Source organism: Coregonus clupeaformis, chromosome 9, assembly GCF_020615455.1.
Source record: "Coregonus clupeaformis isolate EN_2021a chromosome 9, ASM2061545v1, whole genome shotgun sequence".
In the NCBI taxonomy this organism is placed as follows: Eukaryota; Metazoa; Chordata; class Actinopteri; order Salmoniformes; family Salmonidae; genus Coregonus; species Coregonus clupeaformis.
In genome coordinates this window covers 35,471,328-35,543,416 of record NC_059200.1, presented here as the reverse complement: position 1 = coordinate 35,543,416, position 72,089 = coordinate 35,471,328, and the positions used below count along the sequence as shown (strand labels likewise).

Here is a 72,089-nt window from a genome sequence, read left to right as displayed (position 1 = left end):
AGACCTCATGAATGGTCTTGTTACCTCCCCATTAATAGCAGCATGCAGTAGGATGCGCTGATCAGTTGATTGACAGGTGTAGGACTGTAGAACGATAAATGATAAACTTTCCTCTAGTGTGGATGCTTACCAATGTTTTATAGTTATGTAGCCTATAGTTTATCATTATAGTTATCGTTATAGTTAAGACTATTGGCTTGGTGGATGGCCCGGACCTTAACTCTGACACAACACAACTAACGTTATTATCACAACAGAACTAGCCTACTAGTAAGTCTAGCTAACATTAGCGAACTTGAATGAAATAAATATACAATTACACTTATACACTTACACTTGTTTACTTGACGTTTATTCTCTATAAATTGACTCTCAAATAATTTACTCTGGCAAGTTTGCCCCCGGTGTGCTGCAGTAGGGAAGTAAAGCAGAAGTCAAATCCATCACTTCCGTTGTTTGGCTGTGCCCATAGCAACATTCAAAAATGAGGTGGATAGTCAGATGAAAAGGGAAGCTATCTATAATAATAATATTTTGTCATAGCCTACGAATAGGACCCAGATTTTTACCTGATCAGGTCATGAGATCAGGCCCCAGAAAATACATGTACACATTTTGTCACACCACTTTTGAATCTGTGGTGCCACTTCTGATGACTTATAATGCATCTCGTTAAGTTGGCCAGTCATGCACATCCTAGAGTAAAAAACAACAACATTTGGTTGGCAGCACGTCAGGCAAACTTAACATTATCAATGCATAGGGTTGAGATAGGGTTGAATACTAGGTGACGCTATCCTCAGTCTGCACTGTCAACCTGTCCCATTTTGAGGTCCATTTGAAATGTGGAGAAACGTAATGTGCCCGCTTTCCAGGCACACAGCTCATCTGTGTCCAAGTTACCTGTGGGAGGGAAAACACACACCCCTGAGAGTGTGACCAAGCACACTAAGCATTGCACATTTTGTCTTTGTTACACTTATGGACACACATAATTCACTCGCACACTTAGAGTACACACTAATGCATTGTGATATGCTTTTGATGGCACCGTGAAATTGCATGAGAGAAAGCACTAAGGCATGATACATTTGGAAATTATGAGTTTATAAAGCAAAAAGGAGAGGGGACAAGGTTCTTTAATTAGAGAGATGTAAATAATGGCTATCTGATCGCCTTCACAAAACAGGATATTGGTATTGACCTGTTATTAAAGGGCAGAAATTAATAGGATATTATAATTAGGTGACAGGGGCTTAACAGATGAACAGGCTTTAATAAGATTGCTTCCTTTTCATCAAGGTTAAGGCTGCTGTTTGATTGTCCATCACAGGAGGAAGGTTGGCTGAGCCAAACCACTCATGCCTTTTTGCAGTTGAAAGATACTCTTTAAATTAAATCTTAAAGCTGAAATCCGCATAAGGTGATACAGCACCACTATTTTGTTGATGAAACGGAGTAGAGTCTGGCAGTGTGCTAAAAAAAAAAGTACAAAGCGCTTGTTAGGCGTTAAGCTTGTGTTAAAAGATGCTTAAAATTATTAAAAGACAAAGTGATTGTGATTGTTTGGGGAACAAAGGTAGTGGTAATATTTCATTCAGTATAGACATTTCTAGGCAACTTAACTTACCCTGTCCCGAGGCTCAACTTACCCCATACCCAGGGTAAATTCTGCCTAGAGACAACTTTTTTGGGACAAGCTATGTTTTCAAAACTGTAATGTTTACATTTATTTTGATTATTTCCAAAAATATCCTGAAATACTGTATATGTAGATATATTTGTTACAAAGAATACTATATTTCCCTTGATGGAGTGATGCTAAATGTAAAAAAACATCTCAATTTACCCCACTCTCCCCTACATATTCTGGTGTTTTATCTGGCATGCAATGATGCCAGAGGGGGGAAAAAATGTTGTTTGAATTAACTTCTTTGTTGTTGCAATATCCCAAATGGTCGTGGCAGTTTCACCAACTACGGATTCCAGCTTTAAAGGAGCACTCAGCTTTTATTCCCACTTTGTTTTGGAAGAATGAGGGGGTCCTTCAAGTGTAAAATTTAAGAAGAGGAAAAGACTCAGTGACTGATCAAACATAGTTAGTTAATATGTTTGGTGTGTGTTTGTTTTGTTTCAGCCATGATTGTGTGTATTGTTGTGCAATCATAGGAGAGAGAACTACTGTGCACAGTAGCACTTTATAATTTCAGGTAATAAAGCATGTATAATGGATTAGTAAATAGTTAATTTGTCAATTATTCATCATTACTCCCAAATTTGTAAATGTTAATAACCTAGTTATTCACACATTTATAAACAACTTTAAGTATTTAATAATGATTCATAAAATAATTTAAGATGTTTAATATAGATCATTATAAACCATTAGTTAAGTATTTTTGTGTGGCATCATATGAAGTGTGGGCTATTTATCCTTTATAAATACTTTATAAATGTTTTAAGTGACCAGTGTAATTTCTCACAAAAAGATGGACATGCCATTGGTAGACTTTCCAGCAGTACTTGATGCTCTTGAAGGTCTCAATATGGCCACTAGAGTACATATCAATGGTTAAACAATAAGCACACAATACAGAGGATGTTGAAGAAACTATATTGAACATTTTATTCCGAAACAGTCACATTGTTGTAATAGTGTAATGTGCTTATTTTACTATGATGAGTAAAATAAAGTTTTTATTCAGAAAATGCTAACATAAGCGTTTCTTGGCAGTGACTTTTCTACCAAAACCAAAGTGTGAATTGCAGTCACTCTTTAGGTTAACGCAGAACTATACTGAACAAAAATATAAACGCAACATGTAAGGTGTTGGTTCCATGTTTCATGAGTTTAAATAAAAGATCCTGGATATTTTCCATATGCACAAAAAGCGTATTTCTCTCAAATGTTGTGCACAAATCTGTTTACATCCCTGTTAGTGAGCATTTCTCCTTTGCCAAGATAATCCATCCACCTGACAGGTGTGGCATATCAAGAAGCTGATTAGACAGCATGATCATTACACAGGTGCATCTTGTGCTGGGGACAATAAAAGGCCATTCTAAAATGTGCAGTTTTGTCACACAACACAATGCCACAGATGTCTCATGTTTTGAGGGAGCGTTCCATTGGCATGCTGACTGCAGGAATGTCCACCAGAGCTGTTGCCAGTTAATTTCTCTACCATAAGCTGCCTCCAACGTCGTTTTAGAGAATTCGGCATTACGTCCAACCAGTCTCACAACCACAGATCACGTGTAACCACGCGAGCCCAGGACCTCCACATCTGGCTTCTTCACCTAAGGGATCGTCTGAGACTAGCCACCCGGACAGCTGATGAAACTGTGGGTTTGCACAACCGCAGAATTTCTGCACAAACTGTCAGAAACCGTCTCAGGGAAGCTCATCTGCGTGCTCGTCATCCTCACCAGGGTCTTGACCGGACTGCAGTTCGGTGTCGTAACCGACTTCAGTGGGAAAAGGCTCACCTTCGATGGCCACTGGCATGCTGGAGTGTGCTCTTCACGGATGAATCCCGGTTTCACCTGTACCGGCAGATGGCAGACAGCGTGTATGGAGTCGTGTGGGCTAGCAGTTTTCTGATGTCTACGTTGTGAACAGAGTGCCCCATGATAGCGGTGGGGTTATGGTGTGTGCAGGCATAAGCTACGAACAACAAAAACAATTGCATTTGATCGATGGCAATTTGAATGCACAGAGATACCGTGGTGAGATCCTGAGGCCCATTGTATTGCCACTCATGCGCTGCCATCACCTCATGTTTCAGCTTGATAATGCACGGCCCCATGTCGCAAGGATCTGTACACAATTCCTGGAAGCTGAAAATTGCCCAGTTCTTCCATGGTCTGCATGTTCACCAGACATGTCACTCATTGAGTATGTTTGAGATGCTCTGGATCGACGTGTAACCCCGAGTTCTGCGTACACTGTGGCACTCTGCCTGCGAACTCCCTTCACCGGTGAGTGCGCAGAGCTATCCCCAAACAAGAGTAGTCATCCTCGCAGCCTTCAGGCGATGAGGTTACCCCGCAAAACCTTATCCTCCGGGGAAAAGGAGATGGAATACAGGGCCCTTGACTTATATGAATGAGTTATTCAATGTGTTTCTCTGGGCTATAGTAGTAAAGGCCAAATTCAATATTTTATCAAATAATTGTTTTATTATTTATTTTGATACCTAAAGGGGTCTTAAATAAAAAATCTAATAGCTAAATGATCCGTAGTATGACCATCTGAAAAACATTCCATATGTCAGCTTAGAATCTTTATATTTTATAAACAATACAAAACATACACATACAAACGACAACATCATACAAACATCAACTACATCACACCTGACCAGACCCACTAGCACACACCCCCATCTCAAGCACCCGCATCACTTTCCGCCACATTGCCTGAAACTGCACCATTTTGTTTCTCTCCATAGCCCACGCACTTTAAATGTTTAAAAAATAAATCATTCGATTTTTGCATTGTGTTAATGATGGCGGATTGATTGATTTCAACGTTTTTAGTATACTTTTTTTTCAAGATTAGTGATGAGAAGAGAATCTCACTACACCCCCATATGCCATGTCTTGAAATATGCAGACAGACGGATTAAAAGTATGTTTACATTGTAATACTTCCGACAGCCAACTCTCCAGCTCCGCCCACAACTTCCGGACTTTATAGCATTCCCAGAAAGCATGGATTACCGAGTCATTATTAGTTTTACACTTAAGACATGACTCTGCCGTTGTGCTTTAGAATTTGTGAATTTTGTCTCTTGTATAATACATTCTATAGATTAGTTTATACTGCATTAAGCGTACCTTTTCATTAACTGTAATTTAGTTATGCTCCAACTTTCCCTCCATCTTGTGCTAACATCAGTTATTTTTAAATCTTGGTTCCAATAGTTTGTCTACATTGGTCAGTCCAAAATTACTTTTTAATTCTGTAATGGAAATAAATGTATTTCCTGTTACCAATTCATTTACGGTTTCTATGCCTTTAGTTTTCCATGTGGACCAATCTATCGGTGAATTCTGAAAAGCTATCCAAAGATTGTTCCATAAGGTTGTGTTTTTAGGAAGTCATATTGGTTCTTGTAGAATAAGTTTAATTTTCTTCCATATTGTTAGTGTTCTTAACTATGAAGTTGTTCATGTTCTTAGCTTTATCCTTTAAAATAGACACGTAAAAAGATTCTGGGGATGAGCATGCCCCCTGGCTGCCACTGCTCTTGCTCAACAACAAAAAAGCCTCTGTGTCATCACAACTTTTGGAGTTATTTCAACAAAACGATTTTGTGGTAAGTTGATCAAATTGATTGACATTTTGAAAAAGTTGTAGATATATTCCAATGAAGTTAGATCTATATATATATATTTTAAATAATAATAATAATATAATAATAATATGCCATTTAGCAGACGCTTTTATCCAAAGCGACTTACAGTCATGCGTGCATACATTTTTGTGTATGGGTGGTCCCGGGGATCGAACCCACTACCCTGGCATTACAAGCACCGTGCTCTACCAGCTGAGCTACAGAGGACCACCAGTAGGAAAGCCTTAAGATGTTTACATTTTGTTTACATTTTAGTCATTTAGCAGACGGTCTTATCCAGAGCGACTTACAGTTAGTGAGTGCATACATTTTCATACTGGCCCGCCGTGGGAATCGAACCCACAACTCTGGCGTTGCAAGCGCCATGCTCTACCAACTGAGCTACACAGGCTAGAGCGCTAGAGAGGAAAATGTAGATCATTTTTGAGTAAAGTAGTAATATGTTGGATGAGTGTGTTGGGGGGCAACTCGCCCCCAGCTACTAGGGGTAACTGGCCCCTGGGGGCTAGTTTACCCCTTTATGGTTATGAATGCGTTTCTACCTGTCATTTTGACAATGACTAGCCCAGTTAGCACTAGTTTATGCTAACTTGCTAGCTAGCAACTTCACTGGCAGTAAATGCTAGCCAGCTAGCTAGTTAGCATAAGCTGCTAGGGATGCTAGCTAGCAATCTTACTACCAGATTGTCTGAGGTAAAATACATCAAAAAAGATAACGAAACTTAATTGCAGTTGCAAATGTTTCCACTAGTGACTGATAGATTTACAGTTTCCTCCAGACGTGACGCTTGGCATTCAGGCCAAAGAGTTCAATCTTGGTTTCGTCAGACCAGAGAATCTTGTTTCTCATGGGCTGAGAGTCCTTTAGGTGCCTTTTGGCAAACTCCAAGCGGGCTGTCATGTGCTTTTTACTGAGGAGTGGCTTCCATCTGGCCACTCTACCATAAAGGCCTGATTGGCGGAGTGCTGCAGAGATTGTTGTCCTTCTGGAAGGTTCTCCCATCTCCACAGAGGAACTCTGGAGCTCTGTCAGATTGCCCATTGGGTTCTTGGTCACCACCCTGACCAAGACCCTTCTCCCCGATTGCTCAGTTTGGCCAGGCGGCCAGCTCTAGGAAGGGTCTTGGTGGTTCCAAACTTCTTCCATTTAAGAATGATGGAGACGACTTTGTTCTTGGCGACCTTCAATGCTGAAGAAATGTTTTGGTACCCTTCCCCAGATATGTGCCTCGACACAATCCTGTTTCGGAGCTCTACGAACAATACCTTCGACCTTATGGCTTAGCTTTTGCTCTGACATGCACTGCCAACTGTAGGACCTTTCATATAGACAGATCTGTGCCTTTCCAAATCATGTCTCATAGCAAAGGGTCTGAATACTTATGTAAATAAGGTATTTCCGTTTTTTATTTTTAATACATTTGCAATAAAATCGGTTTGTCATTATGGGGTATTGTGTGTAGATTGATGAGGATGATAAAAAAAAAATCAATTTTAGAATAAGGTTGTAACATAACAAAATGTGGAAATATTGAAGGGGTCTGAATGCTTTCTGAATGCACTGTATGTATCAAGTCTTGTAATACATTTGCCATTCTATTGCTTATAAGCTTAGTTATTATTTTATTGTCACAATTTATTAAACCTATGGATCTATAAGCAGCAGGGGCCTCGTCAGATTTTCCTGGTTTTAATGAAATAACTGTTTGATACATGGAACTAGGAAGTACTGAATTGAGTGACGTGTGTTGTCATTTGTGTAAATAGGGGGCCTACTTTGTCCCAAAATGTTGAATAGAATTCTGTGAGAAAGCCATCCATTCCTGGTGTTTTTCTCCACGTGAATGTTTGAACAGTATCTAATATTTCTTCTTGGGTGATCTCTGTTTTTAGTGATTATTTTTTGTCTGCAGATAATTGCTTCAGTTGTTGAGTCTAAGAAGGCTATAGGATCCATCCAACTGTTGTTTAATTCTGATTTATATACATTTTCATATAAGCTTGTAAAATTGTCATTAATCGCGTTGTAGTTTCTATTTACCGCTTTTGTATCTTTATCTTGTAAAACTATAACTGGTTTAGCATGTATTCGTTTTGTGAGAGCTGCAAGATATTTACCAGGTTTATTTGCCATTGATAGTGATTAATTTTTCATTTTTATTTCATTACAATTTCTAAATCAGATGTAACTTTAGCAGAGTATGAGATTATCATCCGTCTAATGTACACCTTAAAGGCATCCCAAATTATATCGGGGGTCGGCTTTTCTCTGTCCTCTATGTCTACATTTGTAATGATACAGTGGGGGAAAAAAGTATTTAGTCAGCCACCAATTGTGCAAGTTCTCCCACTTAAAAAGATGAGAGAGGCCTGTCATTTTCATCATAGGTACACGTCAACTATGACAGACAAAATTAGATTATTTTTTCCAGAAAATCACATTGTAGGATTTTTAATGAATTTATTTGCAAATTATGGTGGAAAATAAGTATACAATCTTTGGAGGGAGTTGAAAGTCCGTGTTGCCCAGCGACAGCCCCAAAACATCACTGCTCTAGAGGAGATCTGCATGGAGGAATGGGCCAAAATACCAGCAACAGTGTTTGAAAACCTTGTGAAGACTTACAGAAAATGTTTGACCTGTGTCATTGCCAACAAAGGGTAAATAACAAAGTATTGAGAAACTTTTGTTATGGACCAAATACTTATTTTCCACCATAATTTGCAAATAAATTCATTAAAAATCCTACAATGTGATTTTCTGTATTTTTTTTTCTCATTTTGTCTGTCATAGTTGACGTGTACCTATGATGAAAATTACAGGCCTCTCTCATCTTTTTAAGTGGGAGAACTTGCACAATTGGTGGCTGACTAAATACTTTTTTTCCCCACTGTAATCAAAGTTAACCTTATCTGTTCCATCTATCATTGAAGAACCAAGTAAAACATTTTAGCAGACATGACATATGAGGGCGGTGGGCATTCCATAGAATGGGAGGATCATAGTTATTGCATACATGATATACTGTATATAGAATGTATGGGCATGTGGGCTGAACAGACAGTTAACAAAAAACACACACAAAACACACAAAAAACATAAAGCAAAGTACGTCTTTGTACTTGAGGAGCTATACCGTTTTTTTTTTTTTTAGCTCTGACTCCTCTCCTAGTATATATATTTAAAAAAAGATGTGGATACATACATTGTACATACATTTGAAGAAAGACTGCCACTTAAGTTGAATGGAGCTGAAAGTTGGGACTAATAACTAATAACAACAAGCTAACTAATGTAAAACATACTGTGTCCATAATAAGTATATAGGTTATAGGTTAAGAACTTTTGTGAAAGATCACAGTTTGAAAGATATGGCATAAATAACTATTGTAAAATAACTATTGTAAAATTGACTGTGTCCATAAAATGTATATAGTATGTCAATTATAAGCTGGAAGTAGAGGCTTAAGCGTTGTTGTTCACTAGTTTACTCCAATTAGGGGAGGGGTGGTGGGGTTGGAAAGTAATAAAGGAAAATATATTTATAAGAAGGATATGTATATGTATTTATATGCATGTACAGTGAGGGAAAAAAGTATTTGATCAGTCTATCATTTTAATGGTAGGTTTATTTGAACAATGAGAGACAGAATAACAACAAGAAAATCCAGAAAAACGCAGGTCAAAAATGTTATCAATTGATTTGCATTTTAATGAGGGAAATAAGTATTTGACCCCTCTGCAAAACATGACTTAGTACTTGGTGGCAAAACCCTTGTTGGCAATGACAGAGGTCAGACGTTCCTTGTAGTTGGCCACCAGGTTTGCACACATCTCAGGAGGGATTTTGTCCCACTCCTCTTTGCAGATCTTCTCCAAGTCATTAAGGTTTTGAGGCTGACGTTTGGCAACTGAAACCTTCAGCTCCCTCCACAGATTTTCTATGGGATTAAGGTCTGGAGACTGGCTAGGCCACTCCAGGACCTTAATGTGCTTCTTCTTGAGCCAATCCTTTGTTGCCTTGGCCGTGTGTTTTGGGTCATTGTCATGCTGGAATACCCATCCATGAAACAACCCCAAAGAAAAACACCCCCAAAGCATATTGTTTCCACCTCCATGTTTGACGGTGGGGATGGTGTTCTTGGGGTCATAGGCAGCTCCTCCAAACACGGCGAGTTGAGTTGATGCCAAAGAGCTCGATTTTGGTCTCATCTGACCACAACACTTACACCCAGTTCTCCTCTGAATCATTCAGATGTTCATTGGCAAACTTCAGACGGGCATGTATATGTGCTTTCTTGAGCAGGGGGACCTTGCGGGCACTGCAGGATTTCAGTCCTTCACGGCGTAGTGTGTTACCAATTGTTTTCTTGGTGACTATGGTCCCAGCTGCCTTGAGATCATTGACCAGATCCTCCCGAGTAGTTCTGGGCTGATTCCTCACCGTTTTCATGATCATTGCAACTCCACGAGGTGAGATCTTGCATGGAGCCCCAGGCCGAGGGAGATTGACAGTTATTTTGTGTTTCTTCCATTTGCAAATAATCGCACCAACTGTTGTCACCTTCTCACCAAGCTGCTTGGTGATGGTCTTGTAGCCCATTCCAGCCTTGTGTAGGTCTACAATCTTGTCCCTGACATCCTTGGAGAGCTCTTTGGTCTTGGCCATGGTGGAGAGTTTGGTATCTGATTGATTGATTGCTTCTGTGGACAGGTGTCTTTTACACAGGTAACAAGCTGAGATTAGGAGCACTCCCTTTAAGAGTGTGCTCCTAATCTCAGCTCATTACCTGTATAAAAGACACCTGGAAGCCAGAAATCTTTCTGATTGAGAGTGGGTCAAATAGTTATTTCCCTCATTAAAATGCAAATCAATTTATAACATTTTTGACATGGGTTTTCTGGATTTTATTGTTGTTATTCTGTCTCTCACTGTTCAAATAAACCTACCATTAAAATTATAGACTGATCATTTCTTTGTCAGTGGGTAAACGTACAAAATCAGCATGGGATCAAATACTTTTTTCCCTCACTGTATGTATGTTTGTGTATATGAATGTATTTGTAGATGGATGGATGGATACTTGCAAAAAATATATATGGGGGATTGGAAGTGATGCAGACAATTCCATTGATGGAAGTTACAATCTATCTGCGATATTAAAGCTGATCTACCCCCTAGTACTGTGGTTGGTTTGTATTACCTTATGAATTAAATTAAAGTGTAGTGAGTGGTGGGGGTCTACTAGGGGTGAGTGGATCCTCCGAGAGACTGAAATGGGCTGAGTGGAGGCCCCACACACAACTCGGAGAAGTGTCTGATGCCCTCCCAGTCACCCCATCCCAATCCCCCGGATAAAGCTCCTCTCCATTCTCACCAATAACCACCATTAAATCTTAATTGTAATGACAAACAAGGAATAATAATGATTCGGCATCCTTTCCTAATGTGTCCCGAACTCTTATTCATTTTACAACCGGTTTACAAGTCCTAAAAAAAAGAAATACAACTACATTGTAGTATAATTAAGTCCTTCCTTCTCTCTCTCCCAAACCAACGCCATTCCTCTCCACCACCTCCTCCCTGTTCTACCCCCTGTACCCCACCCAAGCCAAGCTTATCCCCACCCCACATCTTTACTCCCCCTTGCCCACCCCAAGCCAAGCTTTTCCCACCCGCCCATCCTTACCCACCCTTGCCCCCCCAAGCCAAGCTTATCACCACCTTCCCTCCTTGCCAAGTTTATCCCAACCTTCTTCTCAAACACATTTACACCCCTCTATACATCTACGAACTCATCCATTCTCCTTCATTCATACACAGCATATACCCTATGCCTCTGCACACCCATTATCTCCCGCCCTCCTAGACATATTCATATTCACCCTCCTTCACTCTTCTATTCATATGCACAGACACATACCCACACATACACCCACTCACACCTTCTCGCCCACACACAGACCAATTATTTACAATTATTGACTTACATGCTATATTTCCTATTTTATATTGTATTTTCAGTGTCCATGTATCTCATTGGCATCGGCTAATTCTATCATTACTTCCTAGAGAAGAACAGTTACTTTGGAGACAATAGAGTCTAGGTTGTATTGGGGGAGGGGGAAGGAATATTGTCTCAATTTACGATAAGCTGGTTTTTGTCATCACTGTATGTAGCCTAGTGTGCTTATCTATTTTTTCCACTTCTGCCTCTCCTCAGTGCACTGGGCTCTCATTCAACTGGAAATGTTTCCTGCAGTCTGTTCAGGGCTTCATCGGTGCTTGTGTACTCCATTCTCGGTGTTCCCGTCCATACGCACAGTACTGCCGGGAATCAGAGTTGAGACTTGATTCCTTTTACCTCCAGTCACTGTCTGATCGGAATGAATTGCTTGCATTTTTTCCTCAGCCTAGCAGACAGGTCCTGGACGAATGGAAGAGACTGGCCCTGGACCTTGATCTCCTTTCCCTCCTGTTCCCTCAGAATGTTGACTTTGGTCTGATAGTTCCCCAGCTCAAAGATTACCATGCGAGGGTATTTAGCGTTCTTCTGCTTCACACAGATCCGATGGCATCGCTGCATATCCTCCAGTTGTCACGCCCTGGCTCTGGGGACTCTTAAATGTTGAGCCAGGGTGTGGAGTTTCTATGTCATATTTTCTATGTTGTGTTTTCTAGATCATGTAGATCTATGTTGGACAAGGTGGTTCCCAATCAGAGGCAGCTGTAGCTCGTTGTCTCTGATTGGGGACATACTTAGGCAGCCGTTTGGCACCAGTCTGTGTGGGATCTTGTTCCGTTAAGGTTTGTTTTGTGTAACCTAGGACTTCACGTTTCGTTTGTTTGTTGTTTTGTCGTGAGTTAAGTACTTAATAAAATGTACGCTTATCACGCTGCGCCTTGGTCCGTATCTTCCATAAACGATCGTGACAGAAGATCCCACCAAAAGAGGACCAAGCAGCGTGTCCAGGAACAGACAGCCTGGACCTGGGAGGAGATCCTGGACGGGAAGGGATCCTGGACTTGGGAGGACATTCAGGCCGGAATGGATCGCCGTCCTTGGGAGGAGACTGTGGAGGCGCGCTATAGAGAGGAGCAGCGGCAACGCAGAGGGTACCGGCCGAGGAGGAAGCCCGAGAGACAGCCCCAATAAAACATTTTTGGGGGGCTAAAAGGGTGGTTGGCGGAGCCTAGGGTTAGAGCAGAGCCAACTCCCCGTACTCAGGCTAGGAAGCGTGTGACTGGGCAGGCTCCGTGTTATGCGGAGCCACGTACTGTGCCGCGAGTGTTCCGGCACAGTCCTGTACGTCCTGTGCTAACAACACGCATGTGTCGTGCAAAGATGGGCATTCAGCCAGGACGGGGTGTGCCGGCTCAACGCTCGTGGTCTCCAGTACGCCTCCTCGGTCCCGTATATCCTGCGCCAGTGCCACGCGCTGTAGCGCCAGTACGAGTGCACAGCCCCGTACGTCCTGTGCTGATGCCTCACACGTATTGTGTGGAAGTAGGCATTCAGCCAGGACGGGTTGTGTCAGCTCTTCGCACCAGACCTCCAGTCCGCCTCCACAGTCCGGCCCGGCCCGTTCCGGCTCCCCGCACCAAGCCAGTGGTGCGTGTTCCCAGTCCAGCCCGGCCTGTTCCTGCTCCCCGCACCAAGCCAGTGGTGCGTGTTCCCAGTCCAGCCCGGCCTGTTCCTGTCCCTCGCACCAAGCCAGTGGTGCGCGTCGCCAGCCCGGTCCGGCCAGTTCCTGCTCCCCGCACCAAGCAAGTAGTGCGTGTTCCCAGTCCAGCCCGGCCTGTTCCTGTCCCTCGCACCAAGCCAGTGGTGCGCATTGCCAGCCTGGTCCGGCCTGTTCCTGTCCCTCGCACCAAGCCAGTGGTGCGCGTCGCCAGCCCGGTCCGGTCCGTTCCTGCTCCCCGCACCAAGCCAGTGGTGCGCGTCGTCAGCCCGGTCCGGCCCGTTCCTGCTCCCCGCACCAAGCCAGTGGTGCGCGTCGTCTGCCCGGTCCGGCCCATTCCTGCTCCCCGCACCAAGACAGTGGTGCGCGTCGTCAGCCCGGTCCGGCCCGTTCCTGCTCCCCGCACCAAGCCAGTGGTGCGCGTCGTCAGCCCGGTCCGGCCCGCTCCTGCTCCCCGCACCAAGCCAGTGGTGCGTGTGTCCAGTCCGGCACGGCCCGTGCCTGTTCCACCGGTGCCTGGTCCGGCACCGGTCAGCTGCTCCACTCCGGAGCCAGAGCAATCCGCTCCACCGGGGTCCGGTCCAACTCCTGTCAGCGGATCCACTCCGGAGCCAGAGCAATCCACTCCACCGGTGCCCAGTCCAGCTCCGGCCAGCGGCTCCAGTCCGGAGCCTGTACAGATCGATCCACCGTCGTCGGGTCCAGCTCCAGTCTGCGGTGCCAGACCAGACCAGGGGCGCAATGGGGAGGTGGAGAGTAAGTGGTGGTCACGCCCGGAGCCGGATCAACCTCCGAGGCGGAATGCCCACCCGGCCCCTACCCTGTTGTGTTTGTGTGGCGCGGTCGCAGTCCGCACCTTTGGGGGGGGGGGGGGTACTGTCACGCCCTGGCTCTGGGGACTCTTAAATGTTGAGCCAGGGTGTGGAGTTTCTATGTCATATTCTCTATGTTGTGTTTTCTAGATCGTGTAGATCTATGTTGGCCAGGGTGGTTCCCAATCAGAGGCAGCTGTAGCTCGTTGTCTCTGATTGAGGACCATACTTAGGCAGCCGTTTGGCACCAGTCTGTGTGGGATCTTGTTCCGTTAAGGTTTGTTTTGTGTAACCTAGGACTTCACGTTTCGTTTGTTTGTTGTTTTGTCGTGAGTTAAGTACTTAATAAAATGTACGCTTATCACGCTGCGCCTTGGTCCGTATCTTCCATAAACGATCGTGACACCAGTGACACATCCACGTCAAGCTCCTCCGATATCAGCTTGATCACGTAGCTGGAAAGGTCCCCTTTTTCCTCGTCTTCTGGTAGGGACAATATTCGGATATTATTTTGTCTCGATCTATTTTCTAGCTGATCCAGTTAATCTTCGAAAGTTTGCACCTTTGTTTCCAGAAGGCCAAATTTGTTGTCTTGTTCGTGCACGCACCCATCCTGTATATGCGTATCTGATAGATTCTACTTTCCATTTGAGAAAATCTACTTTTTTAACAACAGATTGTAACGTTTGTTTTGGTGAGCATTGAGAACATTTTAGCTGTGTTTCCCTGGATATCCTTTAGCTGTTCATTGCTCTCATTTGCATCTCCAAGTTGTCTTTTCCTCTAAGGGAAGCCATGGCTTGTTGGGTGCCAGTCTCAGCGTCGCTTTACTCACAGATTGGTTTGCTGTTATGTATAACTGACCGCTCACTCTCTCCCGGATGCTTGGGGATACAGTATATTGATCTGTCTATTTTAAAGGCTTAATTTAAACTATGTTGTCTGGCTTCTACACATAATCACAGTTTTGACGGTACAAATTTGAGCTACTATCTCCCCATGCGTCCTATCGGTAACCGCATGTGCCTCAAATTAAGTGTTTTGACAACTTTCAAATGTAGTAACAGGTCCACGTAGAATAAACAACCCTTTATATGATACCATTGCAGCAGTGTTCTACTAATATAACAATGTGCACCTTTCACCTTCCATTGTCATTCCCAGCTGATACAAATACAGATACTGTGTCTATCTGCATTTTTTATTTTGCCCTTTCCTGTGTGGTGTCCCGTACACAACAGGAGTTCCCTGATCCTGGTGGAGAATACACAGGGTTTCTCCCTCCCCATATTGACTGATACCATTAAATTAAATGATAGAAAAGACAAAAGTAAAAGTTTTGTCAAGTAAGATTTTTATGAATGCAAGTTCTCTCTATTCCGAGACATCTGTATCAAGCTGGTCGGTCAGTCTGGACTCCATCACATCATCTTGCAAGTCTCCATTTGCTGGCTACATACATGTGTCTGTGAACACATAGTCACTGTTCTATTACCAATGGCAGTTAAGACAGGTGATATCTGACGCACAAACAGATACTATGTTGAAGTTTGAACAGGTCAGATGAAACCCTACCCAATTGTGGACTCCCCATCAAATGACTGAGGCTGGCGTCTGACAAAAGCATCTCCAGTCCATCTGTAGAAATAGGTAGAGTTGAGGCAGAGTTCATCAGTGACACATGGAATGAAAACGGTGTTGCTATTACGATACATTTATACTGTACTGTATTATGAATCATCAACTTCAGTCCCACATTGTGGATGTGTTGAGTGCCAGCTCTGCGTTTCATGCATCTGTGAACACATACACACAGTCACTGTTCTACTGCCAATGGCAGTTAGGGATAGGTTATATCTGACACACAAACATACTATGTTGAAGTTTGAACAGGTCAGACTAAACCTACCTAATTCTGTTCTCCCCATCGACGACCATTGGTGAGCAAGCACGAGGTAAGGCTGGAGGTGAAGTGTGCTCCTGGCCCCTCATCAAAGATACTGGTTGGTTACACACAAACACACACAGCCCACTGGGCATAGACATCAGTTCAATGCCTAGTTTTGATTTACATTTGGTTGAGTTGTCAACTAATATGAATTCAACGTGAAATCAACAAAACATTTCACCATGTCATTGGATTTAGGTTAAAATAGGTGAAAATAGGTCACCAACCTGATTCAAGTGTTCTCCCCTACCCTGAAGCGGGGCTGGTATCTGGCTACTGCCTCAGCCTTTTCTGGTCTATCATACTCTGAGCAAAGGGAGACGGGTACAGGCACCCTTTGGAACAGCTCCTGATATGGCTAGGGGGTTACCACCACACTGCTGAACAGCAAATCCAACAGGTTTTGTACGTAGCCTGTCAATGAAATAAAATGTTAGGATCAAAGTTTAAAAACAAGCACTTATTCCTTGTAGTTGACAGGTTTGTATCAACAGTAATCTTACCGAAAGTAGGATCACTTTTCAGAGCCCGCACAGAGTATTGTTCTCCCTTGTACTTGGGTTACCAGATGGAGTATCGTCACTCCCCTGTAGCCATGGTTGCTTAGGCTCGGTTGGCATTCTCATTGTAATGCATTACTGTGAGGAGCAGTGTTGGCAAAGAACACAACTAGTCAGCAATATTACAGAAGTATTAAGTATGTGTAAGTATCACTTTTGTACCTAAATGACATAGCAATAAAACTGAAAATAACATACCTTAAAACATCAATTAAACGCAGTGTCTCAAATAGCCACCTGTCCCTTTTAATAGCCAGGCAACGGCACACATTTCAGCAAATAAACACCTGTTTCAAATAAACGCTGGGTATAAATAAATTGTTTACGAGGTTACCATGAATCACCATGAATTGTTTACAAGGTTTAATGTTTGATTTGTTACATTAAATAATTAAATAATGTCTCAAATAAATTATGGATTTCATCCGTTATCATCCTTATATGAACTGTAACTCAGTAAAATCTTCAATTGTTGCGTTTATATTTTTGTTGAGTGTAATTCTATGCTTTTTTTTTTACGATATCTAATTGGTAGTTACAGTCTTGTCCCATCACTGCAACTCCCCTACGGACTCAGGGGAGGCGAATGTCGAGAGCCATGCGTCCCCCGAAACACAACCATGCCACGCCGCACTGCTTCTTGACACACTGCTTGCTTAACCCGGAAGCCAGCCACACCAATGTGTCGGAGGAAACACCGTCCAGCTGGCGACCGAAGTCAGCTTGCAGGCACCCGGTCCACCACAAGGAGTCTTTAGAGCACGATGGGACAAGGAAATCCCGGCTGGCCAAACACTCCCCTAACCTGGACAACGCTGGGTCAATTGTGTGCCGCCTCATGGGTCTCCCGTTCACTGCCAGCTGTGACAGCCTGGGATCGAACCCGGGTCTGTAGTGACGCCTCAAGCACTGCGATGCAGTGCCTTAGACCGCTGCGCCACGTAATTCTATGCTTTACCGATGTAGATTGACTGTAGCTCCAGATTTGGATTAGATTCAAGCCGGTGCGCCGTTAAACTATGCAACCAACTGTGCCATGTTTTGCTATAGCCCTGGGTTGGTTTGTGTTTGTTGCTTCTAGTTAATGCACAGTTGTAGTCAGAAATGAATTAGTTACCACTATAGCTGCATCCAATATTTATTTTTGCCCTAGACATGGGTTGCACCTCCGTCACTCGGTCGTGTCATTTCATTGTTATGAAAGTGTCCAACGGCTACTGGTGCCTAACATTCTGAACGGATGCTAATGTGACTGTTTCGTCTAAATTACACTAACTTATAGTGGCATAGAAATATGATTACATTGATAAAGTAGGCAAATAATTTGTAGGAAACAACCTTGCCATCATTGATGTCGTCAAATTTCCTTTAGAGAGATGGCAATGTTGCCATTACTAGCAAGTTTGTCAAAAATAGCTAGTAATGCTAATGTTAGCTAGCTAAAATACGGTGGTGTCCCCTCAATCTTAGTTAGCTGGCTAAACTTATACTGCAGCTAAAGTCAATCTGGCGATATCACAATCATGACAAAAGGTCTTCCTACTAATTATTTGCCTAATTTTTAAATGTTATTGTGTTTTCAAGCCAAATCCGAGTTGTATTGAGGTAGCCAGCTAGCTAGGAAGCTAGATAACTAATGTCAGCTAGCCTGCCTCGCTAGCATTGTGATAGTGATAATGATTATTAAAATATACAGATACATAACCAGCAGTGTCTAGCTATACTCACCACCACTGGTCGCGGGTTTGACCATTGACAGCCAGCATCAAATGTCATCTGGCCATCTAAGATTGTGTGAACTGCATTCACAGTTAGCATCAATTTAGTATGGAAGCCCATCTCCACTTGGTTGAAGTTGGAAAAACCTTCCAGAGCAAAATGTGTGTTTCACACAAAGCTATCATTACTGGTGCAGACTTGGGGACAGAATGGAAAGTCTGTAGAGGACTTTTGTTGACATGCACTGTAATTGTAATTCAAACCCAACCCTCAAGTAACTCGACACATTTACTTACAAAACTCAATTTTGGACGAGACTGACTTTATGACAAAAATTATCCTATGCATACTTTGTAGTCAATTTTGACACTAGAATAAATATTTATGACTCATATCAATGCCACATAGGCTGTTTTCTAAATGAGAAGTTGGTTTTTAGGGGCAGTTTCTCTTTAATTGCTACCCAGAAATGATTTGATCTTGATATAAAAACAGCTGCATTGGGCCTTTAAAATTGAAGCAGTTTGCCTACACTCTTAGAAAAAAGGGTTCCAAAAGAGTTCTTCAGTTGTCCCCATAGGAGAACCCTTTTTGGTTCCACAGAGAATCCTTTTTGTTTACAGGTAGAACCCTTTTGGATTCCATGTAGAACCCTCTTTGGAAAGGGTTCTACATGGAACCCTTTCAGGTTCTACCTGGAACCAAAAGGGTCCTACCATAGGGACAGTTTAGTTTCAAGATAGCACCTTTTTTTTGTAGAGTCGATTTTTTTAAGGACATTTTCATCACACAATAAATATATGTGATAGTTTGATGCAAAGCGCAATAACTAGGGGGTTTTATGAGTGTCAATTTTTTTATTCATGTTTGATCATTTTAGAGGTCAATAAAGCTGTTACAGTAGGATGCCATGGAGAAAATGCTTGGCAAGCATTAGGTGAGGCTGTATATTAACAGCACTGATAGTAAAGACCTGGGTAGATTGACGTTTTACTCTGTTTGATGCACCATGCTGAGATTAGTTAAATTGGAATGAAATTGGGTGTTAAATAAATATCTGGCAGAATCTGACAGTGACAAATGGGAAGGGCCTGAGGATGCAGAAGTTGGTGCTTCCTTACAGAGCAAACGTACTGTTTGTAATATTCGTAGTGTCACTGTTAACCCCAATGGCACCAAACTACAGTATGTCACATTGTTGTTCCTTGAATATTGAAACTCTGCCAGCATGGTTGTGTATTTCAGTGTAATCTTTCAGTCGTTCTGCCAGAGGTTCACACTACTGAGAATCAAAGTTATATTCTTCAAGAATCAATGGGTATACAGTGGGGAAAAAAAGTATTTAGTCAGCCACCAATTGTGCAAGTTCTCCCACTTAAAAAGATGAGAGAGGCCTGTAATTTTTATCATAGGTACACGTCAACTATGACAGACAAAATGAGATTTTTTTCCCCAGAAAATCATATTGTAGGATTTTTAATGAATTTATTTGCAAATTATGGTGGAAAATAAGTATTTGGTCAATAACAAAAGTTTCTCAATACTTTGTTATATACCCTTTGTTGGCAATGACACAGGTCAAACATTTTCTGTAAGTCTTCACAAGGTTTTCACACTGTTGCTGATATTTTGGCCCATTCTTCCATGCAGATCTCCTCTAGAGCAGTGATGTTTTGTGGCTGTCGCTGGGCAACACAGACTTTCAACTCCCTCCAAAGATTGTATACTTATTTTCCACCATAATTTGCAAATAAATTCATAAAAAATCCTACAATGTGATTTTCTGGAAAAAATTATCTCATTTTGTCTGTCATAGTTGACGTGTGCCTATGATGAAAATTACAGGCCTCTCTCATCTTTTTAAGTGGGAGAACTTGCACAATTGGTGGCTGACTAAATATTTTTTTCCCCCACTGTATATCATTAATAAAAGTCCAAAGTGTATATAGCAGTCGCAGATTGCCCCTTTAAAGGGATTTAACTTAACTATTCATGGGTAGCTATATTGTCAACAAACCATGCTTAATTGTCTATATTAATATTTTGTTATGCATCATAGCATAATGCAAATGCCAACAAAACACCACAGTAAATCGCTAAGCAATTTAATTATACATTTTCAAATTTTGCTGATGTTGTCGAAATGGGAATGAAATGAAGACATAATGATCTCATACCACATGGGGTTTCAATCATTCCCTACCTGTCAAACCAATTTTTTCTCACAATGAAACAGAAAATACTTATTACATTGCATCCAATATGCCATTGCTTTGCTACAACAAAATCAGTTTCAACAAATGGTGTTTATTGGAAACAATTTCCATAATTTCAGTGATTAAGAATCAGATGTTTTAAATTAGACAGAGTGGGGTTTTAGTCTTGGCAAATGTTTTACACCACCTCCACCCCTGACCCCGTCCCGCTCAATCAGCTGGGGCTTTGCAGGGAGTATGGTGCCCTCCCCTCCCTCATCTCCTGAAGAGGCAGCCCTGGCACTGATCATGCGTTACACAGCCTTTCCTTAAATTCGCAAGAGGCCAATATGTATCTCACCGGAGAAAGCATCTGGGTGAGCGAAACAGCGCCCCTCTGTATGTGTAGCCCATCTATCTGATGCTGTCTGGTCAAAAAGAGTATGATATTGTTGCCGCCCGTAGCATTGAATGCAAGGGAAGCCAACAGGCTTTTGGCCTCCCGTGATAATTTTTTCAATACAATAATAGCCAATCAGCGTTGAGCTAAACTGAGTGAGCTCAACTGTGAATGGTTCTGGAGCACCAAAAAAAAGTGTCAAGGGAAGCCAGTTTGGATTTGGCTTCACACCAATCACATCGCATCAAAAGCCAAACATCATTGACAGAAGAAAAACGTTAATTGTTTCATCTCGTTGTGTTGTTGAAAAGCTGAAATGTCTTGATTCAATAAGTATTCAACCCCTTTGTTATGGCAAGCCTAAATAAGTTCAGGACAAAAAATGTGCTTAACAAGCCACATAATAAGTTGCATGGATTCACTCTGTGTGCAATAATAGTGTTTCACATGATGTTTGAATGGCTACCTCTTCTCTGTACCCCACACAAACAATTATCTGTAAGGTCCCTCAGACGAGCAGTGAATTTCAAACACAGATTCAATCACAAAGACCAGGGAGGTTTTCCAATGCCTCGCAAAAAATGGCACTTATTGGTAGATGGGTAAAAAAAAAAAAAAAAAAGACATTGAAAATTCCTTTGAGTATGGATAAGTTATTAATTACACTCTGGATTGTGTATCAATATACCCAGTCACTACAAAGATGCAGGCGTCCTTCTTAACTCAGATGCCGGAGAGGAAGGAAACTGCTCAGTGATTTCACCATGAGGCCAACAGTGACTTTAAAACAGTTACAAAGTTTAATGGCTGTGATAGGAGAAAACTGAGGATGGATCAACAACATTGTAGTTACTCAGCAATACTATCCTAATTGACAGAATGAAAAGAAGGAAGCTTGTACAGAATACAAATATTCCAAAACATGCATCGTGTTTGCAACAAGACACTAAAGTAATTTTGCTAAACATGTGGCAAAGCAATTCACTTTTTGTCCTGAATACAAAGTGTTATGTTTGGGGCAAATTCAATAAAACACATTACTGAATACCACTCTCCACATTTTCAAGAATAGTGGTGGCTGCATCATGTTATGAGTATGCTTGTAGTCGTTACAGACTGGGGAGTTTTTCAGGATAAAAAATCAACTGAATGGAGCTAAGCACAGGGAGGAAAATCTGGTTGAGTCTGCTTTCCACCAGACATTGGGAAATGAATTCACCTTTCTGAAACACAAGGCCAAACCTACACTGGAGTTTCTTACCAAGAAGACAGTAAATGTTCCTGAGTGGCCGAGTTACAGTTTTCACTTAAATATGCTTGGAAATCTATGGCAAGACCTGAAAATGGTTGTCTAGCAATGAACAACAACAAATTTGACAGAGCTTGAATAAGTTTTTATAGAATAATTGGCAGATGTTGCACAATCCAGGTGTGGTAGGCTCTTAGAGACTTACCCAGAAAGACTCACAGCTGTAATCTCTGCAAAAGGTTATTCTAACATGTATTGACTCAGGGGGTTAAATACTTATCTAATCAAGATATATTAATGTTTTATTCGTTTTTTTGTACAAATGTTCAAATTTTTCTTCCACTTTGACATTACATAATATTTTGTGTATATCGTTGACCAAAAAATGACAACTAAATCCATTTTAATCTCACTTTGTAACACAGCAAAATGTGGAATAAAGTCAAGGGATGTGAATACATTCTGAAGGCACTGTAATTAGGCCTATTGTTGGGTTAGGCTACTGTATAGGCCTAGGCAATTATTTAACAAACTATCTTGAATGGATAGGACACACATCATAGGCTACCAGTGGTGGCCCGTTGGTAGGTTCATGAAATGGGTTTCCATGGCCGAGCAGCCGCACCCAAGTCTAAGATCACCATGCACAATGCCAAGCTTCAGCCGGAGTGGTGTAAAGCTCGCCGTCATTGGACTGTGGAGTAGTGAAAACGCGTTCTCTGGAGTGATGAATCCAATTCACCATCTGGCAGTCCGACGGATGAATCTGGGTTTGGCGGATGCCAGGAGAACGCTACCTGCCCGTATAGTGCCACTGTAAAGTTTGGTTGGGGAGGAATAATGGTCTGGGGCAGTTTTTCATGGTTTGGGCTAGGACCCTTAGTTCCAATGAAGGGAAATCTAAACGCTACAGCATACAATGACATTCTAGACGATTCTTTGCTTCCAACTTCATGACAACAGTTTGGGAAAGGCCCTTTACTGTTTCAGCATGACAATGCCCCAGTTCACAAAGCGTGGTCCATACAGAATGGTTTGTCGAGATCGGTGTGGAAGAACTTGACTGGCCTGCACAGAGCCCTGACCTCAACCCCATTGAACACCTTTGGTATTAATTGGAATGCTGACTGCGAGCTAGGCCTAATCGCCCAACATCCGTGCCCCGCCTCACTAATGCTCTTGTGGCTGAATGGAAGCAAGTCCCTGCAGCAATGTTCCAACATCTACTGGAAAGCCTTCCCAGAAGAGTAGAGGCTGTTATTGCAGCAAAGGGGGTACCAACTCAATATTAATGCCCATGATTTTGGAATGAGATATTCGACAAGCGGGTATCCACATACTTTTGGTCATGTAGTGTGTATACAGTGGCTTAAAAAAGTATTCACCCCCCTTGGCATTTGTCCTATTTTGTTGCCTTACAACCTGGAATTATAATGGGTTTGTATCATTTGATTCACACAACATGCCTACCACTTTGAAGATGCAAAATATTTGTTCTTGTGAAACAAACAAGAAATAAGACAAACAAACAGAAAACTTGAGCATGCATAACTATTCACCCCCCCAAAGTCAATACTTTGTAGAGCTACCTTTTGCAGCAATTACAGCTGCAAGTCTTGGCACATCCAGCCCCTGGGGTTTTTGCCCATTTTTCAAGGCAGAACTGATCCAGCTCCTTCAAGTTGGATGGCTTCCGCTGGTGTACAGCAATCTTTAAGTCATACCACAGATTTTCAATTGGATTGAGATCTGGGCTTTGACTAGGCCATTCCAAGACATTTAAATGTTTCCCCTTAAACCACTCGAGTGTTGCTTTAGCAGTATGCTTAGGGGTCATTGTCCTGCTGGAAGGTGAACCTCTATACCAGTCTCAAATCTCTGGAAGACTGAAACAGGCCACCACCATGCTTCACTGTGGGGATGGTGTTCTCGGGGTGATGAGAGGTGTTGGGTTTGCGTCAGACATAGCGTTTTCCTTGATGGCCAAAAAGCTAAATTTTAGTCTCATCTGACCAGAGTACCTTCTTCCTTAAGTTTGGGGAGTCTCATGTTTGGGGAGTCTCCCACATGCCTTTTGGCAAACAACAAACGTGTTTGCTTATTTTTTTCTTTAAGCAATGGCTTTTTTTCTGGCCACTCTTCCATAAAGCCCAGCTCTGTGGAGTGTACGGCTTAAAGTGGTCCTATGGACAGATACTCCAATCTCCGCTGTGGAGCTTTGCAGCTCGTTCAGGGTTATCTGTGGTCTCATTGTTGCCTCTCTGATGAATGCCCTCCTTGCCTGGTCCTTGAGTTTTGGTGGGTGGCCCTCTCTTGGCAGGTTTGTTGTGGTGCCATAATCTTTCCATTTTTTTATAATGGATTTAATGGTGCTCCATGGGATGTTCAAAGTTTGGTCTTCATGGTGCCGCTTGCTTGGTGGTGCCCCTTGCTTAGTGGTGTTGTAGACTCTGGGGCCTTTCAGAACAGGTGTATATATACTGAGATCATGTGACAGATCATGTGACACTTAGATTGCACACAGGTGGACTTTATTTAACTAATTATGTGACTTCTGAAGGTAATTGGTTGCACCAGATCTTATTTAGGGGCTTCATAGCAAATGGGGTGAATACATGTGCACGTACCACTTTTCCATTAATTATTTATTTTTTAGAATTTTTTGAAACAAGTTATTTTTTTTCATTTCACTTCACCAATTTGGACTATTTTGTGTATGTCCATTACATTAAATCCAAATAAAAATAATTTTAAATTACAAGTTGTAATGCAACAAAATAGGAAAAACGCCAAGGGGGGTGAATACTTTTGCAAGGCACTGTATTTGCTATGAGGGGGGACTGCATCAATGAGATTGCAGGGTTGAATTTGTATTTGTTTATAGAATTTTAACAGCACAAAGTAAAATGAACTGTCCTGTGGCACTGAAATGTGCACTCAGATCTTCTGGAGCTACTCTATCAGGTTGTCAACATTAAGAGCAAATTGTACTTGATTTGTAACAAACCAATCATAACAGTGTCATCATGGCGGCCGCAACAGCTTGACATTCATTGGGAGCCTGGGACCTGAACCGGAGATCCACACCCATCAACAGTCGAAGGATAGAGGGAAACACTAGCTAGAACCTTCTCGCAGATCTGGTAGTACAAAAAATACATAGCTCTGTGCCCAATTCGCAACACTGCAGTTAGATGCTAGCTTTTGGACACTAGCTAACGGCAAGCTAGCATACCAATCAAGTCTAACTAAAGTTAATGCTGAGCTCATCATGCTTGGGACAGTATGCTAGCTAGCTATCCCCAGTTAGATAATGTGTTTTCACTTGTCGCATCTGTGCTTGTTGCATTTTCCCTGTGCTAGCCTTGTGTCAGCAATGCACTCGTGAGCTGGATGTGTGCTGCTCGTTCTAAAAATATAACTTTTGGTTATCAAAACAGTGGCAGCATGTGCAGCAGTGGTGATTCTGTCATTACATTCAAAAGGGAAATAGGTGTATTTATGCTGTTGTTCAAATGTACAGATCACTTTATTCTGTATACAGTATCTTTCCAAAGAAACAACTTTCTGTCATGCTATTTGGTTGACAATATGACAACTGGTAAGTGGACATTCCCCCTTTCTCTTTATATTGTATATTTTTCCATGCATAAAACCCTCCATAGTCTGTTGTCTTTATATCATACTGTATGCCCAAGGGCAGCAATTATGGTGTCTCTAACTGTATTTAGACATAGCCTATTTAAAACAAGTTGTTTCATTTTATTCAAATTTGATTTGAATTATTCATATTAGTGCTAATGCTATATTTACAAATATATATTTTCATATTGAAGCCATGCAATTAGCCTACTTAGAACAATGTGAACTGCAAACATGTTCAGCATATTTAGCAAATATGGGATAGGCCTACATTTCGTTATTTTGTTTGTTTCTGTAGGCTATTTATGACGGACTAACATTCGAAATGGAGTTGCTAACAAAAGACCGTAAGTACACAACTTGAAGGAACCACATATTTAGCCATGTTCTGATTGGCCAGTGAAGGGTCAAACCTTGACACACCTGCAACTCATTTACTCATCAAAATACAGCCCCTTCGCGCCACGGCCAGCTATTGCACCCATAATTCCCGCTGTGAACATAGCAAAAATATTTCTGACACACCCCCCGGACTTATAGCGCTACAACCATCACTAAGATTTAACATTGTGTTAGGTTCTGATAAAATAGAGACCTATGTCTTTTAACTCTTAGATGTTAAGTTTCCTAAATAGGAGACTTCATATTGTAGTACAATAAAGCCCCATTTGTCTGCTCTCCGCTCCCACTTTCTCAGCGGAGCTTACATTACGTGTCAGGTTTCAGGCCCCACATTTACATAGGGAGTGATGTCACATTTTCTGGCCTATCCAGACAAACAATAGATTTGCTGTTCCTCTGAGTGACTGAGCCCAGCCTGTGAGATGGCATATGAAAGGTGACAGTCCAGCGAATCCAACAGCTGTGGTTTCATCTCGCTGTGATATTTTCAGCCAGGTATAGAGCTCTCAACATGAAAAAATACTAAATAATTCCTTAGAATGAAAACAAGACCACTTTCTCTTGGTCACAGACAGACAAAACCACTACGTGCTTAAAGCTGAAGTTGTATAGAGTCTGCACATATTTGAATGGTGTCTCTGCGCCGCTCATTTGACGTTTAGGAGAAAAGTCTCTGTGCTCAGTTATATGGAATAGTGCCAAAATTGAACTATCATTAAGTATGATCATATTTATTTTACTGTTGTAAGAGAAGTACAATTTTTATAGTCGTTTATAATTTGATTGCTACTATATTTAGAAAGTATTTCAGTCATTTCAAGCCCTATTGCCACACTTTTGTTGAATAGGAAAACATATAATATGATTTTTCATATTTTCATAATATTTGTGCTATCTACTTGAGTTTCTGTCCTCAGAGTACACCTCACCTTTCTAAAACTATGCAACATTACCAGTTATTGTTTATGGCCATCTCATGAAAAATAATTACATTTGGGTATGTCTATTTAGGCGGAAATCTAAATGTTGCCCTATCATATTAAGGTAACATCACCCAAAAGCTTGAGCCGGCAGCATAAGCAGGATGTCTATCTTTATTCCTGTAACCATTGTATTGGGCTCGCATTGAAAATATTGGAACAACTTCCCTTAACATAATTTTGTCAGATTTAAGTGATTGAGCTTGTGCTTTCTCTCCACTGCTTAGTATTCTAGACTGTACATAGGAATAATAAAACCCTAAACAAGCTTAAAACCACTTGCAATTTGAAAAATAGGCCTGGATGGTAAGCCACAGGTAGATGGGGTGCTGGGTATGGCTGGGTTGTCATGGTGACCAGCTCTGATTTCTGGAGTGTTCCTGTGTAGGAAACATATTGATTCTTTATAGGAGATGACATCTCATGGCATTCCCCCACCATGTAACATCCTATCAATTTACCGCTGGAAGCCAGAAGGCCACATGCTGCTCAGTGACAAATTTGAAATGGTAGCTACTCAAAAATGGGACACCTATCAGGCTTGGCTGAATGTTTTTCAATGTTTTGTAGCAGGTATATTCAATATCTAATGCAGCATCCAGTTTCTCATGCAATTGAGGAGTCCTGGAGAAAGAAAAAACAATATTACGACCAGCAAACATAATTTTAATTTCCATCATTCCATCAATGTGGTCTGTTTCAGATGTATATGGGTCACCTTTGAGCCCAAGATGTGTCCAATATGAACAAATATAAGAGCACTTGCTATTGTATGATCCTGAATAAGCTACAAATATGAAGAAATTAAAAAGATTAAACGAGATCTTAAGCACTTACAAATTTGTATCATATTGTATGAATTGGAATTCCTAACATACATACAAATTGCAGGAAAACGTTTTTTGCAAGACGTAACATATCATACAAAATGGATGACATTGTGCACAATTTTCAGGGACCGGTTTTGGCTCATGAGTGCTACTTTAAAAACACAAAACCTCTGGAGCATGACTTTTAGTGATTCATCAGCCAAATAATACAAAACAATAGTGTCTTGGAGACTATAAAATGCCTGTACAATTTTTTATGTAATGAAATTCTACTACATACGACCATCCATACTACCATTGAGGAATAGACTGAGGCATAATAGGGGATTCATGTACAAAGTTGTTTAATATTATAAACATGACTAATGTGTCACGATCGTCTAAGGAGGAGGACCAATGCGCAGCGTTGAAGGTGAACATATTTATATTTATTAGAGTATGATCACACGATCAAAACAACAGACGAAAACGTGATGTCTACGGTTGAACACAAACCAAATAAGAACAAGAAACCACAAACAATGAATGCCTAACGGCTACCTAAGTATGACTCCCAATCAGAGACAACGAGCTACAGCCCTCTCTGATTGGGAGCCACCCTGGCCAACATAGATATACAACGACTAGAGCATAAACAAATGAACACCCTGGCTCAACATACGAGAGTCCCCAGAGCCAGGGCGTGACAGTACCCCCCCCCAAAGGCGCGGACTCCGACCGCGCCAACCAAACACAACAGGGGAGGGACCGGGTGGGCACTCCACCTCCGGCGGATCCGGCTCGGACATGACCCCCACTCCTTCTCTAAACCCCCAAAGTACCCCTGGTCCGGTCTGGCCCTGCTGACCGGAGCTGGACTGCACACTGGTGGAGCGGATAGCTTCAACTCCGTAGTGGAGCAGTTGACCGGGACCTTACCAGGCACCGGTGACCCAGGCACGGGTTGTGCTGGACTGACGACGCGCACCCCTGGCTTGGTGCGTGGAGGAGGAACGGGCCTTACCAGGCTGACGACGCGCACTCCTGGCTTGGGGCGTGGAGGAGGAACGGGCCTTACCAGGCTGACGACTCGCACCCCTGGCTTGGTGCGTGGAGGAGGAATGGGCCTTACCAGGCTGACGAAGCGCACCACTGACTTGGTGCGGGGAGCAGGAACGGGCCGGCCGGGCTGGACGGGACGCACCACTGACTTGGTGCGGGGAGCAGGAACGGGCCGCGCCGGGCTGATCGAAACGCACCACTGACTTGGTGCGGGGAGCAGGAGCGAGCCGGACCGGGCTGACGAAGCGCACCACTGACTTGGTGCGGGGAGCAGGAACGGGCCGAGCTGGGCGGACGAGCGCACCACTGACTTGGTGCGGGAGCAGGAACGGCCGTGCCGGGCTGACGAGCGCACCACTGACTTGGTGCGAGTGGCAGGAACAGGCCGGACCCGCACTGGGAACACACACCACTGGCCCCACGTGGGGATCAGGAACAGGCCGGACCGGACTGGCAACACACGCCAGTACCTCTCGCCATGCCTCTACATCCTCCATCCCCTCTTCGACCAGTGGCCCCCGTAACCTGGCGGCCTCCTCTGGCAACCCGCTGGGCCGCTCTATCGCGGCCTCCCTGCTGGTCCGACGACCGTGAGCCCCCCTAAAAAAATTTCTGGGAGTCTCTCTTCCCCGTGGGCCAGGCCTCTATAATTCTCGCCCAACTCTCGCTCTTCTGCTTCCAATCTCCGCCATTCAGCTCCTCATTCGGCTTGACCCAGTCGAAGCTCTTCCTCCACTCTTCCCAAGTCCACCCACTCTGCTCCTCACTAGGCTGCTTGGTCCAGTTCTGGTGGTTTCTTCTGCCACGATCGTCTAAGGAGGAGGACCAATGCGCAGCGTTGAAGGTGAACATATTTATATTTATTAGAGTATGATCACACGATCAAAACAACAGACGAAAAACGTGATGTCTACGGTTGAACACAAACCAAATAAGAACAAGAAACCACAAACAATGAATGCCTAACGGCTACCTAAGTATGACTCCCAATCAGAGACAACGAGCTACAGCCCTCTCTGATTGGGAGCCACCCTGGCCAACATAGATATACAACGACTAGAACATAAACAAATGAACACCCTGGCTCAACATACGAGAGTCCCCAGAGCCAGGGCGTGACATAATGCAAAATCTATTAAATCAACAGGCACAGTTATTTTTAAGGTATTTATTTGACGCACACAATTTATTAAGGATATAATGTGATTTATTCTCAACAAAGGCTAACCCAAATCCTATTGAGAGCTTTGTTACCGTGCCATTTGCATGATGTGAACAGTGTGTAAAGCACAAATCTAGACACGTTGGTATGGCTTAAATTGGAGATGATCATTGAAAAGGCAAACAAAGGAATGTCACATGATGAAATGTCAAATCATTGTTTAAGGTTATTTCATACATGTATAATTGTGCATTCATAAATTAATTTATTGATGTGTTATCTCACATGAGATGGAGTTTGCAAAATAAATGGCCACTGGATTGATGTAAATAATCATTATCATTCTGCCAGGTAGGCATAGGCTACTTTGTAGCTAGTTAACATTTAATGTAAATGTAAATGTAATTCAGAAGGTTTTTGGGAAAGCCTTTCCATCTACCAGAAGAAGTTTGGCCTATCATTAGCATTGCTATATTTTGCCAGTTCCTTAATTGTTTGAAGCCTGGATGTTTTACTTCATATTATGAGGCATGTCTTACCTTATTTCAAAGTAGCCTATAGCCAAAATCCCACCAAAGAAACATAGAGGCAATTATTTGTATTAAGACTTCCTCATATGCGTTTTACTGTTCTATTGGTTTTCTTTTAACTTTATTTCATTGTCTAGCAGCCAAAGGCATTATCCTAGTCATATTAGCTAATGATGATAGTTGTTGCATCTTTAAATCCCCCCTTTCTAAATTTCTAATGGATATTTCCATCCCTGTCCATGAAACCTCTCGCATGTGTGGTGCGCGTTTTAGAACAGTGTTTTCTTGCAAATTGCATTTTGAAACATTCACATGTAGGCCTAACGCCGTGTGTGTATATTTCTGTGCCTAAAATGTGAAGAAATAATAGTTTATCAACATTTTAAGCTAAACATTGTGATCTGTTCCATCAGCCTTATTAATTGATATGGCCTATACCTCCACTACACTACTTTGATAAGCATCAGTGGGGATTAAGAAGTGAGTATATGCAATGGCCACTGAAATAAGTGGGTATATGGCGTGTACCTGCATATACCCTCCACTACACCATATTCTTTATATGTTTGGGGCTGCTGGTGAACCATGATGTGCAGGCATAATCAAAGTGACACTGGACTAGCACACTTGCCAGAGTCGTTAGGGTGTCAATGTCAAGCCATTTTGAGGATGCTGGAATAAAATATTTGACAAACCTACAGGAGACTTTTGAAGTAGCCTCAGATTAAAACATTGTGACTGGTTGTGTTTATGCCAAATATAAAAGGTAATAAATGTTTTAAGTTAAATGACAGATATTGAAGCGTTAGGGTCTAGGTGCACGAGGAATAGCCGCTCGGATTGGAGAGGAGACATTTTACATTTTTGAAAACATTTTAGTCATTTAGCAGACACTCTTATCCAGAGCGACTTACAGTAGTGAGTGCATACATTTTCATACTTCGGAACATGAGGAAACACATGGTGGAGAAACAGAAACATGCAGTAAAGTATATTTTGGTTGGAAATTCCTCTGAGACTGTAGAAGGTTTACCTTTAAACCTGCTGAAGATTTTGCCAGTAGTGTTCCACAAACACAGCAGTTGTTGAGATGGAAACTAGGAATTATACATATTTAGTTATAAATACCTTTGGATGGTATTTGTTGATACTTTGCTGTATACACAGATAGAGCACCTACCCTTTTGCCCGCCTATGAGAAAAATTCCCTTTCTGATTGGGGGCGTTTTTTAATTTTTACATCACGTTTAGTTTATTTTCTCTCTTGTTATTTAAATGAATTGCCATCAAACTAGCTAATTTCTCATTTTAAAATCTTGCCCCCACATGACAGTGCACACTGCACACGTCCTGTTGATTGTGTCATCCAGTGGAGGCTGCTGAGGGGAGAACGGCTCATAATAATGGCTGGAAACCATGTGTTTGATGTATTTAATACCATTCCACCAATTCTGCTCCTGTCATTACCACGAGCCCGTCCTCCCCAATTAAGGTGCCACCAACCTCTTGTGGTGTTTTCTCACGTCAGGAACAGGGAACGCTTCAATTCGACTGTTTGTTAGAAGGCCTAACCAGCAGAATAAACTCCAATCACAGGTAAAGACTAGTTAAATTGTTTTCAAAAGCATAGCTAGCTAGCTAACTAGCTGTTTGATGTAATCTACATTCACTATGATCAGCTGATAGCCCACCCCTCTTTGCCCGCTCTTTGAGCAGTAGGCTATAAGCTTGCTTACAGTGGGATGAGTGTGATTTTGCATAAAGAACACCTATGCAAAATATATACAGTACCAGTCAAAAGTTTGGACACACCTACTAATTCAAGGGTTTTTCTTTATTTTAACTATTTTCTACATTGTAGAATAATAGTGAAGACATCAAAACTATGAAACAACACATATGGAATCATGTAGTAACCAAAACAGTGTTACACAAATCCAAATATATTATATGTTTGAGATTCTTCAAAGTAGCCACTCTTTGCCTTGATGACAGCTTTGCACACGCTTGGCATTATCTCAACCAGCTTCACCTGGAATGCTTTCCCAACAGTCTTGAAGGAGTTCCCACATATGCTGAGCACTTATTGGCTGCTTTTCCTTCACTCTGCGGTCCAACTCATCCCAAACCATCTCAATTGGGTTGAGGTCTGGGGATTGTGGAGGCCAGGTCATCTGATGCAGCACTCCATCACTCTCCTTCTTAGTCAAATAGCCCTTACACAGCCTGAAGGTGTGTTGGGTCATTGTCCTGTTGAAAAACAAATGATTGTCCCACTAAGCCCAAACCAGATGGGATGGCGTATCGCTGCAGAATGCTGTGGTAGCCATGCTGGTTAAGTGTGCCTTGAATTCTAAATAAATCACAGACCGTGTCACCAGCAAAGCACCCCCACACCATAACACCTCCTCCTCCATGCTTCACTGTGGGAACTACAAATGCGGAGATCATCCGTTCACCTACACTGCGTTTCACAAAGACACAGTGGTTGGAACCAAAAATCCACCGGTCTGATGTCCATTGCTCATGTTTCTTGGCCCAAGTAAGTCTCTTCTTCTTATTGGTGTCCTTTAGTAGTGGTTTCTTTGCAGAAATTCGACCATGAAGGCCTGATTCACGCAGTCTCATCTGAACAGTTGATGTTTAGATGTGTCTGCTACTTGAACTCTGTGTAGCACTTATTTATTCTGCAATTTCTGAGGCTGGTAACTCTAATGAATTTATCCTCTGCAGCAGAGGTAACTTCCTTTCCTGTGGCGGTCCTCATGAGAGCCAGTTTTATCATAGCGCTTGATGGTTTTTGCGACTGCACTTGAAGAAATGGTCCGGATTGACTGACCTTCATGTCTTGAAGTAATGATGGACTGTCATTTCTCTTTGATTATTTTAGCTGTTCTTGCCATAATATGTACTTGGTCTTTTACCAGATAGGGCTATCTTCTGTATACCCCCCACCCTACCTTGTCACAAAAAATGCATTAAGAAGGAAAGAAATTCCACAAATTAACTTTTAACAAGGAACACCTGTTAATTGATATGCATTCCAGGTGACTACCTCATGAATCTCGTTGAGAGAATGCCAATAATTTGCAAAGCTGTCATCAAGGCAAAGGGTGGAATCTCAAATATAAAATTCATTTAGATTTGTTTAACACTTTTTTGGTTATTACATGATTCCATATGTGTTATTTCATAGTGTTGATGTCTTCACTATTATTCTACAATGTAAAAAATTGTAAAAATAAAGAAAAACCCTTGAATGAGCAGGTGTGTCCAAACTTTTGACTGGTGCTGTATATGTTGACATTTGGCTACACAAGCATTAGAGAATTAGCTGTGAATCTTTGAGCACCTGCCCCTCCAAAGATCTGTGCACGGCCCTAGCTGTATGTAGAATTAGTCATGTTGTTGCTTGCCAAGCATTTTAAGGACAGTACTCTGTCCGTAAGCTGTTGCCATCAGTAAAATAAGTGAAAGGGAGTAAACAAAACCAGGGTTTTGGGCCAATTCTTGGTTGTGGGTATCCACTAAGGCTACTAAAAACATGACAAGATGAGAAAATAAAATCTCATGAGATGACCAGACATCAGATACATTTAGCCTGGACCCTAACAATACTCATGCAGGGGATTGCAGCCTATTGATTTGGAAAATACCGCCAGTAGTGAACAGAGGGTTGCTACTCTGGCATTCCTTGGCCACAAACAGATCTACACTGTGACTGTGACTGTGCTGTTGTATGCCTCAGTTGCTTTTTGCTTGTGCTGTTTGGATTGGAACGTTGATTGTAGCCCTCAATCTCAATTGGCTGCTGCTGGAAGTGGCTATTGATTATTTAGAGGCAAGACGAGACACTGCGGAGAGGCTAGATTTGTTATGTGTGACATTGTACCCTCGGCACAAACTGTATGCTCTGCTGAGGAGTGACACGTGACTTCAAAGTATTGTTGGGGGTGAGTAAGTTTCTAAATGGTAACAGTAGACTATTACAGTAGGCTGGTTACTTACTGCCTACATTTAGTCTCACTATGAAATTATCGATAATGTCCATTTACTGTATTTACCAAATAATAAACACTTTGTGCCTTTCACAAAAACACTTTAATATGGCATTGTCTTCGTATTGAAAATACATTCCGTCCATGATGGGTAGTTGTCATATATTCACACTTTGGATATGGTAAATGTAACATGTCTCTGCTTTTAACAGAGCAGAGGGATCATTTTGTTACTGCTGTTATTTGATGTATCCATAAAAGCACCAGACAAGAGGACTGAGGCAATGTATGACTCACCTAGTGTGCTCAATGCATTTGCCTGGAGGGATGACTATGATTACGATAGTATTAACTTGTCATGGGGGCTATGGTGTTTTCTCGTCAAAGCAAATGTTAACGTTTTCAATGTGAGTACGTACAGTGAGGGAAAAAAGTATTTGGTCCCCTGCTGATTTTCTACGTTTGCCCACTGACAAAGAAATGATCAGTCTATAATTTTAATGGTAGGTTTATTTGAACAGTGAGAGACAGAATAACAAAAAAATCCAGAAAAACGCATGTCAAAAATGTTATAAATTGATTTGCATTTTAATGAGGGAAATAAGTATTTGACCCCCTCTCAATCAGAAAGATTTCTGGCTCCCAGGTGTCTTTTATACAGGTAACGAGCTGAGATTAGGAACACACTCTTAAAGGGAATGCTCCTAATCTCAGTTTGTTACCTGTATAAAAGACACCTGTCCACAGAAGCAATCAATCAATCAGATTCCAAACTCTCCACCATGGCCAAGACCAAAGAGCTCTCCAAGGATGTCAGGGACAAGATTGTAGACCTACACAAGGCTGGAATGGGCTACAAGACCATCGCCAAGCAGCTTGGTGAGAAGGTGACAACAGTTGGTGCGATTATTTGCAAATGGAAGAAACACAAAAGGACTGTCAATCTCCCTCGGCCTGGGGCTCCATGCAAGATCTCACCTCGTGGAGTTGCAATGATCATGAGAACGGTGAGGAATCAGCCCAGAACTACACGGGAGGATCTTGTCAATGATCTCAAGGCAGCTGGGACCATAGTCACCAAGAAAACAATTGGTAACACACTACGCCGTGAAGGACTGAAATCCTGCAGCGCCCGCAAGGTCCCCCTGCTCAAGAAAGCACATATACATTACAGTCTGAGGTATGCCAAAGAACATCTGAATGATTTAGAGGAAAACTGGGTGTTAGTGTTGTGGTCAGATGAGACCAAAATGGAGCTCTTTGGCATCAACTCAACTCGCCGTGTTTGGAGGAGGAGGAATGCTGCCTATGACCCCAAGAACACCATCCCCACCGTCAAACATGGAGGTGGAAACATTATGTTTTGGGTGTGTTTTTCTGCTAAGGGGACAGGACAACTTCACCGCATCAAAGGGACGATGGACGGGGCCATGTACCATCAAATATTGGGTGAGAACCTCCTTCCCTCAGCCAAGGCATTGAAAATGGGTCGTGGATGGGTATTCCAGCATGACAATGACCCAAAACACACGGCCAAGGCAACAAAGGAGTGGCTCAAGAAGAAGCACATTAAGGTCCTGGAGTGGCCTAGCCAGTCTCCAGACCTTAATCCCATAGAAAATATGTGGAGGGAGCTGAACGTTCGAGTTGCCAAACGTCAGCCTCGACACCTTAATGACTTGGAGAAGATCTGCAAAGAGGAGTGGGACAAAATCCCTCCTGAGATGTGTGCAAACCTGGTGGCCAACTACAAGAAACGTCTGACCTCTGTGATTGCCAACAAGGGTTTTGCCACCAAGTACTAAGTCATGTTTTGCAGAGGGGTCAAATACTTATTTCCCTCATTCAAATGCAAATCAATTTATAACATTATTGACATGCATTTTTCTGGATTTTTTTGTTGTTATTCTGTCTCTCACTGTTCAAATAAACCCACCATTAAAATTATAGACTGATCATTTCTTTGTCAGTGGGCAAACGTACAAAATCAGCAGGGGATCAAATACTTTTGTCCCTCACTGTAGATGAGCAAACAGCCGTGGTAGTGCTCTTAGCAGATCCAATTCACAGACAACACTAGGGACACTTTCATACTGTGTAGGCTTTTTATGGATTACTTGGCTTAAAGGTTTGGTTAAATTTGTTTGGAGGTATATGTTAAACGTAGAGTGATGTCATAAATGCCATAGTGTCACTCAATATACTCAAAAATTGTTCCACATGCTTTGTTTAGCTGAATCTTATTTTCAAATCAAATCAAATTTTATTTGTCACATGCGCCGAATACAACAGGTGTAGACCTTACAGTGAAATGCTTACTTACAAGCCCTTAACCAACAATGCAGTTTTAAGAAAGAATACCAAAGAAAATCACACAAAAAATACAATATAAAATAATTTGAAATTAAAGTAACAAATAATTAAAGAGCAGCAGTAAAAATAACAATAGCGAGGCTATATACAGGGGGTACCGGTACCGAGTCAATGTGCGGGGGCACCAGTTAGTTGAGGTAATTGAGGTAATATGTACATGTACAGTCGTGGTCAAAAGTTTTGAGAATGACACAAGTATTGGTCTTCACAAAGTTCGCTGCTTCAGTGTTATGAGATATTTTTGTCAGATGTTACTATGGTATACTGAAGTATAATTACAAGCATTCCATAAGTGTCAAAGGCTTTTATTGACAATTACATTAAGTTTATGCAAAGAGTCAATATTTGCAGTGTTAACCCTTCTTTTTCAAGACCTCTGCAATCCGCCCTGGCATGCTGTCAATTAACTTCTGGGCCACATCCTGACTGATGGCAGCCCATTCTTGCATAATCAATGCTTGGAGTTTGTCAGAATTTGTGGGTTTTTGTTTTCCACCCGCCTCTTGAGGATCGACCACAAGTTCTTAAGGTCTGGGGAGTTTCCTGGCCATGGACCCAAAATTTCGATGTTTTGTTCCCCGAGCCACTTAGTTATCACTTTTGCCATATGGCAAGGTGCTCCATCATGCTGAAAAGGCATTGGTCGTCACCAAACTGTTCTTGGATGGTTGGGAGAAGTTGCTCTCGGAGGATGTGTTGGTACCATTCTTTATGTATGGCTGTGTTCTTAGGCAAAATTGTGAGTGAGCCCACTCCCTTGGCTGAGAAGTAACCCCACACATGAATGGTCTCAGGGTGCTTTACTGTTGGCATGACACAGGACTGATGGTAGCGCTAACCTTGTCTTCTCCGGACAAGGTGTTTTCCGGATGCCCCAAACAATCGGAAAGGGGATTCATCAGAGAAAATGACTTTACCCCAGTAGTCCAATCCCTGTACCTTTTGCAGAATATCAGTCTGTCCCTGATGTTTTTCCTGGAGAGAAGTGGCTTCTTTGCTGCCCTTCTTGAAACCAGGCCATCCTCCAAAAGTCTTCGCCTCACTGTGCATGCAGATGCACTCACACCTGCCTGCTGCCATTCCTGAGCAAGCTCTGCACTGGTGGTGCCCCGATCCCGCAGCTGAATCAACTTTAGGAGACGGTCCTGGCGCTTGCTGGACTTTCTTGGGCACCCTGACGCCTTCTTCACAACAATTGAACCTCTGTCCTTGAAGATCTTGATGATCCGATAAATGGTTGATTTAGGTGCAATCTTACTAGCAGCAATATCCTTGCCTGTGAAGCCCTTTTTGTGCAAAGCAATGATGACGGCACGTGTTTCCTTGCAGGTAACAATGGTTAACAGAGGAAGAACAATGATTTCAAGCACCACCCTCCTTTTAAAGCTTCCAGACTGTTATTCTAACTCAATCAGCATGACAGAGTGATCTCCAGCCTTGTCCTCGTCAACACTCTCACCTGTGTTAACGAGAATATCTGACATGATGGCAGCTGGTCCTTTTGTGGCAGTGCTGAAATGCAGTGGAAATGTTTTTGGGGGATTAAGTTCATTTTCATGGCAAAGAGGGACTTTGCAATTAATTGCAATTCATCTGATCACTCTTCATGACATTCTGGAGTATAAGCAAATTGCCATCATCAAAACTGAGGCAGCAGACTTTGTGAAAATTAGTATTTGTGTCATTCTCAAAATGTTTGACCACGACTGTAGGTAGAGTTATTAAAGTGACTGTGCATAGATAATAAACAAAGAGTAGCAGCAGCGTAAAGGCAATGCAAATAGTCTGGGTAGCCATTTGATTAGATGTTCTGGAGTCTTATGGCTTGGGGGTAGAGGCAGTTTAATAGCCTCTTGGACCTAGACTTGGCGCTCCGGTACAACTTGCCGTGCAGTAGCAGAGAGAACAGTCTATGACTAGGGTGGCTGGAGTCTTTGACCATTTTTGACCACCTTTGACACCACCTGGAATAGAGGTCCTGGATGGCAGGAAGCTTGGCCCCAGTGATGTACTGGGCTGTACGCACTACCCTCTGTAGTGCCTTGCGGTCGGAGGTGAGCAGTTGCCATACCAGGCAGTGATGCAACCAGTCAGGATGCTCTCGATGGTGCAGCTGTAGAACCTTTTGAGGATCTGAGGACCAATGCCAAATCTGTTGAGTCTCCTTAGGGGGAATATGTTTTGTCGTGCCCTCTTCATGACTGTCTTGGTGTGCTTGGACCATGTTAGTTTGTTGGTGATGTGGACACCAAGGAACTTGAAGCTCTCAACCTGCTCCACTACAGCCCCGTCGATGAGAATGGGGGCGTGCTTGGTCCTCTTCTTTTTCCTGTAGTCCACAATCATCTCCTTTGTCTTGATCATGTTGAGGGAGAGGTTGTTGTCCTGGCACCACACGGCCAGATCTCTGAACTCCTCCCTATAGGCTATCTCGTCGTTGTCTGTGATCAGGCCTACCACTGTTGTGGCATCGGCAAACTTAATGATGGTGTTGGAGTCGTGCCTGGCCATGCAGTCATGGGTGAACAGGGAGTACAGGAGGGGACTGAGCATGTACCCCTGAGGGGCCCCTGTGTTGTGGATCAGTGTGATGGATGTGTTGTACCCTTACCACCTGGGGGCGGCCCGTCAGGAAGTCCAGGATCCAGTTGCAGAGGGAGGTGTTAAGTCCCAGGTCCTTAGTTTAGTGATGAGCTTTGAGGGCACTATGGTGTTGAACGCTGAGCTGTAGTCAATGAATAGCATTCTCACATACAGTTGAAGTCGGAAGTTTACATACACTTAGGTTGGAGTCATTAAAACTCATTTTTCAACCACTCCACAAATGTCTTCTTAACAAACTATCGTTTTGGCAAGTCAGTTAGGACATCTACTTTGTGCATGACACAAGTAACTTTTCCAACAATTGTTTACAGACAGATTATTTCACATATAATTCACTGTATCACAATTCCAGTGGGTCAGAAGTTTACATACACTAAGTTGACTGTGCCTTTAAACCGCTTAGAAAATTCCAGAAAATGATGTCATGGCTTTAGAAGCTTCTGATAGGCTAATTGACATCATTTGAGTCAATTGGGGGTGTACCTGTGGATGTATTTCAAGGCCTCCCTTCAAAGTTAGTGCCTCTTTGCTTAACATCATGGGAAAATCTAAAGAAATTAGCCAATACCTCAGAAAAATAATTGTAGACCTCCACAAGTCTGGTTCATCCTTGCGAGCAATTTCCAAATGCCTGAAGGTACCACGTTCATCTGTACAAACAATAGTACGCAAGTATAAACACCATGGGACCATGCAGCCGTCATTCCACTCAGGAAGGAGACGCGTTTTGTCTCCTAGAGATGAATGTACTTTGGTGTGAAAAGTGCAAATCAATCCCAGAACAACAGCAAAGGACCTTGTGAAGATGCTGGAGGAAACAGGTACAAAAGTATCTATATTCACAGTAAAACAAGTCCTATATCGACATAACCTGAAGCACGGGGGTGGCAGCATCATGCTGTGGGGGTGCTTTGCTTTAGGAGGGACTGGTGCACTTCACAAAATAGATGGCATCATGAGGAAGGAAAATAATGTGGATATATTGAAGCAACATCTCAAGACATCCGTCAGGAAGTTAAAGCTTGGTCGCAAATGGGTCTTCCAAATGGACAATGACCCCAAGCAAACTTCCAAAGTTGTGGCAAAATGGCTTAAGGACAACAAAGTCAAGGTATTGGAGTGGCCATCACAAAGCCCTGACCTCAATTCTATAGAAAATGTGTGGGCAGAACTGAAAAAGCGTGTGCGAGCAAGGAGGCCTACAAACTTGACTCAGTTACACCAGCTCTGTCAGGAGGAATGGGCCTAAATTCACCCAACTTATTGTGGGAAGCTTGTGGAAGGCTACCCGAAACGTTTGACCCAAGTTAAACAATTTAATGGCAATGCTACCAAATACTAATTGAGTGCATGTAAACTTCTGACCCACTTTGAATGTGATGAAAGAAATAAAAGCTTAAATATATCATTCTCTCTACTATTATTCTGACATTTTACATTCATAAAATAAAGTGGTTATCCTAACTGACCTAAAACAGGGGATTTTTACTAGGATTAAATGTCAGGAATTGTGGAAAAACTGAGTTTAAATGTATTTGGCTAAGGTGTATGTAAACTTCCGACTTCGACTGTAGGTGTTCCTTTTGTCCAGGTGTGAAAGGGCAGTATGGAGCGCAATAGAGATTGCATCATCTGTGGATCTGTTGGGGTGAAGCTCTTTTCGGTCATAAGAGACGGTAGCAGCAACATTATGTACAAAATAAGTTACAAACAATGCGAAAAAACACACAAAATAGCACGTTGGTTAAGAGTCCTTAAAACGGCAGCCATCCCCTCCGGCGCCATTATCAATATGGCTCTGGTTTGTGTAAATTGTTTATTTGGTTTGTGTAAATTGTTTATTTGCTACGATTCTCTGTTTTGTATAACACTGTAAATTGTGTATCAGCTACAGTATTATCAAGCCAGGCAAAGCAAGACAATAATAAACCTTATGAATTATTAATGACATGCTAATGTAATTTCACAAATCCCTATGTAATTGCACTTAATGATACCAAGCTGAAATGAGGCTCCAACAACTCCATTTGTAAAGTAAAAGCAACACCGTAATTATATATATCTTGATTACTGACAAAATAGAACAAACATTAGTACCTTCCATTTTGGCATCGTCATCAAAAAAAGAAAAAGAAGAAACATCAATGTTCACTTTCCATAATAATTGTGGGACCTCTCTCTGTAATTTTCAGCAAATAGTCTGCTCTGACAGGCGAGAAGTCAGAGGCCATGCCAGGAGTTGTATAGGAGAAAGCAGCAGGTATAGTCTAGGGTCAGAGGTGAGGGAGCAGCTGCTAGTGTAGCAGTGACAGGCTTGGATGCAGGGTCAGTATGTTGGCATTTGGAGCACTCCTCTGTTAGAAAGGAAGACAAGGTGAAGAAAGAGTCACAGAGAGGGTTGCAAGAGCACGCCTGAAAAGCTAGGCGAAGAAAAACAAAGTTAATTATTTCTTGCCCTCGCTCTCTGGTAAATGTATCTACTTTTACTTCAACTACACTCCAAGTTGAATAATAAGGTGTATGGAAAGGAAAGGAAGATACCTAGTCAGTTGTAAACTGAATGCATTCAACTGAAATGTGTCTTCCGTAAACATAAAAAGCCTAATGTGCAAACAATATAAAGTTGTGTGCATATGTGCAGTGTTTATTGGTTTATCCCAAATCCGCAATCTTAGATATCTTGTCTCCCTCTTTTTAAAACCTGCATTAACTTTAAAATGAAAGCCTACTAGCTGCTGAACTACTAGCTGCTAACGGTCTGGGACGTTTTTTTGGACACAGATTAAGCCTCGTCCTGGACTCAAAACCAAATATTTTTTGTCCAGGATTTAGCTTAAACTGTGTCTGGGAAACCACTCCTATGAGCACCAGGGCCGTGCACAGAACTTTTGGGGGGGGCATGTGCTCAAACATAAAAAAGGGCACCCCCAAAAATGTTTTGCCCAGAACCGTGGTCACAGACTCATTGAGCAATTATTACAAGAAGAGGGGAAAGCAGCACAATCTGATTAGTACAGTATTTTGCAAAACTATTTTGAACTGGAACAATTAACAATGACCAACACAATTCCAGGAAAAATTGATTATTGTAAGAAATACTGTCGCCTACCATTACTATATATCAGTGGTGTTGACTCGAGTCACATGACTTGGACTTGAATCTGACTACAGTTACAAATTTTGATGATTTGAGACTCGACCTGATAGAAAATAAAATAACTAGTGACTTGAGACTGATGACTTGAAATTATCTGGCCAGGTTTTGTAACGTGATTGGACCATCAAACTGTCAATCAACACAGTCATCTGTGCTTCAGAACCAAAAGGTTGCACTTCTTGATTATTGACCAGTCATCAGCATTGGCGCGCAAAGGCAAGCACGCCTATCCAGAGAATTAGTGACCAGAAAGCACTTGCTTCATTTTCTCCGGTTTTGCCTGACAAAACAGAGTAGGCCTACATTTATATTATCCATATAAAATACAGGAACCAACTCCATATTAATGCCCATGATTTTAGAATGAGATGTTCGACGAGCAGGTGTCCACATACTTTTGGTCATGTAGTGTACTTATAGGCAGTAATGGGTACTCATCACTACATACATTAGAGAAGATTCAACATCTTGTTAAACATGTTCAGTTAATGAATGGTGGGTATGAAGACCAAAAACATTCAATGTTGTGAGAGGATACTTCCTCCACTGTTTCACCAACCAAAGGTATTACGGTTACCATTTCACACAAGAGCATTCACCATTAATGGACTATCACAGAGAAGTGGTAAGTGTGTGTTGATATAATCTGGTAATCTGGTAAGGGGTAATGTTGATTGAATAATGTCCTGGGTGTAAATTTAGCCAGGGCATCAGAGTTTCAAAGGTCCGTCAAGACGCATCATGAAAACCAACCTCTTCTCTTCCTGGGACAGAGCAACAATGCATCACACCCAAAAGTGAGAAAATAACTATTGTTCAACTGTGCAACTATTGAAAATAGGGTTATATTATGATACAAAAGGGTTAATCTTATAAGCATTTGTAAGTGCATAATTGGAGGTAAATATTGGCTCACTGACCAGTTATTGCACTATTTTGACCAATGGGATATAACAGTTTATTAATAGTTTATAATGCATTTACAAATGATTAAAAACCATAAATAACGTAATTATAACCCCCTTTAAAATGTAACCTTATATTAAAATGTTACTGATAAGGGTATGTGTGGGGTACAGAGATGAGGAAGTCATTCAAAAAGTATGTTAAACACTATTATTGCACACAGAGTGAGTCCATGCAACTTATTATGTGACTTGTTACACACATTTTTACTCCTGAACTTATTAAGGCTTGCCATAACAAAGGGGCTGAATACATATTGACTCAAGACATTTCAGCTTTTCATTTTCAATTAATTTGTAAAAATTTCAAAAAACATAATTCCACTTTGACATTATGGGGTATTGTGGGTAGGCCAGTGATGCAAAATCTCAATTTAATCAATTTTAAATTCAGGCTGTAACAGAACAAAATGTGGAAAAAGTCAAGAGGTGTGAATACTTTCTGAAGGCACTGTAAATGCTACTAAATTAAAAGACACCAATCTCAATTAAATGCCACAGATGTCTCAAGTGTTGACGGAGCGTGCAATTGGTATGGTGACTGCAGGAAAATCCACCAGAGCTGTTGCCAGAGAATTGAATGTTAATTTCTCTACCATAAGCCAACGTCGTTTTAGAGAATTTGGCAGTACATCCAACCGGCCTCACAACCGCAGACCACGTGTAACCACGCCAGCCCAGGACCTCCACATCCGGCTTCTTCACCTGCAGGATCGTCTGAGACCAGCCACAGGACAGCTGATGAAACTGTGGATTTGCACAACTGAAGAATTTCTGCAGAAACTGTCAGAAACCATCTCAGGGAAGCTCATCTGTGTGCTTGTCGTCCTCACCAGGGTTTTGACCTGACTGCAGTTCGGCCTCGTAACTGACCTCAGTGGGCAAATGCTCACCTTCGATGGCCACTGGCACACCGGAGAAGTGTGCTCTTCACAGATGAATCCTGGTTTCACCTGTACCGGGCAGATGGCAGACAGCGTGAATGGCGTCGTGTGGGCGAGCGGTTTGCTGATGTCAACATTGTGAACAGAGTGCCTCATTGTGGCGGTGGGGTTATGGTGCGGGCAGGCATAAACTACGGACAATGAACACAATTGTATTTTTATCGATGTCAATTTGAATGCACAGAGATACCGTGACGAGATCCTGAGGCCCATTGTCGTGCCATTTATCCGCCGCCATCACCTCATATTTCAGCATGATAATGCACGGCCCCATGTTGCAAGGATCTGTACACAATTCCTGGAAGCTGAAAATGTCCCAGTTCTTCCATGGTCTGCATACTCACCAGACATGTCACCCATTGAGCATGTTTGGGATGCTCTGCATTGATGTGTACAACAGCGTGTTCCAGTTCCTGCCAATATCCATCAACTTCGCCCATTGAAGAGGAGTTTTCTGATCCACGCCCCTACTTTTTTAAAAATTTACATACACCTTAGCCAAAAACATTTAAACTCAGCTTTTCACAATTCCTGACATTTAATCCTAGTAATAATTCCCTGTCTTAGGTGAGTTAGGATCACCACTTTATTTTAAGAATGTGAAATGTCAGAATAATAGTAGAGAGAATGATTTATTTCAGCTGTTATTTCTTTCATCACATTCCCAGTGGGTCAGAAGTTTACATACACTCAATAAGTATTTGGTAGCAATGCCTTTAAATTGGGTCAAAGTTTTGGGTAGCCTTCCACAAGCTTCCCACAATAAGCTGGGTGAATTTTGGTCCATTCCTCCTGACAGAGCTGGTGTAACTGAGTCAGGTTTGTAGGCCTCCTTGCTCGCACACGCTTTTTAAGTTCTGCCCACAAATGTTCTATAGGATTGAGGTCAGGTCTTTGTGATGGCCACTCCAATACCTTGACTTTGTTGTCCTTAAGCCATTATGCCATAACTTTGGAAGTATGCTAGGGGTCAATGTCCATTTGGAAGACCCATTTGCAACCAAGCTTTAACTTCCTGACTCATGTCTTGACATGTTGCTTCAATATATCCACATAATTTTCCTTCCTCATGATGCCATCTATTTTGTGAAGTGCACCAGTCCCTCCTGCAGCAAAGGACCCCCACAGCATGATGCTGCCACCCCCGTGCTTCACAGTTGGGATGGTGTTCTTCGGCTTGCAAGCAGCCCCCTTTTTCCTCCAAACATAACGATAGTCATTATGGCCAAACAGTTCTATTTTTGTTTCATCAGACTAGAGGACATTTCTCCAAAAAGTACGATCTTTGTCCCCATGTGCAGTTGCAAACCGTAGTCTGGCTTTTTTATGGCGGTTTTGGAGCAGTGGCTTCTTCCTTGCTGAGAGGCCTTTCAGGTTATGTCGATATAGGACTCGTTCCACTGTAGATATAGATACTTTTGTACCTGTTTCCTCCAGCATCTTCACAAGGTCCTTTGCTGTTGTTCTGGGATTGATTTGCACTTTTCACACCAAAGTACGTTCATCTCTAGGAGACAGAACGCGTCTCCTTCCTGAGCGGTATGACGGCTGCGTGGTCCCATGGTGTTTATACTTGCGTACTATTGTTTGTACAGATGAACGTGGTACCTTCAGGCGTTTGGAAATTGCTCCCAAGGATGAACCAGACTTGTGGAAGTCTACTTTTTTTTCTGAGGTCTTGGCTGATTTCTTTTGATTTTCCCATGATGTCAAGCAAAGAGGCACTGAGTTTGAAGGTAGGCCTTCATGTTTTTTGTATGTTGTTTTTATCTGTGAATTGGCCAATGCTATTAGGCCACACCCGGCCATGATTACAGACACCTGCGTGTGTCCTTTCACACTATATAAACCAGTGACCCGCAGTGTTTGTCATTATACCCTGATGAAGACAGCTTGTCTGTCGAAACGTTGGTTATTAAGATATTAAATTATTGCATCTGAGCTCCTAGAGTGTGCGGCTTTCCTTTTCTTTTTGAAGTGTTTTACGCCGTCAGCCAGCACCTTGCCTAAATAGGTGTGCGTTTCTTTCGCCTTTATCTTAATCTGTTATCCAGTGAACAGCACCCTACCGACAAAAAGCTCTAAAATGATGCCGAATGATAATTATTCTTCTGACACTGGTCAAAGACCCAAACAAGACATCTTTGAATATAGCCAAAGGGAACGTGACAAGATAATTGTATCAGAGTCCCTTTTTGACATGCCGGGGGGTAATTCTGACCTCTCGAAAGAACTGTTAAACTTATCTAGGTGCCAGACGAGAATGCATTTACATATAGTCACTCTTAGTGATTATGTGCGTCAAGGCGTTATTCCACGGGGACTCAGGTGGCAAAAATAACCATCATTGGGACATCGCACATATGATTTATGTGAGCGCTGGTGTGCCATCCTGAACAAATGCTCTATTGATTTAATGACATTAATTGTTGACCAGTTAAAAAATGATTTTATTGAAATGGATACCACGATTGAAGAGAAACGCACAGCTCTGCAAAGAGCTGTTAATGATGATGGCATATTCAATGAATTGATGAAAACTAACCAAGCGCTCCAGGACAAGTTGTGTATAGAATTAACTCCTGAGTGGCGCAGTGGTCTAAGGCACTGCATCGCAGTGCTAACTGTGCCACTAGAGATCCTGGTTCGAATACAGGCTCTGTCGCAGCCGGCCGCGACCGGGAGACTCATGGACGGCGCACAATTGGCCCAGCGTCGTCCAGGGTAGGGGAGGGAATGGCCGGCAGGGATGTAGCTCAGTTGATAGAGCATGGCGTTTGCAACGCTGGGTTGTGGGTTCGATTCCCACGGGGGGCCAGTGTAAAAAAAAATATTCACTAACTGTAAGTCGCTCTGGATAAGAGCGTCTGCTAAATGACTAAAATGTAATTAAAGGTTAAAATCAAGAAATTCAACCAAGATAAAAAAGACAAGGCCGAGGACAAAGTCTACTTCTGGAGAAACCCTGACAAAAGAAGTCCTGCTCCTCCTCTCCATGACAGACGCAGGAGGGGGGCCGCTAACTTCTATCCACTCCCGTGACCAACGCTCTACAACCGGGGGGTAATTCTGACCTCTCGAAAGAACCTCATCCGCTTCCAGTGCCAGTTTTTTATCCAACGAGAGACTGGGCCGACGGAAGCGCGGAGGTGGCCACGGTCACGTGTACCGACGAGATGCCGTACACGACGGGGTAAGAAGAAACGACAACCAGAGGCAGAGGGGGCCATTCACAAGTTCCCAGAACCCACAGGACTGAGTGTCTTTAATTTATCAAGCAAGATATTGAGTCCTGCCCATGTCTCCTTACTTAATAAAGGGTTATCTTTTGTGCCTACAACTCAGTGCAACGATTTCGATGTTAATGTAGACATGTTTAAGTTTTTTAGAAACATCCGTTTAAAGGAATACTTCAGCTCCCCTATTCGTGATATTTCAACTGAACATGTAGGTGGCTCACCTGCACATACTCCGACTCCTTTCAGAAGTAAGAGTTATTTTGTACCTCCAGCCAATCGCAATCACTCTATTGAGACGTCTCCTGAGTGGCGCAGTGGTCTAAGGCACTGCATCGCAGTGCTAACTGTGCCAGGTCCTCTGTAGCTCAACTGGTAGAGCACGGCGCTTGAAACGCCAAGGTAGTGGGTTCGAGCCCCGGGACCACCCATACACAAAAATGTATGCATGCATGACTGTAAGTCGCTTTGGATAAAAGCGTCTGCTAAATGGCATATTATTATTATTATTACTAGAGATCCTGGTTCGAATCCAGGCTCTGTCGCAGCCGGCCGTGACCGGGAGACTCATGGGCGGCGCACAATTGGCCCAGCGTCGTCCAGGGTAGGGGAGGGAATGGCCGGCAGGGATGTAGCTCAGTTGATAGAGCATGGCATTTGCAATGCCAGGGTTGTGGGTTCGATTCCCACGGGGGGCCAGTATAAAAAAAAATGTATTCACTAACTGTAAGTCGCTCTGGATAAGAGCGTCTGCTAAATGACTAAAATGTAAAATGTAAATGTAAACGTATTGCAGACTCGTTGAAAAAGATGTTGGTAATCTCCTTAAGAACAAACAGGAGTACATATCTTTTCAAAATTTACCCAAGGATGAAAAACAAGCTTTGCTTGATTTACAATCCGATACGTCAGTTCTTACCCGCCCTGCTGATAAGGGTGGGTCAGTTGTACTCATGGATAGGACAGTTTATCCAAATGAGTGTCACAGACAACTGCTTGACAACACCTTCTACATGAAACTCAGAAGTGACCCCACTTCCCAATTTCAGAACACTATCTGTTCTGTCCTAGATGGGTATTTAAGCTCTGGTCAAATCACCAAAAAAGAACACGATTATTTGGCTATTCAACACCCTAAAATTGCTACTTTTTATACTTTGCCGAAATTACACAAGAATGTTACAAAACCTCCAGGGCGCCCTATTGTAGCAGGCATTGATGCAGTAACAGCCCCTTTATCGACCTATGTTGACTTTTTTATTAGACCTCTCGCAGAACAGCTCCCCTCCTTTGTAAAGGACACCAGCAGTATGATCTCTATTGTTGAATCTCTTGATCCTCTCCCTGATAATACCTTGTTAGTTACTTTTGATGTTGAGTCGTTATACACGAATATTCCACCCGAGGGCGGTATTGAAGCCATGGAACATTTTCTTCTGCAACGTGACCCTAATGAACTACCTTCCAGTGCATGCATTATAACATTGGCTGAAATAGTACTCACACACAACTACTTTATGTTTCTAAATGATTTCTTTATTCAGACGAAGGGTACAGCTATGGGATCCCCTATGGCTCCTAACTATGCTAATTTGTATGTGGGTTACATTGAGAAACAGTCCATTTTCAATCCTCTAAAAATTGTTTTCTTGCCTAACATTATACTTTGGAAACGGTACATTGATGATATTTTTGTTCTATGGAGGGGTGATTCTAAACAGCTCCAGGCATTCCATGCTTTTCTTAACTCTTGTTCTGAGCACCTGAGATTTACTATGCAATCTGACACACGTCAAATCAGTTTCCTTGATCTTCTGATTTTGAGTGAGGATAATGTTCTATGCACTTCCCTTGAAAAACAGTTTGCCTTACAGCCAATTCTGTCGAATCAAAATAATTTGTAAAAAACAATCAGATTTCGACCGTAATATGGCTGAGACGCAAAGAAAATTCAAGGAGAGGGGGTACAAAAATGGTCAGATTAATACTGCCATTGAGAAAATTCAAAACAAATCGAGACCTGATCTCTTTCAAGGACAGTCTTGTAAAAAGAATCATTCTTGCGTTCTAACAACACGCTATTTAAAGTGCTCTGAACAAATTAAGGGAATCGTTCACAAACATTGGCACATTCTAAGATCCGATGACAGTATTGGTAATGTGTTTTCAGACCCTCCCTTGGTTGTATTCTCGCGGGGCAGAAATCTCAGAGATCAATTGGTAAACTCTGATTTACCACCCCTAAATATCCCTGCACAACGTCTATTTGCGCCTCTACCGGATGGAAACTACAAGTGTAATGGCTGTGCTCAATGCAATGGCACTTACAAATGTAGATCCTTCAAACACCCCCAAACAGGGAAACAGATCCCAATCAAAGGTGTTATTACGTGCTCCACTAAGGCAGTTATTTATCTTATAACTTGTCCTTGTGGTAGAAATTATGTGGGTAAAACAAAGAGCGAATTAAAAGTACGAATCTCGGAGCATCGTAGCACCATTAGGTGCCAAAACTCGACATACCCAGTCGCTGCCCACTTTTTGGAATCGAACCACTCGGTTTCTTCCCTACGTTATATCGGCATCGAACATGTCACCCTCCCTAGGAGAGGGGGTGACCTCGACAACTTATTGTTAAAACGAGAGGCTGCCTGGATCTTTAATTTAAAGACCCTTGCTCCCTTCTGTCTCAACGTAGACTTTGATTTGAAGCCATTCTTGTGATTTTGCTATTCATTGTAAATGTTGTGGGCCTATGTAGCTAAGTATCTATGATCATATGCTATCCATGTTTTTTGTATGTTGTTTTTATCTGTGAATTGGCCAATGCTATTAGGCCACACCCGGCCATGATTACAGACACCTGCGTGTGTCCTTTCACACTATATAAACCAGTGACCCGCAGTGTTTGTCATTATACCCTGATGAAGACAGCTTGTCTGTCGAAACGTTGGTTATTAAGATATTAAATTATTGCATCTGAGCTCCTAGAGTGTGCGGCTTTCCTTTTCTTTTTGAGGCCTTGAAATACATCCACAGGTACACCTCCAATTGACTAAAATGATGTCAATTAGCCTATCAGAAGCTTCTAAAGCCATGACATCATTTTCTGGAATATTCCAAGCTGTTTAAAGGCACAGTCAACACGCTGGGCTCGAGCATATTTTGTTTGAGACTCGGGGGACTGGGCATGGACTTGGACTCGGGGGGCTTCATGCGGGCCAAGATTTTCCAGAGTTCGGCAGAATCGTATTACTCTGGGCTCCGGCTAATGGTACTCGGGCCAAGTCCACTTCAGCTTACCCAGCCCAATTAACTTTTTCAGGAGTAGGGCCATTTGAGGTTTTTATTCGGCAGGTGATAAAATACCAATTAGAAAAAAGTGTGTCTCTGTGGTCCTATAGCTATCAGAGATGGTCCCTAATTTAGAGAATCTCCGATGCTATAAATGCTTTTGCTTTTACTATAGGCTATTGCAGTGTTTTTTGTAGTTGCAGTCCACCCAATTGAAAAGTGCACATTCACTTCCATAATATTTGTTCTAGGCAACCAGCATGTAAGATGAACATGCATAATAATACAGGACATCCTTACAAAAATTAAATGCCGGTAAAATGCACTAAAACTGCAGTACAACGAAATAATGGTTGTTTAATTAATTATATCTGGTAGCTTCCTGTGTGTGTTGGCTTCTAATAATAATATTTTGTTGATGTTAATTGCACTGTTTATTGTGTAGCACATTTTCTTCTGTTCCACTGAATGCAATTTTGATGTTCTATTATGAATTTAACAAATAACGCTATGCATTTTATTTCAATATCCTACTACAATCCACCAGGATTTGCAAAACCCTATTTTTGTCTATTTATTTAAATCAATAATGAGTAAAAAATTATTGCACCTGAATTTGACCCTGTGAATATGACAATAATATATACCCTTAAAACTTTTAAGCAATTAACATAATGTGTGCAGTAATTGTATTTTTATTTCAGTAGCTAAATAAGGAGGTAGGCATATCAGTTCCAGCTAAAACTTGGATTGGAATCTGTGCCTCCCGCAGCAATAGATCTCTGCGAGCAGACAGCCTCTTGCTCGAGCATCAACAGTTCATACAACACATTGGGACAAAGCGCCTGGTAGGCTACACAACAACACTGCTGGGAAACAATGACAGTTGTAAACACTTCTAAAAGATTTGACAGCTAAGTAGTCCCTGTTCTCCTGCATTGTTTTGTGTGTGTTTAAAAAAAAAGTAAAGCGGTGGTTTGTTGGGGAACAGAACATCAATTAAAGTTTTGCTAGCTGGCTAATTTTAGCTAGCTAACGTTAGCTCTCTGGCTAATCCTCCATGGACATGGTAAGTTTTCATTTTTACCTTTTGCAGCTAGCTAGCTAACATTTTGACATTTTGATATCTGTTTAGTTAATGACAGTATGTGTGTGTTCTCTCTCTTTCTCTTTCTCTCTATTGTGATGATCACAATAACTTTAGAAAACATTGGCTTGTCAACGTTGTCATGCTAGCTGTGTGTGTTATGTTTGTGAGAGAGAGAGGGCAGAGAGAGGATAATGATCACAACAATTTATAGAAAAGATTGTCATCATATCAACATTGTGTGTGTGTGTGTGTGTGAGAGAGACATTTTAAGCTAATCTAATTCTTGAAACGTGTACCCCCCAATATGGATCTGAAGTTTTTCTTGATTCTTCAGGCATACTTGTATTTTGGTATATTTTGTATTTGACAATACAATACGTTTTGCCTATCCCTGCTCCCCTTCAACACTCATTCTAACATTACAACTCTCAGCTGCCTTTTTCAATTCTTGATTCTCTTTTTTGCAGGAATCTTCTAGCTTGGTGTCACGATTGACAGCTGCCTCTGATTGGGAACCACACCTGGCCAACATAGAAATAGATCTACACATAGATATTCACACCCTGACCAAACCAACTAGAGGTCTCTATGTCAGGGCGTGACACTTGAATGGCAGGATGGAGGAGGGAACAAAGGGAAGGAGTATAGAAGTTATCCAGCCAGCTGACTAAACTAAGAAATGTAAGTAGCCTATGTTTTGCTCTCTATCGCTCTCTCTATCTCTCTCCAATGTAGTTTCTAGGCTGTCTAATTTAGTGAAGGCCTTAGGTAATGGTTAATCATGATTCGTCTCTGTCTTTACAGTTCCTGAAACGTGTCAATGACCTGATGCATGGCCTCTACAGCAGTGCTTGGCCACCCACTCAGTTACCAGTGACCTACTCTGCCACATCCCAGGGAAAGGAGAGAGCAGCACCACCACTCCTTAAATCCATAGTCAAGTTTTGTGTGCAATTTTTTTTTCTTCCGTTTGATACTCTGATCTTCAACGTGTATTGATTTTTACTAGCTAGCTTTGTAAGAGCTAGGTTTGTACTAGCTATGCTGATGATTATTAACGTTTTTTCTCTGCATTCCCCAAGAGACATGCTATTCAGCTGCCCATGATTGCCTGATCTTACACTCTTAGAAAAAAAGTGCTATCTAGAACCTAAAAGGGTTCATCGGCTGTCCCCATAGGAGAACCCTTTGAAGAACCCTTTTTGGTTCCATGAAAAACCATTTTGGTTCCAGGTAGAACTCTTTTGGGTTCCATGTAGGGTTCTATTTTAACGAATTATTTTCAGGTGCAAAACCCTTGTGTCGTGATTCAACAGACACCTACCTTCGTGAGTCATGTAAAGTTTCTCAGATTTTTCTCTAGCTCATTTTCCCTGTCGCTCCTTCAAACTCACATGTGCGCAGTTGCAGAGCAGAGGAAGAGATTAGCCAATTACACCCATTTCTAACAATGTATGTTGCAGGAATGAAATGACAGACACAAAACTTTTGAAAAATATAATATTTTGTCTCTTTAATGCCTCTTTACACATACTTCAATTTTTGCATTTACCTTTCTTGGTGGAACCTTTGTCTGGAACAATGTCCTCAGGATTATGGAGCGGTGTATTTATATAAAGTTGTTTGAATATTACAACATGTATTAGGATTAAACAAAACTTTACCATTTAGAGATGAGTTAAAACATTTCATTATCCAACTACTGTCTAATTTTCATATCCTCTTAAAATATTTCAGATTGATGATCAATGAATTAATGTCCCACTTCAATATGAAAATGCCTTTGCTAACACTCGTGTGTGCTCCATTGTAGTTGGTAAGTAAATGTGAGCAGTTGAGACGTTTGACATAGACAATGAGACATTTTTAGTAGTTCTGTCTTGTCCTGCATATCCACATTATGCCAATTGTGAATTAATTGTATTCTCTTTTTATGTTTACAGTAAGCGTAATGAAAAGACAGAAAACTCAGGAGGTTGATGTGTTGCGGGCCTTCTTGAAAGTCCTAAAATATTCCCCTGACCGCCGTGGTGGAGGAGGACGCAAAGTATGTATATAAACAAGTTGCTATTTTTTAAAGACATCTCTAAGCTATAACTGCCACAAACATCTTCAACTAGTACCATGGAATTAGTTTGAGCCAGCTGAGTCCACAAAGGTTCTTCAGGAATGTCATTTTCTAGTTTTCTTTTAAAATCTCAAATTGATAAAGTTGCAATGCGCTGATTCTCTTCATAGCAGATTTGAACAATCACACCACTCTTATTAATCGTTAATAAAAAACAATCTGACTTTATATACTCTTTGTCCCAGTCGTTCTATGCATGTAATGTCTGTGGGTGAATTATGAGACAATTACTGCATGCAGATGTGCAACAAATGGTGATGTAGATTTGTTTTTGCCATTGCTTGATCTATTTTAAATGTAAGAATACGCTGCAGATTTCAACTTTAATTGGTGACTATGGAAACAAATAGAAATGTAATGAACAATGTTTTCAATGTCCAAATCTTTCCTCTGCAATACTTTGTAAAATAGGTAATAAGCTGTAGTCAGGTGGTCATTACCAGGTTATAATGAGGTCTTAACTATGACCAGTAGGCTACATAATATAGCACATAATATAGTGGTCAGAATTATGATGAGCTGGTCAGATAGAGGTCACAATTATGACCAACTGGTTGTATGGTGGTCAGAAAAAGACGCCATATTCTGGTCAGTAAAAATATGTTTTAAAAAACGTTTGCGACCAGAATAAGACATCATCAGTACCTTTGACAGCATTTCAATCTGAAGTAAGTATTGTTTGAAGTGACTGAAATGCACTAGGAAGGTATTGGGAAGTTTTGAAGATCATCAGGCAATAATTTGGTATAATATTCTGTGTAGAAAAGAACATCATCATTGATTATGTTATTTTTCCCCCAGTCTGATTTAGTGCCTGGTCTTGTCCACTCTGTTCTTATAAGTCCTGCCCGGCTTGAGGGAAACAGAAGACACATTCGTGTTCCTGAGAGTTTGGGAAATGCTTTGGGAAAGTTTGGGGAAAACACTGCCTTGGGAAACGCTGACTGAACCCCTACCGCCTTTGTCCGCCAATGCTGATGATTGGTCATTGGTCAAAAATCATTACGCACAACATTTTGGTTCTGAAGCATAGGTGAGAATTTAACGACGACTTGCGGGCAGTGGGTTCAGAACAACAACAAAAAAATATATTTTTAAATACATTTTTGGGGAAATTATACCACCACCGAAAAGTGCACTTTGGAGACTGGAAGGGGCATGTGCTCTGCACAGTAGAGCCCTATCTGTGCACGTGCCTGATGAGAACCAATCCAAAGAGGTGGATGTGTTCAATTTCTTTCATATGATAAAACATTGATAGAGATGGTTAGTATATTCTGGACCCCAATTACATTTTGCGATTACACGCTTTAAAGAGAACTCTGCATAACTCAATGGAGTCTGTTAATTGAAGATATTAAATATTGATGTTAAATTAATTCTGTAGTAGATTTGAACCACTAAATTCAACCTTTTTGTGAATATGAAGGAAAATGAATGGATGAAAGTGTAAAAACATTTAATCATTAAAAAAATTTTAAAATCAAATATAAGTCATTTATTGTATGAAAGGTCATGCTGTGCAATAAGGTATTCATCAAGAAAATAATTGGCATGTGCTTTTTCAACATAAAACTGCCGTGCAGTCAGGGTAGGCAGTGTGATAATCTAATAATGATAATTTTAAAAACTGTTATGAAAAGCCACATAAAAAATACAATTATATAAAACATTGTAATTCATTTTTGTTAACTAATGTTTTCTCTCAATGATTCTGATGGTTTTTATGCTCAAAATCTAAATATTTGCTAAAACTGCATCAAAACCTCAGGAAAGGCACCAGGCCTTCCTTCCCATCCATTCAAATCATTGACACGCACAGCTGTTCCTGACTGCAGTCACTGTTGATGGACAGGGTCAGCATAGGCCTCACTGCTTTGCCTAGCTTTATTTGTTTCATTGAGACGATTTCATATTTTGCGCATGCTTATTGCCTAAACATGTTGTGTGGGTAAGCCTGGGGTAAGCTCTGCACATTTGGGCGTCTACATCATTTGGCGCTCGCATCCCTTGAACTGAACGAAGCTACAGTATCTAGCAATGGACACTATACTGCACCTCAAACTATTTTACAGGTTGGATTTCCAAGGAAAGCTTGGTATAATTCAGAGAGGGAGACCAACACTTGCGCTTCCTGACCATCATCAGAGGAAGGGACAGAAAATCATCAGATCGGGACAACGACACACTGCTGATGGCCTCTGGATATGATACCTGGCTGTTAAAGGCATCAACCGGCTTTCTGCTGATGGTCTATTGGGAGACTTTCTGTGAAACTGATGCACTCTTTTGTGTTCTGCAGAATAAAATAATGGACATGGGGTTCTGCTGTGCACGTATCAATGACACAATGAAAGTTGTGGATGCCTGGAGATAAGAGGTAGACACGTTCTATGATCCCTGTCACCGAAAGGTTCACCCTGAAGGACAATCGAATGGGCTTCATTTACAAGTAAAAGTAGGCCTGAATCCATTTTCCTTTGCAATTTGTGGGTTAGGCTACTGTTGAATGAACATGGGAATAGAAAACGTCTCTTTGATGCATTTGAATTAACAAGCTAGAATTTCGTTTTGATGAGACACTTTTTTTTTACAGTTTTGAACAGAATTGTCTGTCATTTTCATTTGCTATGGAAATGTCATTACAACCTTATTTATTATACTGTATATGTGTGTGTGTGTGTGTTTATAATATTAATATGTGTGTGTGTGTGTTTGCGTGTGCAGTGCATTGGAAGAATTGTAAATCAATTGTTAAAAGCTATATAGTATTTTAGTACCACCTATTGGTTGTATTTAAAAAAATCTTATTTACATTTTTATATTTTTATCTTATTCATTTTTTTTTAGGGGTAGATCAACTTTAATATTGCAGATAGATTGTAACTTCCATCAATGTAATTGTCTGCATCACTTCCAATCACCCATATGTTGTTTTTTTCTCGCAAATATATATATATATATCTATATATATATATATATATATCCTTGGAAAAATATATATTTCCCTTTATTACTTTCCAACCCCACCACCCCTTCCCTAATTTGAGTAAAATAGTGAACAACAACGCTTAGGCCTCTACTTCCAGCTTATACATACTATTTTATGGACACAGTCCATTTTACAATAATTATATTTTGTTTGTTGTTACTCCTGAACTTCTTCTACCCTCAACCTCTCTGATCATTTTCATGATATCCATCCGGTTTGCTTCTATATGCCATATCTTTCTAACTGTGCTCTTTCACAAAAGCTCTCAACCTATAACCTATATACCTATTATGGACACAGTATGCTTTACATTAGTTATCTTGTTGTTATTAGTTGTTGTTAGTTGTTATTAGTCCCATCCTTCAGCTCCATTCAACACTTCCCATCTATCTCTATTTGCCATATATTTTTCAACTGTACTGTGATGTTTCACAAAAGTTCTGAACCCTTCTATTCTCATTGTTTCTACAGAGTGTAAATTGAATATTAGTAGTATTATTATATTATTGATTGATTGACTGTTACTTTTCAGATCACCCAGTAGTGCTATCTGCAGGGTTAGCCCCAGGTAAATATTGCAATCCTTCAGCCATTCTTGGACCTGTGACCAGAAACAAGCTACAAATGGACAGTACCAAAACAAATGATCTAATGATTCTGTCTCTTCTCAGCAAAATCTGCAGAGCTGGGAAGATTGTATCCCCCATATAAATAACATTCTATTGCTAGCAAGAATTTTGTATAATAATTTTAATTCATAAATCCTAAGTTTTGAATCCGGTTGTTACTGTGGCTGCTACAGCGGTCTTTGGCTGGGCTGAGTTGAGCAGTATGTCATTATGTCAAATGATATGAAATATGCCACCATCAGAGGTGGCAATGTTTAAAATGAGTTAGAAGCACTAAATCACACCGGCGTGACCGTGGGACTCGAGGTTTTTAATAGCCTATGTCACTATAGTTGTTGGAGCTATCTGTTGTATGGTGAACTTGGGCTTCATCAAGGTTTATGTGAGTAAATCACGCTTTGATAATAGCCAGTGCCTTCCCAGCGTCCGACCTCACCGCACATCACTGACATACATGTATTGCTACCTATATTTAGCTCTACACCAGGGTTCTTCAATTCCGGTCCTGGAGGGCCGAAACACCTCTGTTTTTCATCCTCTCCTTCTAATCAGGGGCTAATTCAGACCTGGGACACCAGGTGAGTGCAATTAACTACCAGGTAGAAATAAAAAACAGAAGTGTTTCGGCCCTCCAGGACCGGAATTGAAGAACCCTGCTCTACATTATAGACCATCATTTTAGCATGTTTTCCATTTCCAAGGATATTATACATGTTTTTACACACATTTGGTGATATGTTGGGCTTTCATAAAAAATTGGGCAATTAAGCAGTGTTTAGTAATAATGTGTGCACTACAACCCATAATGGATGACATTTTTTATTGATATTGAGTGGCGCAGTGGTAGCTGTGCCACTAGAGATCCTGGTTCGAATCCAGGCTGTGTCGTAGCCGGCGCGACCGGGAGACCCATGGGGCGGCGCGCAATTGGCCCAGCATCGTCCAGGGTAGGGGAGGGAATGGCCGGCAGGGATGTAGCTCAGTTGATAGAGCATGGCGTTTGTAACGCCAGGGTTGTGGGTTTGATTCCCACAGGGGGTAGGACAAAAAATAAAATAATAATGTATGCATTCACTAACTGTAAGTCGCTCTGGATAAGAGCGTCTGCTAAATGACTAAAATGTAAATGTAAATGTTTCATTCATGCAACCTTAATGGTCTCATCTTGAGCTTGTTTGTCAGAATTTGTCCTTGACAGAGATATTAGACATCCCATGGGACGGTAATATTTTTAATATTTGTATTAACTCAGCAGGGAGTAAAACCCATTAATGTCCAAAACTTTCAGAGCCACTTTCACCTTGGATACACTTTGTTAACACTTCAGAGAACACTTAAGCAGGTAGCCTAGCAGTTAAGAGTGTTGAGCCAGTAACCGAAAGGTTGCTGGTTAGAATCCCCAAGCCGACTAAGTGAAAAATCTGTTGACGTGCAAGGCACTTAACCCTAATTGCTCCTGTAAGTCGCTCTGGATAAGAGTTTCTGCTAAAATGAAAATGTTAATCTCCACCATAAGGCAATACCTGGGTTCAAATAGTATTGTAACACATTTTTACTACTTCACAGACTTTGTTAATTGAATCCGTTCCCTATTCTTTATATCCATCAAACTCAACTCTGGGCCTCGAAGCCAGTTCCAACTGCGCATTTCCATTGTTCACCTCTAATCAGGGACTGATTTAGACCTGGGACACCAGGTGGGTGCAATTCATTATCAGGTAGAACAGAAAACCAACAGGCTCCGGAAGGCATAGGGTAAGAGTTGAATACCCCTGCTTTATATGATAACACTAAATCACTTTTTTAGCTGCCATGAAGGCAGAACTGGGTTCAAAAAGTTAAACATTTTTAACACTTTAACACCACACAGCCAGACTTTAAACTTGACCAGTAATTTAATCTTCTCCCTATCCATCATAATGTTCAGTTTGCCTATTTAGTTGATTAATACTTTTTATAATTGACTTGTTATTACTCCTATTTGAATCAGAGCTGCCATGACATGACAAATTGTTTGAATTGCAAGGTCATACATCTGTGAGTGAATATAGTACATTTTTTAATTTTTCCAATGATATAAAAAAGGACTTGATTAAATGAAAGAGCTCTCTTTGAACTATAACTGCAAATGTGTTTTTAGGGGGAGACAAATCTTTGTGACAGCAGTCAGGCCTGTATGACTTTCTCAAAGACTAATGCAATTGTCACGCCCTGACTCAGGGGACTCGTATATGTTGAGTCAGGGTGTGTATATTCTTGGTTGTGTATATTATATGTGGTGTATCTAGTATATATAGATCTATGTTGGCCGGTGTGGTCCCCAATCAGAGGCAGCTGTCGCTCGTTGTCTCTGATTGGGGATCATACTTAGGCAGCCGATTGGCACTGTTTAGTTGTGGGATCTTGTTCCGTGTAAGGTTTGTTGTGTGTTCAACCTTTGGACTTCACGTTTCGTTTGGTTTGTTGTTTTGTTGTGTGTTTAAAAGTTAAATAAACATGTACGCATATCACGCTGCGCCTTGGTCTGACCCATCCTTGAACGAACGTGACAGAAGATCCCACCAAACACGGACCAAGCAGCGTGCCGAGGAGGACCGTACACCCTGGACACAGGTGGGGAATGGGAGGAGATATTTGCGGGAGAAGGACCCTGGGCAGGAGGAAGAGAAGGACCCTGGGGAAGCCCAGGCAGGAGAGGAGCAACGGCAACACAGAAGCCGGCCGAGGAGGAAGCCCGAGAAGCAGCCCCAATAAAACAATTTGGGGGGGCTAAAGGTGTGGTTGGGGAGCGAGAGAGAAGAGCCCCGACCACTGCACCCGGTTGGTTTCCAGATTGGGTCCCTACACCAAGAGGAGTGGGAACAGTATTATACTGAGGAGTCGGAGGATGACGACGACGACGAGTTTCTGTTCCCTAACTCGTGGGGGCTCCCGGAGGAGTCCTAACGGGAGGAGTGCCGGGTAAGAGAGGAGGCCACCATATTACGGGGGCTGTTAGATAGTATAGAGCGGGAGAGAGCCATTCAGGAGGAGGCACTGCAGGAGGCGCGTAGGGAGAAGGAGGAAGTAGAGGCACGGCGAGAGGACCTGGTTAGACAGCAGAAGGAGCGGGGGTTAATAAAGGAACCCAGTCCTGCTCCTCGCACCAAGGCAGTGGTGCGTGTCGCCAGTCCGGTCCGGCCCGTTCCTGCTCCCCGCACCAAGCCAGTGGTGCGTGTCGCCAGTCCGGCCCGGCCCGTTCCTGCTCCTCGCACCAAGCCAGTGATGCGTGTTCCCAGTCCGGTCCGGCCCGTTCCTGCTCCTCAAACCAAGCCAGTGGTGCGCGTCGCCAGTCCGGCCCGGCCTGTTCCTGCTCCTCGCGCCAAGCCTGTGGTGCGTGTTCCCAGTCCGGCCCGGCCCGTTCCTCGCACCAAGCCAGTGGTGCGCGACGCCAGTCCGGCCCGGCCCGTTCCTGCTCCCTGCACCAAGCCAGTGGTGCATGTTCCCAGTCCGGCCCGGCCCGTTCCTGCTCCCCGCACCAAGCCAGTGGTGCGTGTTCCCAGTCCGGCCCGGCCTGTTCCTGCTCCTCGCACCAAGCCAGTGGTGCGCGTCACCTGTCCGGCCCGGCCTGTTCCTGCTCCTCGCACCAAGCCAGTGGTGCGCGACGCCAGTCCGGCCCGGCCCGTTCCTGCTCCCTGCACCAAGCCAGTGGTGCATGTTCCCAGTCCGGCCCGGCCCGTTCCTGCTCCCCGCACCAAGCCAGTGGTGCGTGTTCCCAGTCCGGCCCGGCCTGTTCCTGCTCCTCGCACCAAGCCAGTGGTGCGCGTCACCAGTCCGGCCCGGCCTGTTCCTGCTCCTCGCACCAAGCCAGTGGTGCACGTCGCCAGTCCGGCCCAGCCTGTTCCTGCTCCTCGCACCAAGCCAGTGGTGCGCGTCGCCAGTCCGGCCCGGCCTGTTCCTGCTCCTCGCACCAAGCCAGTGGTGCGCGTCGCCAGTCCGGCCCGGCCCGTTCCTGCTCCCTGCACCATGCCAGTGGTGCGTGTTCCCAGTCCGGCCCGGCCTGTTCCTGCTCCTCGCACCAAGACAGTGGTGCGCGTCGCCAGTCCAGCCCGGCCTGTTCCTGCTCCTCGCACCAAGCCAGTGGTGCGCGTCGCCAGTCCGGCCCGGCCTGTTCCTGCTCCTCGCACCAAGCCAGTGGTGCGCGTCGCCAGTCCGGCCCGGCCCGTTCCTGCTCCCTGCACCATGCCAGTGGTGCGTGTTCCCAGTCCGGCCCGGCCTGTTCCTGCTCCTCGCACCAAGACAGTGGTGCGCGTCGCCAGTCCAGCCCGGCCTGTTCCTGCTCCTCGCACCAAGCCAGTGGTGCGCGTCGCCAGTCCGGCCCGGCCTGTTCCTGCTCCTCGCACCAAGCCAGTGGTGCGCATCGCCAGTCCGGTCCGGCCCGGCCTGTTCCTGCTCCTCGCACCAAGCCAGTGGTGCGCGTCGCCAGTCCGGCCTGTTCCTGCTCCTCGCACCAAGCCTGTGGTGCGTGTTCCCAGTCCGGCACGGCCCGTGCCCGTTCCACCGGTGCCTGGTCCGGCACCGGTCAGCGGCTCCACTCAGGAGCCAGAGCAGTCCGCTCCACCGGTGCCTGATCCAGCTCTGGTCAGCTGCTCCACTCCGGAGCCAGAGCAATCCGCTCCACCGGGGTCTAGTCCAGCTCCGGTCAGCTGCTCCACTCCGGAGCCAGAGCAGTCCGCTCCACCGGTGCCCGATCCAGCTCCGGTCAGCTGCTCCACTCCGGAGCCAGAGCAATCCGCTCCACCGGGGTCAAGTCCAGCTCCGGTCAGCGGCTCCACTCCGGAGCCAGAGTAATCCGCTCCACCGGTGCCTGATCCAGCTCCGCTCAGCGGCTCCACTCCAGAGCCAGAGCAGTTCGCTCCACCGGTGCCTGATCCAGCTCCGGTCAGCGACTCCACTCCGGATCCAGAGCAGTTCGCTCCACCGGTGCCCAGTCCAGCTCCGGTCAGCGGCTCCAGTCCGGAGTCTGAGCAGCCCGCTCCACCGTCGTCTGGTCCAGCTCCAGTCAGCGGCTCCAGTCCAGACCCAGACGTCAGCCCCTCTCCAGGTTCGGGGTCTCCCATACCAGGGTCCAGACAGGGCCTGGAGTATAGTGGGAGGAAGGAGAGGGGAAGCAGCGCGCCGAGGTCCAGACCAGGGGCGCAACAGGGAGGCGGAGAGTAAGAGGTCGTCACGCCCGGCCCCTACCCTGTTAGGTGAAGGTTGTGCGGTCGGAGTCTTTTGGGGGGGTACTGTCACGCCCTGACTCAGGGGACTCGTATATGTTGAGTCAGGGTGTGTATATTCTTGGTTGTGTATATTCTATGTGGTGTATCTATGTATAGATCTATGTTGGCCGGTGTGGTTCCCAATCAGAGGCAGCTGTCGCTCGTTGTCTCTGATTGGGGATCATACTTAGGCAGCCGATTGGCACTGTTTAGTTGTGGGATCTTGTTCCGTGTAAGGTTTGTTGTGTGTTCAACCTTTGGACTTGGTTTGTTGTTTTGTGTTTATAAGTTAAATAAACATGTACGCATATCACGCTGCGCCTTGGTCTGACCCGTCCTTGAACGAACATGACAGCAATAAACATTTTATTTATATGGGGCAGATTTACAAAGCATTACTTAGAGAACACCTTTCAAAGTTTGATATCCTATTTTCCTAACATTATTGCCTTACATGTAAATGATATTGTTTTCTATAGAAATAATACCCCCATTTGAAATGAAATTGTTTAGAAATGCATTAAAAACATGACATTTTCTAAACACACACTATTACCCCAAAAACCTCTACCAGGCTATCTCAAAACGTACAATGATGTATGAGAAGGTAGCCATTATATTGTAGATTTAAAGTAAACAGCACGGAAATGGGATGCACACTGTGTAATTGCAGTATTATGAACTTGTTTTAGATTCACTGTCACATCTCACCTACTTACTTTGCCCACTGTGTGGGAATGATAAGAAGTGCAAACAGTTGCCCCAAAATGTTTGGCACTAACTATACTTCATTCTTGTCAGAGTATTCAATCAATGGTTGTACTACACTGTACCTTCTATTTTAATTCTAGGGAGTACCATTTTATGTCATGCCGTTTCACAAACCTGTCGAAGCAATGTCCATTTCCAAACCTGATTATTCAGCATGCCCATAGTTGGAATTCAATTATACACCGCTCTATGAAGTTAATTTATTTTGAGCGGAGCAATTGCAAGCGTTAGCTTATTCATTTGCTTACCCTAAATAAATAAATAAAATGGTCAAATTGTATGATGGCAATGAACTAAATTGCACTGCATCCAGGGTGACTGCAATAGAGGATAATGAGCTAATTACAAGAGTCACCATTGTGGAATGTGACTGGATTTTTATTTTCTAATCTAGGATCCATTACCAAAAGGGTAATGAGAGTGAGGCTGGTTAGTGACAAGCCAAGTCTCTAATTAACTAATTAACTAGGCAGAATTGTCAACACTGGGAGAAGACAGCAGCCACAGGCAATAACACATATAAACAGCATATTTTTGTAAGCGGAACTAAATATGGCAACATGGGATTGAGCAAATGGAAAGACATTTTGGTAAATCTGTCTAATGACTTTAAGTCTAATAACCCTTGCTTATGCCATGTCAATCATGACACTAATCCATGTATGTCAGTGTTCATCTCAGAATATCTGGATTAAGCGGTGAAACTGAATGCAACATGAAAGAACAGGGTGAGAACTGTAACCTGATCTATAATCCTGCCTACAGTGGACAGTTTTACTTGGTGCCGCCAGTAGGGGTGCTGAGGGTGCTGAAACACCCCCTGAAAAATTAGAATGAAAATGTTTTAATAATACAAATATATACTGTATATATTTATTGGAAAATGTGATTTTTTCACAAAAGTAGTGCACTGGGCCTGTAACAGTCCTGTATTAACATACTGATATAGCCAACTGCAGCCCCAAAAATTAAAAACGTGCTTGGTTCATAGAACTGGGGTTACATCAGGAACCTCCGGTAGCCGCTAGATGCGGTTGTAATAAACAGAGCAGTTTCTGTTTTCTCCCTACAAATGTGACTCTATCTTTTGAACGTTTTAAATATGACCCCATCACTGAAAGATATGACTCGCAGGAACACATACTGTATGTGTCTTCTGTTTCCCTTTACAATGCCCACAAGCCATGCAGGACTCATTAGAACAGAGTGGTGAAGACCAGGCACTAAATCAGAAGGAAAAAGCGGGAAATGGGGTTAAAAGAACATCAATAGCTAGGTTTCAATCCAATTGGAGATTGTCATGCGAATATTCTAAAATCTTCATAAAATATGTGTTTCCATCAAATTTTATTATTGCAGATAAAAGTCTGTGCATGATGATCTAGTGTACATAAAAATGACTTTTGTGGTTCAATTCCCATGTAGCGAATAAAAAATGCAATGACAACTCTACAGATAGATTTGTCACAACAAAATGTGCCTTATATAGCGAATGTGCCCACTCTGGTATTGGCACTTGCACTCTAGCCAACAGCCCGCAGATACAGCGCAGGTATAGCCTACATGATGAGATTATTATGGAAAAAAGAGCAAGATCATTTTTATTTGTCAAACAGCAGCCAAGCATCGATCATCATGTCACCAGAATAAGACCCTCGAAATTTATTGGAAAGGAGCATCAAGCTCATCACCTTACACTTTCACCACCGTGTGATGTTCATCGTAACTTATTTCATCTGTAGCCAATAAACTGCATGCTTTCCCGAGGAGTTGTAGTGGAAGGACCACACACCATATCATTGCTGTGACTCCAAGTTTACTTCGGTATGATGGTTATTATATCAATATTTTTGCATAAAGGCGTTCGCACCCCCATTTCTCACATAATTAATTTTACCGACACAAAAAGATCCCACAATGTCGAACGAACAAATTATCTGTCGGCATTTATAAAATTGTACCGAAACGTCCTGTTTCAATCACAGCTGTGCTGTTCTTTTCTTATATGACATGACTTTAATCGCATAAAAACTGTGGATGGAAACGTAGTTAGTGATGATGTTCTTTTCTACACAGAAGATCAAAAAAAATTATTGCCTGATGATCTTCTGAACTTCCTAATACCTTTCTGATGCATTACAGTCACTTCAAACCATACTGTCAAAAGTATGGTCAGACTAATTTGTAATAGCCTGTCATATCCCCAATTAAAAAAGTAAACATTGTCGTGGGCCAAAAAGGTTTGGGAACCCCTGATTTATATTGATAACTTGCCATAATAACTCTTCGTAATCAACTCAATAGGCGTCATGTTCAGTAGCGGTGAGTGGGTATAATCACTAGGGAAGCGAAGCCTTAAAAAAAGCCATGTTACAACTTATTTTGTGATAATTGCGTTGTTTGCTCTATAACCTGTTAGTTCATATGCCTTGCGATCGTGATATATGCCTAAGGCCGAGACAGTAAGAAGACACAGTGGCAGAATAAATTCAACCACACCTTTGTTTCATCACAAAACCGGAGAGCAACCCTTGTCCGCTGAAATCCACAAAGCATATTGCATGTAACAAACAGTTACATGACCTACAGCATGGTCAAGCAAGTTAATGTTTCCGACATTTTCGGACTACTAAACAACTATTGACTTAGAACCACGGAGAGTTACTGCAAGTCACAAAGAAAACAGGAGTTGCCTCCACTATTCCAGCACCATTTCAACTTCAACATTTCAACATCATCAAATCACTTATGCTTAGTCTAATAGTGACAACTAAAACTAAACAAAAAACAATTTAGTCCAATCAACGTAAGCTAAATATGTTGTGGTTGTCCATGGTTCTGATGTGTGTGTGTGTGTGTGTGTGTGTGTGTGTGTGTGTGTGTGTGTGTGTGTGTGTGTGTGCGTGCAAGTAGCAAAAACATGTTGACTCACCCTAGAAATGCCAATGCCATTCTGCTCTATTTCATGTTGACGAAACGGTCTATTTAAAAAAATATTTTATTTTATTTTATTAGGATCCTCATTAGCTGTTGCAAAAGCAGCAGCTACTCTTCCTGGGGTCCACACAAAACATGAAACATGACATAATACAGAACATTAATAGACAAGAACAGTAAGTCGCTCTGCATAAGAGCGTCTGCTAAATGACGTAAATGTAAACGTAAAAGAACAGCTCAAGGACAGAACTACATCAATACGTATCCTACATATCAATACATACACACAAACTATCTAGGTCAAATAGGGGAACGGCGTTTTGCCGTGAGGTGTTGCATTATCAGTTTTTTTAAACCAGGTTTGCTGTTCATTTGAGCAATATGAGATGGAACAGAGTTACGTACAATAATGGCTCTATATAATACTGTACACTTTCTTGAATTTGATCTGGATTTGGGGACTGTGAAAAGACCCCTGGTGGCATGTCTGGTGGGGTAAGTGTGTGTGTCAGAGCTGTGTGTAAGTTGACTATGCAAACAATTAGGAGATTTTCAACACATTAATGTTTCTTTAAAAAAGTGATGCAGTCAGTCTCTCCTCAACTCTTAGCCAAGAGAGACTGGCATGCATAATATTTATATCAGCCCTCTGATTACAATGAAGAGCAAGACGTGCCGCTCTGTTCTGGGCCAGCTGCAGCTTAACTAGATCTTTCCTTGCAGCACTCGACCACACGACTGGACAATAATCAAGATAATACAAAACTGGAGCCTGCAGGACTTGCTTTTTGGAGTGTGGTGTCAAAAAAGCAGAGCATCTCTTTATTACGGACAGACCTCTCCCCATCTTTACAACCATTGAATCTATATGTTTTGACCATGAGTAACTTAGTCTCCTCGACTTGTTCAACAGCCACACCATTCATTACCAGATTCAGCTGAGAACATTTTAGAGATGTTCAGGACAAGTGTATTACTGGCCACACATTCCAAAACAGACTGCAACTCTTTGTTAAGGGTTTCAGTGACTTCATTAGCTGTGGCTGCTGATATGTATATGGTTGAATCATCAGCATACATGGACACACATGCTTTGTTTAATGCCAGTGGCAGGTCATTGGTAAAAATAGAAAAGAGTAGAGGGCCTAGCGAGCTGCACCATGTTTGACATTAGAGAAGCTTCCATGAAAGAAAACCCTTTGAGTTCTATTAGATAGATAGCTCTGAATCCACAATATGGCAGAGGTTAAAAAGCCATAACACATACATTTTTTCAACAACAGGTTATGGTCAATAATATCAAAGGCTGCACTAAAATCTAACAGTACAGCTCCCACAATCATCTTATTATCAATTTATTTCAACCAATCATCGGTCATTTGTGTCAGTGCAGTGCAGTGCAGTAACTTTACAAAATTCAATCTTTCATTATTTGATTTTTTATGCATGAATACGATGGCTCAATGTTCGTTGTTAGCATTTCCTGCCTAAGATTTCCCTCTTTGCCAATGAAGTAATCATTAAGATAATGTCACGCCCTGGCTCTGGGGACACGGTTATGTTGAGCCAGGGTGTGTAGATCTATGTACTCTATTTCTATGTTGGCCTGAGTGACTCCCAATCAGAGGCAACGAGTGTCAGCTGGTTGCTGGTTGTCTCTGATTGGGAGCCATATTTAAACTGTCGGTTTTTCCTTTGTTTTTGTGGGTTCTTGTTTCAAGTTGGTTGTGTTTGACCGTGAACTGTCACGTTACCGTCTTTGTTGTTTTGATCGTGTTTCGCTCAATAAAGAGTATGTTTGCCTGCAACGCTGCGCCTTGGTCCTCATCTGTTCCTGACGACCGTGACAGAAGAACCCACCAAGACAGGACCAAGCAGCGTGAAGAGGAGAGAGGATGGACCTGGGATCAGTGGAGTAGGAGTCTCGACTGGGCCAAGCCAAGTGAGGAGCAGAAAGGTTGGACTTTGAAGCAGTGGAGTGAGTGTCTGGCTAGAGACATGGAGACCTGGTCCACGGGTAGGAAAGAACCCCAGAAAATGTTTAGGGGGGGGCTCACGACGTCGGGGCAGCAGGAGGCCGCGATAGAGCGGTCCAACGGGTTGGCAGAGGAGGCCGCCAGGTTACGGGGGCCACTGGTCGAAGAGGAGATGGAAGGTGGAGAGGCACGGCGAGAGGTACTGGGGTGTGTTACAAGTCCGGTCCGGCCCGTTCCAGATCCCGGTGTAGGGCCAGTGGTGTGTGTCCCTAGTACGGTCCGGTCTGTTCCTGCTCCCCGCACCAAGTCTGTGGTGCGTTTCGTCAGCCCTGTCCGGCCCGTTCCTGCTCTCCGCACCAAGTCTGTGGTGCGCGTCGCCAGCCCAGTCCGGCCCATTCCTGCTCCCCGCACCAAGTCTGTGGTGCGTCTCGTCAGCCCGGCTCGGCCCATTCCTGCTCCCCGCACCAAGTCTGTGGTGCGTTTCGTCAGCCCGGCTCGGCCCATTCCTGCTCCCCGCACCAAGTCTGTGGTGCGTTTCGTCAGCCCTGTCCGGCCCGTTCCTGCTCTCCGCACCAAGTCTGTGGTGCGCGTCGCCAGCCCAGTCCGGCCCATTCCTGCTCCCCCGCACCAAGTCTGTGGTGCGTTTCGTCAGCCCTGTCCGGCCCGCTCCTGCTCTCCACACCAAGCCAGTGGTGTGCGTCGTCAGTCCAGCACGGCCCGTGCCTGTTCCCGCGCACCAAGCCAGGGGTGCGTATCGTCAGCCCGCTCGGCCCGTTCCTCCTCCACGCACCAAGCCAGGGGTGCGATCGTCAGCCCGGTCCGGTCCATTCCTGCTCCACGCACCAAGCCAGGGGTGTGTATCGTCAGCCCGGTCCGGCCAGTTGCTACTCCACGCACCAAGCCAGGGGTGCGCATCGTCAGCCCGGTCCGGTCGTTCCTGCTCCACGCACCAAGCCAGGGGTGCGTGTCGTCAGTCCGGCTCGGCCAGCGGGGCCAGACCGGACCAGGGGTACTTTGGGGGGTTGGAGAGGGAGTGGGGATCAGGCCCGGAGCCGGATCCGCCGCCAAGGCGGAGTGCCCACCCGGTCCCTCCCCTGTGGTATTTAGTTGGCGCGGTCGGAGTCCGCGCCTTTAGGGGGGGGTACTGTCACGCCCTGGCTCTGGGGACACGGTTATGTTGAGCCAGGGTGTGTAGATCTATGTACTCTATTTCTATGTTGGCCTGAGTGACTCCCAATCAGAGGCAACGAGTGTCAGCTGGTTGCTGGTTGTCTCTGATTGGGAGCCATATTTAAACTGTCGGTTTTTCCTTTGTTTTTGTGGGTTCTTGTTTCAAGTTGGTTGTGTTTGACCGTGAACTGTCACGTTACCGTCTTTGTTGTTTTGATCGTGTTTCGCTCAATAAAGAGTATGTTTGCCTGCAACGCTGCGCCTTGGTCCTCATCTGTTCCTGACGACCGTGACAGATAATTGGCAATATCAAATGGTTTTGTGATGAATTAGCCATCTGATTTGATGAAAGATGGAGTTGAATTTGTCTTTCTGCCCATAATTTCATTTAAAGTACTCCAAAGATTGTTTTCCTTCATTCTTTCCATCATTGATCTTGGCTTCATAACACAGTTTCTTCTTTTATTGAGTTTAGTCACATATTTTCTCAATTTGCAGTAAGTCAGCCAGTCAGATGTGCCTTTTACTGAGGAGTGGCTTCCGACTGGCCACTCTAACATAAAGGCCTGATTGGTGGAGTGCTGCAGAGATGGTTCTCCTTCTGGAAGGTTCTCCCATCTCCACAGAGGAACTCTGGAGCTCTGTCAGAGTGACCATCGGGTTCTTGGTCACCTCCCTGACCAAGGCCCTTATCCTCGATTGCTCAGTTTGGCCAGGCGGCCAGCTCTAGGAAGAGTCTTGGCGGTTACAAACTTCTTCCATTTAAAAATTATGGAGGCCACTGTGTTCTTGGGGACCTTCAATGCTGTAGAAATGATTTGCTACCCTTCCCCAGATCTGTGCCTCGACACTATCCTGTCTCAGAGCTCTATGGACAATTCTTTCGACCTCATAGCTTGGTTTTTGCTCTGACATGCACTGTCAACTGTGGGACCTTATATAGACAGGTGTGTGCCTTTCCAAATTATGTCCAATCAATTGAATTTATCACAGGTGGACTCCAATCAAGTTGTAGAAACATCTCAAGGATGATCAATGGAAACAGGATGCACCTGAGCTCAATTTCGAGTCTCATATCAAAGGGTCTGAATACTTATGTAAATAAGGTATGTTTTTTTTTTATATATACATTTGCAAAAATGTCTGAAAACCTGTTTTCGCTTTGTCATTATGGGGTATTGTTTGTAGATTGATGAGGGGAAAAAGTAATTTAATCAATTTTAGAATAAGGCTGTAACTTAACAAATGTGGAAAAAGTCAAAGGGTCTAAATACTTTCCGAATGCACTGTATTAGCCACTCCTTTTGCCCTATCTCTTTCAACCATACAGTTTTTCAAATCCTCATCAATCTATGGAGCCTTAACAGTTCCAACAGTCAGTTTCTTAACAGGTGCATGTGTATCAATAACTGGAAGAATACATTTCATAAATTAATCAAGTGCAGCATCTGGAGGCTCCTTATTAATCACATCAGACCAACAATGAGTCACAGCAAAATATTTTGTATCATCTCTTATACACTATTTTAGGCCCAGCATTTTAGGTTATCAGAGAAAGACATAATATGGAAAAGAGCAAACAAAGCAAGATAAAAAAATAAATAAAAATATACATTCAGCAGTCCGTTAATCAATTGGTGTGCTGAACAATTAATCAAATGGCCACCCGGACTATTTGCATTGACCCCGCTTTGATTTTACACTGCTGCTACTCTCTGTTTATTATCTGTGCATAGTCACTTTACCCCTACCTACATGTACAAATTACCTCAACTAACCTGTACCCTCGCACATTGACTCGGTACCGGAACCCCCTGTATATAGCCTAATTATTGCTATTTTATTATGTTTTTTATATATACAGTGGGGAGAACAAGTATTTGATACACTGACGATTGTGCAGGTTTTCCTACTTACAAAGCATGTAGAGGTCTGTAATTTTTATCATAGGTACACTTCAACTGTGAGAGACGGAATCTAAAACAAAAATCCAGAAAATCACATTGTATGATTTTTAAGTAATTAATTTTCATTTTAGTGCATGACATAAGTATTTGATCACCTA

The 72,089-nt window shown here is 42.8% G+C and overlaps 1 long non-coding RNA gene across 3 annotated transcripts; it reads right to left on the bottom strand.

Annotated features, from left to right (window-relative positions):
- Nucleotides 1-15,192: 15,192 nt before the first annotated feature.
- LOC121582899 lies at nt 15,193-66,978 on the bottom strand. Of its 3 annotated transcripts, XR_006003416.2 has the most exons (7): nt 66,874-66,978; nt 16,566-16,654; nt 16,311-16,445; nt 16,035-16,221; nt 15,769-15,891; nt 15,435-15,655; nt 15,193-15,325 (listed from the first exon to the last, which is right to left on the bottom strand). It is a non-coding gene; the product is annotated as an uncharacterized LOC121582899 (long non-coding RNA). The 3 variants fall into 3 exon arrangements; XR_006003417.2 differs by lacking the exon at nt 16,566-16,654; XR_006661418.1 differs by lacking the exon at nt 66,874-66,978 and having other exon boundaries at nt 16,566-16,823.
- Between the last annotated feature and the right edge of the window lie 5,111 nt (nt 66,979-72,089).